The following is a 72,089-nucleotide window of genomic DNA, read 5'->3' as shown; positions in this document are numbered from 1 at the left end:
CAGATATGTAAATACGGGGTTTGCATACCATTTCTTGCGCATTACGCTTCGAACACTCGAACACCTATACGGATTCTCCTGCACAGTGGCAGATATGTAAATACGGGGTTTCCATACCATTTCTTGCGCATTACGGTTCGAACACCCGAACACCTATACGGATTCTCCTGCACAGTGGCAGATATGTAAATACGGGGTTTCCATACCATTTCTTGCGCATTACGGTTCGAACACTCGAACACCTATACGGATTCTCCTGCACAGTGGCAGATATGTAAATACGGGGTTTCCGTACCATTTCTTGCGCATTACGGTTCGAACACCCGAACACCTATACGGATTCTCCTGCACAGTGGCAGATATGTAAATACGGGGTTGACATACCATTTCTTGCGCATTACGGTTTCGAACACTCGAACACCTATACGGATTCTCCTGCACAGTGGCAGATATGTAAATACGGGGTTTGCATACCATTTCTTGCGCATTACGCTTCGAACACTCGAACACCTATACGGATTCTCCTGCACAGTGGCAGATATGTAAATACGGGGTTTACATACCATTTCTTGCGCATTACGGTTCGAACACCCGAACACCTATACGGATTCTCCTGCACAGTGGCAGATATGTAAATATGGGGTTGACATACCATTTCTTGCGCATTATGGTTTCGAACACTCGAACACCTATACGGATTCTCCTGCACAGTGGCAGATATGTAAATACGGGGTTTCCATACCATTTCTTGCGCATTACGCTTCGAACACTCGAACACCTATACGGATTCTCCTGCACAGTGGCAGATATGTAAATACGGGGTTTGCATACCATTTCTTGCGCATTACGGTTCGAACACCCGAACACCTATACGGATTCTCCTACACAGTGGCAGATATGTAAATACGGGGTTTGCATACCATTTCTTGCGCATTACGCTTCGAACACTCGAACACCTATACGGATTCTCCTGCACAGTGGCAGATATGTAAATACGGGGTTTCCATACCATTTCTTGCGCATTACGGTTCGAACACCCGAACACCTATACGGATTCTCCTGCACAGTGGCAGATATGTAAATACGGGGTTTCCATACCATTTCTTGCGCATTACGGTTCGAACACTCGAACACCTATACGGATTCTCCTGCACAGTGGCAGATATGTAAATACGGGGTTTCCGTACCATTTCTTGCGCATTACGGTTCGAACACCCGAACACCTATACGGATTCTCCTGCACAGTGGCAGATATGTAAATATGGGGTTGACATACCATTTCTTGCGCATTACGGTTTCGAACACTCGAACACCTATACGGATTCTCCTGCATAGTGGCAGATATGTAAATACGGGGTTTGCATACCATTTCTTGCGCATTACGCTTCGAACACTCGAACACCTATACGGATTCTCCTGCACAGTGGCAGATATGTAAATACGGGGTTTACATACCATTTCTTGCGCATTACGGTTCGAACACCCGAACACCTATACGGATTCTCCTGCACAGTGGCAGATATGTAAATACGGGGTTTGCATACCATTTCTTGCGCATTACGCTTCGAACACTCGAACACCTATACGGATTCTCCTGCACAGTGGCAGATATGTAAATACGGGGTTTCCATACCATTTCTTGCGCATTACGGTTCGAACACCCGAACACCTATACGGATTCTCCTGCACAGTGGCAGATATGTAAATACGGGGTTTCCATACCATTTCTTGCGCATTACGGTTCGAACACTCGAACACCTATACGGATTCTCCTGCACAGTGGCAGATATGTAAATACGGGGTTTCCGTACCATTTCTTGCGCATTACGGTTCGAACACCCGAACACCTATACGGATTCTCCTGCACAGTGGCAGATATGTAAATATGGGGTTGACATACCATTTCTTGCGCATTACGGTTCGAACACCCGAACACCTATACGGATTCTCCTGCACAGTGGCAGATATGTAAATACGGGGTTTCCATACCATTTCTTGCGCATTACGGTTCGAACACTCGAACACCTATACGGATTCTCCTGCACAGTGGCAGATATGTAAATACGGGGTTTCCGTACCATTTCTTGCGCATTACGGTTCGAACACCCGAACACCTATACGGATTCTCCTGCACAGTGGCAGATATGTAAATATGGGGTTGACATACCATTTCTTGCGCATTATGGTTTCGAACACTCGAACACCTATACGGATTCTCCTGCACAGTGGCAGATATGTAAATACGGGGTTTGCATACCATTTCTTGCGCATTACGCTTCGAACACTCGAACACCTATACGGATTCTCCTGCACAGTGGCAGATATGTAAGTACGGGGTTTACATACCATTTCTTGCGCATTACGGTTCGAACACCCGAACACCTATACGGATTCTCCTGCACAGTGGCAGATATGTAAATACGGGGTTTGCATACCATTTCTTGCGCATTACGCTTCGAACACTCGAACACCTATACGGATTCTCCTGCATAGTGGCAGATATGTAAATACGGGGTTTCCATACCATTTCTTGCGCATTACGGTTCGAACACCCGAACACCTATACGGATTCTCCTGCACAGTGGCAGATATGTAAATACGGGGTTTCCATACCATTTCTTGCGCATTACGGTTCGAACACTCGAACACCTATACGGATTCTCCTGCACAGTGGCAGATATGTAAATACGGGGTTTCCGTACCATTTCTTGCGCATTACGGTTCGAACATTCGAACACCTATACGGATTCTCCTGCACAGTGGCAGATATGTAAAATACGGGGTTGACATACCATTTCTTGCGCATTACGGTTCGAACACTCGAACACCTATACGGATTCTCCTGCACAGTGGCAGATATGTAAATACGGGGTTTGCATACCATTTCTTGCGCATTACGCTTCGAACACTCGAACACCTATACGGATTCTCCTGCACAGTGGCAGATATGTAAATACGGGGTTTACATACCATTTCTCGCGCATTACGGTTCGAACACTCGAACACCTATACGGATTCTCCTGCACAGTGGCAGATATGTAAATACGGGGTTTGCATACCATTTCTTGCGCATTACGCTTCGAACACTCGAACACCTATTCGGATTCTCCTGCACAGTGGCAGATATGTAAATACGGGGTTTACATACCATTTCTTGCGCATTACGGTTCGAACAGCCGAACACCTATACGGATTCTCCTGCACAGTGGCAGATATGTAAATACGGGGTTTGCATACGATTTCTTGCGCATTACGCTTCGAACACTCGAACACCTATACGGATTCTCCTGCACAGTGGCAGATATGTAAATACGGGGTTTACATACCATTTCTTGCGCATTACGGTTCGAACACCCGAACACCTATACGGATTCTCCTGCACAGTGGCAGATATGTAAATACGGGGTTTGCATACCATTTCTTGCGCATTACGCTTCGAACACTCGAACACCTATACGAATTCTCCTGCACAGTGGCAGATATGTAAATACGGGGTTTACATGCCATTTCTTGCGCATTACGGTTCGAACACCCGAACACCTATACGGATTCTCCTACATAGTGGCAGATATGTAAATACGGGGTTTGCATACCATTTCTTGCGCATTTCGCTTCGAACACTCGAACACCTATACGGATTCTCCTGCACAGTGGCAGATATGTAAATACGGGGTTTGCATACCATTTCTTGCGCATTACGGTTCGAACACCCGAACACCTATACGGATTCTCCTGCACAGTGGCAGATATGTAAATACGGGGTTTGCATACCATTTCTTGCGCATTACGCTTCGAACACTCGAACACCTATACGGATTCTCCTGCACAGTGGCAGATATGTAAATACGGGGTTTCCATACCATTTCTTGCGCATTACGGTTCGAACACCCGAACACCTATACGGATTCTCCTGCACAGTGGCAGATATGTAAATACGGGGTTTCCATACCATTTCTTGCGCATTACGGTTCGAACACTCGAACACCTATACGGATTCTCCTGCACAGTGGCAGATATGTAAATACGGGGTTTCCGTACCATTTCTTGCGCATTACGGTTCGAACACCCGAACACCTATACGGATTCTCCTGCACAGTGGCAGATATGTAAATACGGGGTTGACATACCATTTCTTGCGCATTACGGTTTCGAACACTCGAACACCTATACGGATTCTCCTGCACAGTGGCAGATATGTAAATACGGGGTTTGCATACCATTTCTTGCGCATTACGCTTCGAACACTCGAACACCTATACGGATTCTCCTGCACAGTGGCAGATATGTAAATACGGGGTTTACATACCATTTCTTGCGCATTACGGTTCGAACACCCGAACACCTATACGGATTCTCCTGCACAGTGGCAGATATGTAAATATGGGGTTGACATACCATTTCTTGCGCATTATGGTTTCGAACACTCGAACACCTATACGGATTCTCCTGCACAGTGGCAGATATGTAAATACGGGGTTTCCATACCATTTCTTGCGCATTACGCTTCGAACACTCGAACACCTATACGGATTCTCCTGCACAGTGGCAGATATGTAAATACGGGGTTTGCATACCATTTCTTGCGCATTACGGTTCGAACACCCGAACACCTATACGGATTCTCCTACACAGTGGCAGATATGTAAATACGGGGTTTGCATACCATTTCTTGCGCATTACGCTTCGAACACTCGAACACCTATACGGATTCTCCTGCACAGTGGCAGATATGTAAATACGGGGTTTCCATACCATTTCTTGCGCATTACGGTTCGAACACCCGAACACCTATACGGATTCTCCTGCACAGTGGCAGATATGTAAATACGGGGTTTCCATACCATTTCTTGCGCATTACGGTTCGAACACTCGAACACCTATACGGATTCTCCTGCACAGTGGCAGATATGTAAATACGGGGTTTCCGTACCATTTCTTGCGCATTACGGTTCGAACACCCGAACACCTATACGGATTCTCCTGCACAGTGGCAGATATGTAAATATGGGGTTGACATACCATTTCTTGCGCATTACGGTTTCGAACACTCGAACACCTATACGGATTCTCCTGCATAGTGGCAGATATGTAAATACGGGGTTTGCATACCATTTCTTGCGCATTACGCTTCGAACACTCGAACACCTATACGGATTCTCCTGCACAGTGGCAGATATGTAAATACGGGGTTTACATACCATTTCTTGCGCATTACGGTTCGAACACCCGAACACCTATACGGATTCTCCTGCACAGTGGCAGATATGTAAATACGGGGTTTGCATACCATTTCTTGCGCATTACGCTTCGAACACTCGAACACCTATACGGATTCTCCTGCACAGTGGCAGATATGTAAATACGGGGTTTCCATACCATTTCTTGCGCATTACGGTTCGAACACCCGAACACCTATACGGATTCTCCTGCACAGTGGCAGATATGTAAATACGGGGTTTCCATACCATTTCTTGCGCATTACGGTTCGAACACTCGAACACCTATACGGATTCTCCTGCACAGTGGCAGATATGTAAATACGGGGTTTCCGTACCATTTCTTGCGCATTACGGTTCGAACACCCGAACACCTATACGGATTCTCCTGCACAGTGGCAGATATGTAAATATGGGGTTGACATACCATTTCTTGCGCATTACGGTTTCGAACACTCGAACACCTATACGGATTCTCCTGCACAGTGGCAGATATGTAAATACGGGGTTTGCATACCATTTCTTGCGCATTACGCTTCGAACACTCGAACACCTATACGGATTCTCCTGCACAGTGGCAGATATGTAAATACGGGGTTTACATACCATTTCTTGCGCATTACGGTTCGAACACCCGAACACCTATACGGATTCTCCTGCACAGTGGCAGATATGTAAATACGGGGTTTGCATACCATTTCTTGCGCATTACGCTTCGAACACTCGAACACCTATACGGATTCTCCTGCACAGTGGCAGATATGTAAATACGGGGTTTCCATACCATTTCTTGCGCATTACGGTTCGAACACCCGAACACCTATACGGATTCTCCTGCACAGTGGCAGATATGTAAATACGGGGTTTCCATACCATTTCTTGCGCATTACGGTTCGAACACTCGAACACCTATACGGATTCTCCTGCACAGTGGCAGATATGTAAATACGGGGTTTCCGTACCATTTCTTGCGCATTACGGTTCGAACATTCGAACACCTATACGGATTCTCCTGCACAGTGGCAGATATGTAAAATACGGGGTTGACATACCATTTCTTGCGCATTACGGTTCGAACACCCGAACACCTATACGGATTCTCCTGCATAGTGGCAGATATGTAAATACGGGGTTTGCATACCATTTCTTGCGCATTACGCTTCGAACACTCGAACACCTATACGGATTCTCCTGCACAGTGGCAGATATGTAAATACGGGGTTTGCATACCATTTCTTGCGCATTACGGTTCGAACACCCGAACACCTATACGGATTCTCCTGCACAGTGGCAGATATGTAAATACGGGGTTTGCATACCATTTCTTGCGCATTACGCTTCGAACACTCGAACACCTATACGGATTCTCCTGCACAGTGGCAGATATGTAAATACGGGGTTTACATACCATTTCTTGCGCATTACGGTTCGAACACCCGAACACCTATACGGATTCTCCTGCACAGTGGCAGATATGTAAATACGGGGTTTCCATACCATTTCTTGCGCATTACGGTTCGAACACTCGAACACCTATACGGATTCTCCTGCACAGTGGCAGATATGTAAATACGGGGTTTCCGTACCATTTCTTGCGCATTACGGTTCGAACACCCGAACACCTATACGGATTCTCCTGCACAGTGGCAGATATGTAAATACGGGGTTGACATACCATTTCTTGCGCATTACGGTTTCGAACACTCGAACACCTATACGGATTCTCCTGCACAGTGGCAGATATGTAAATACGGGGTTTGCATACCATTTCTTGCGCATTACGCTTCGAACACTCGAACACCTATACGGATTCTCCTGCACAGTGGCAGATATGTAAATACGGGGTTTACATACCATTTCTTGCGCATTACGCTTCGAACACTCGAACACCTATACGGATTCTCCTGCACAGTGGCAGATATGTAAATACGGGGTTTACATACCATTTCTTGCGCATTACGGTTCGAACACCCGAACACCTATACGGATTCTCCTGCACAGTGGCAGATATGTAAATACGGGGTTTGCATACCATTTCTTGCGCATTACGCTTCGAACACTCGAACACCTATACGGATTCTCCTGCACAGTGGCAGATATGTAAATACGGGGTTTCCATACCATTTCTTGCGCATTACGGTTCGAACACCCGAACACCTATACGGATTCTCCTGCACAGTGGCAGATATGTAAATACGGGGTTTCCATACCATTTCTTGCGCATTACGGTTCGAACACTCGAACACCTATACGGATTCTCCTGCACAGTGGCAGATATGTAAATACGGGGTTTCCGTACCATTTCTTGCGCATTACGGTTCGAACACCCGAACACCTATACGGATTCTCCTGCACAGTGGCAGATATGTAAATATGGGGTTGACATACCATTTCTTGCGCATTACGGTTTCGAACACTCGAACACCTATACGGATTCTCCTGCACAGTGGCAGATATGTAAATACGGGGTTTGCATACCATTTCTTGCGCATTACGCTTCGAACACTCGAACACCTATACGGATTCTCCTGCACAGTGGCAGATATGTAAATACGGGGTTTACATACCATTTCTTGCGCATTACGGTTCGAACACCCGAACACCTATACGGATTCTCCTGCACAGTGGCAGATATGTAAATACGGGGTTTGCATACCATTTCTTGCGCATTACGCTTCGAACACTCGAACACCTATACGGATTCTCCTGCACAGTGGCAGATATGTAAATACGGGGTTTCCATACCATTTCTTGCGCATTACGGTTCGAACACCCGAACACCTATACGGATTCTCCTGCACAGTGGCAGATATGTAAATACGGGGTTTCCATACCATTTCTTGCGCATTACGGTTCGAACACTCGAACACCTATACGGATTCTCCTGCACAGTGGCAGATATGTAAATACGGGGTTTCCGTACCATTTCTTGCGCATTACGGTTCGAACATTCGAACACCTATACGGATTCTCCTGCACAGTGGCAGATATGTAAAATACGGGGTTGACATACCATTTCTTGCGCATTACGGTTCGAACACTCGAACACCTATACGGATTCTCCTGCACAGTGGCAGATATGTAAATACGGGGTTTGCATACCATTTCTTGCGCATTACGCTTCGAACACTCGAACACCTATACGGATTCTCCTGCACAGTGGCAGATATGTAAATACGGGGTTTACATACCATTTCTTGCGCATTACGGTTCGAACACTCGAACACCTATACGGATTCTCCTGCACAGTGGCAGATATGTAAATACGGGGTTTGCATACCATTTCTTGCGCATTACGCTTCGAACACTCGAACACCTATTCGGATTCTCCTGCACAGTGGCAGATATGTAAATACGGGGTTTACATACCATTTCTTGCGCATTACGGTTCGAACAGCCGAACACCTATACGGATTCTCCTGCACAGTGGCAGATATGTAAATACGGGGTTTGCATACGATTTCTTGCGCATTACGCTTCGAACACTCGAACACCTATACGGATTCTCCTGCACAGTGGCAGATATGTAAATACGGGGTTTACATACCATTTCTTGCGCATTACGGTTCGAACACCCGAACACCTATACGGATTCTCCTGCACAGTGGCAGATATGTAAATACGGGGTTTGCATACCATTTCTTGCGCATTACGCTTCGAACACTCGAACACCTATACGGATTCTCCTGCACAGTGGCAGATATGTAAATACGGGGTTTACATACCATTTCTTGCGCATTACGGTTCGAACACCCGAACACCTATACGGATTCTCCTGCATAGTGGCAGATATGTAAATACGGGGTTTGCATACCATTTCTTGCGCATTTCGCTTCGAACACTCGAACACCTATACGGATTCTCCTGCACAGTGGCAGATATGTAAATACGGGGTTTGCATACCATTTCTTGCGCATTACGGTTCGAACACCCGAACACCTATACGGATTCTCCTGCACAGTGGCAGATATGTAAATACGGGGTTTGCATACCATTTCTTGCGCATTACGCTTCGAACACTCGAACACCTATACGGATTCTCCTGCACAGTGGCAGATATGTAAATACGGGGTTTCCATACCATTTCTTGCGCATTACGGTTCGAACACCCGAACACCTATACGGATTCTCCTGCACAGTGGCAGATATGTAAATACGGGGTTTCCATACCATTTCTTGCGCATTACGGTTCGAACACTCGAACACCTATACGGATTCTCCTGCACAGTGGCAGATATGTAAATACGGGGTTTCCGTACCATTTCTTGCGCATTACGGTTCGAACACCCGAACACCTATACGGATTCTCCTGCACAGTGGCAGATATGTAAATACGGGGTTGACATACCATTTCTTGCGCATTACGGTTTCGAACACTCGAACACCTATACGGATTCTCCTGCACAGTGGCAGATATGTAAATACGGGGTTTGCATACCATTTCTTGCGCATTACGCTTCGAACACTCGAACACCTATACGGATTCTCCTGCACAGTGGCAGATATGTAAATACGGGGTTTACATACCATTTCTTGCGCATTACGGTTCGAACACCCGAACACCTATACGGATTCTCCTGCACAGTAGCAGATATGTAAATACGGGGTTGACATACCATTTCTTGCGCATTATGGTTTCGAACACTCGAACACCTATACGGATTCTCCTGCACAGTGGCAGATATGTAAATACGGGGTTTCCATACCATTTCTTGCGCATTACGCTTCGAACACTCGAACACCTATACGGATTCTCCTGCACAGTGGCAGATATGTAAATACGGGGTTTGCATACCATTTCTTGCGCATTACGGTTCGAACACCCGAACACCTATACGGATTCTCCTACACAGTGGCAGATATGTAAATACGGGGTTTGCATACCATTTCTTGCGCATTACGCTTCGAACACTCGAACACCTATACGGATTCTCCTGCACAGTGGCAGATATGTAAATACGGGGTTTCCATACCATTTCTTGCGCATTACGGTTCGAACACCCGAACACCTATACGGATTCTCCTGCACAGTGGCAGATATGTAAATACGGGGTTTCCATACCATTTCTTGCGCATTACGGTTCGAACACTCGAACACCTATACGGATTCTCCTGCACAGTGGCAGATATGTAAATACGGGGTTTCCGTACCATTTCTTGCGCATTACGGTTCGAACACCCGAACACCTATACGGATTCTCCTGCACAGTGGCAGATATGTAAATATGGGGTTGACATACCATTTCTTGCGCATTACGGTTTCGAACACTCGAACACCTATACGGATTCTCCTGCACAGTGGCAGATATGTAAATACGGGGTTTGCATACCATTTCTTGCGCATTACGCTTCGAACACTCGAACACCTATACGGATTCTCCTGCACAGTGGCAGATATGTAAATACGGGGTTTACATACCATTTCTTGCGCATTACGGTTCGAACACCCGAACACCTATACGGATTCTCCTGCACAGTGGCAGATATGTAAATACGGGGTTTGCATACCATTTCTTGCGCGTTACGCTTCGAACACTCGAACACCTATACGGATTCTCCTGCACAGTGGCAGATATGTAAATACGGGGTTTCCATACCATTTCTTGCGCATTACGGTTCGAACACCCGAACACCTATACGGATTCTCCTGCACAGTGGCAGATATGTAAATACGGGGTTTCCATACCATTTCTTGCGCATTACGGTTCGAACACTCGAACACCTATACGGATTCTCCTGCACAGTGGCAGATATGTAAATACGGGGTTTCCGTACCATTTCTTGCGCATTACGGTTCGAACACCCGAACACCTATACGGATTCTCCTGCACAGTGGCAGATATGTAAATATGGGGTTGACATACCATTTCTTGCGCATTACGGTTTCGAACACTCGAACACCTATACGGATTCTCCTGCACAGTGGCAGATATGTAAATACGGGGTTTGCATACCATTTCTTGCGCATTACGCTTCGAACACTCGAACACCTATACGGATTCTCCTGCACAGTGGCAGATATGTAAATACGGGGTTTACATACCATTTCTTGCGCATTACGGTTCGAACACCCGAACACCTATACGGATTCTCCTGCACAGTGGCAGATATGTAAATACGGGGTTTGCATACCATTTCTTGCGCATTACGCTTCGAACACTCGAACACCTATACGGATTCTCCTGCACAGTGGCAGATATGTAAATACGAGGTTTCCATACCATTTCTTGCGCATTACGGTTCGAACACCCGAACACCTATACGGATTCTCCTGCACAGTGGCAGATATGTAAATACGGGGTTTCCATACCATTTCTTGCGCATTACGGTTCGAACACTCGAACACCTATACGGATTCTCCTGCACAGTGGCAGATATGTAAATACGGGGTTTCCGTACCATTTCTTGCGCATTACGGTTCGAACATTCGAACACCTATACGGATTCTCCTGCACAGTGGCAGATATGTAAAATACGGGGTTGACATACCATTTCTTGCGCATTACGGTTCGAACACTCGAACACCTATACGGATTCTCCTGCACAGTGGCAGATATGTAAATACGGGGTTTGCATACCATTTCTTGCGCATTACGCTTCGAACACTCGAACACCTATACGGATTCTCCTGCACAGTGGCAGATATGTAAATACGGGGTTTACATACCATTTCTTGCGCATTACGGTTCGAACACTCGAACACCTATACGGATTCTCCTGCACAGTGGCAGATATGTAAATACGGGGTTTGCATACCATTTCTTGCGCATTACGCTTCGAACACTCGAACACCTATTCGGATTCTCCTGCACAGTGGCAGATATGTAAATACGGGGTTTACATACCATTTCTTGCGCATTACGGTTCGAACAGCCGAACACCTATACGGATTCTCCTGCACAGTGGCAGATATGTAAATACGGGGTTTGCATACGATTTCTTGCGCATTACGCTTCGAACACTCGAACACCTATACGGATTCTCCTGCACAGTGGCAGATATGTAAATACGGGGTTTACATACCATTTCTTGCGCATTACGGTTCGAACACCCGAACACCTATACGGATTCTCCTGCACAGTGGCAGATATGTAAATACGGGGTTTGCATACCATTTCTTGCGCATTACGCTTCGAACACTCGAACACCTATACGGATTCTCCTGCACAGTGGCAGATATGTAAATACGGGGTTTACATACCATTTCTTGCGCATTACGGTTCGAACACCCGAACACCTATACGGATTCTCCTGCATAGTGGCAGATATGTAAATACGGGGTTTGCATACCATTTCTTGCGCATTTCGCTTCGAACACTCGAACACCTATACGGATTCTCCTGCACAGTGGCAGATATGTAAATACGGGGTTTGCATACCATTTCTTGCGCATTACGGTTCGAACACCCGAACACCTATACGGATTCTCCTGCACAGTGGCAGATATGTAAATACGGGGTTTGCATACCATTTCTTGCGCATTACGCTTCGAACACTCGAACACCTATACGGATTCTCCTTCACAGTGGCAGATATGTAAATACGGGGTTTCCATACCATTTCTTGCGCATTACGGTTCGAACACCCGAACACCTATACGGATTCTCCTGCACAGTGGCAGATATGTAAATACGGGGTTTCCATACCATTTCTTGCGCATTACGGTTCGAACACTCGAACACCTATACGGATTCTCCTGCACAGTGGCAGATATGTAAATACGGGGTTTCCGTACCATTTCTTGCGCATTACGGTTCGAACACCCGAACACCTATACGGATTCTCCTGCACAGTGGCAGATATGTAAATACAGGGGTTGACATACCATTTCTTGCGCATTACGGTTTCGAACACTCGAACACCTATACGGATTCTCCTGCACAGTGGCAGATATGTAAATACGGGGTTTGCATACCATTTCTTGCGCATTACGCTTCGAACACTCGAACACCTATACGGATTCTCCTGCACAGTGGCAGATATGTAAATACGGGGTTTACATACCATTTCTTGCGCATTACGGTTCGAACACCCGAACACCTATACGGATTCTCCTGCACAGTGGCAGATATGTAAATACGGGGTTGACATACCATTTCTTGCGCATTATGGTTTCGAACACTCGAACACCTATACGGATTCTCCTGCACAGTGGCAGATATGTAAATACGGGGTTTCCATACCATTTCTTGCGCATTACGGTTCGAACACCCGAACACCTATACGGATTCTCCTGCACAGTGGCAGATATGTAAATACGGGGTTTCCATACCATTTCTTGCGCATTACGCTTCGAACACTCGAACACCTATACGGATTCTCCTGCACAGTGGCAGATATGTAAATACGGGGTTTGCATACCATTTCTTGCGCATTACGGTTCGAACACCCGAACACCTATACGGATTCTCCTACACAGTGGCAGATATGTAAATACGGGGTTTGCATACCATTTCTTGCGCATTACGCTTCGAACACTCGAACACCTATACGGATTCTCCTGCACAGTGGCAGATATGTAAATACGGGGTTTCCATACCATTTCTTGCGCATTACGGTTCGAACACCCGAACACCTATACGGATTCTCCTGCACAGTGGAAGATATGTAAATACGGGGTTTCCATACCATTTCTTGCGCATTACGGTTCGAACACTCGAACACCTATACGGATTCTCCTGCACAGTGGGAGATATGTAAATACGGGGTTTCCGTACCATTTCTTGCGCATTACGGTTCGAACACCCGAACACCTATACGGATTCTCCTGCACAGTGGCAGATATGTAAATACGGGGTTGACATACCATTTCTTGCGCATTACGGTTTCGAACACTCGAACACCTATACGGATTCTCCTGCACAGTGGCAGATATGTAAATACGGGGTTTGCATACCATTTCTTGCGCATTACGCTTCGAACACTCGAACACCTATACGGATTCTCCTGCACAGTGGCAGATATGTAAATACGGGGTTTACATACCATTTCTTGCGCATTACGGTTCGAACACCCGAACACCTATACGGATTCTCCTGCACAGTGGCAGATATGTAAATACGGGGTTTGCATACCATTTCTTGCGCATTACGCTTCGAACACTCGAACACCTATACGGATTCTCCTGCACAGTGGCAGATATGTAAATACGGGGTTTCCATACCATTTCTTGCGCATTACGGTTCGAACACCCGAACACCTATACGGATTCTCCTGCACAGTGGCAGATATGTAAATACGGGGTTTACATACCATTTCTTGCGCATTACGGTTCGAACAGCCGAACACCTATACGGATTCTCCTACACAGTGGCAGATATGTAAATACGGGGTTTGCATACCATTTCTTCCGCATTACGCTTCGAACACTCGAACACCTATACGGATTCTCCTGCACAGTGGCAGATATGTAAATACGGGGTTTACATACCATTTCTTGCGCATTACGGTTCGAACACCCGAACACCTATACGGATTCTCCTGCACAGTGGCAGATATGTAAATACGGGGTTTGCATACCATTTCTTGCGCATTACGCTTCGAACACTCGAACACCTATACGGATTCTCCTGCACAGTGGCAGATATGTAAATACGGGGTTTGCATACCATTTCTTGCGCATTACGGTTCGAACACCCGAACACCTATACGGATTCTCCTGCACAGTGGCAGATATGTAAATACGGGGTTTACATACCATTTCTTGCGCATTACGCTTCGAACACTCGAACACCTATACGGATTCTCCTGCACAGTGGCAGATATGTAAATACGGCGTTTCCATACCATTTCTTGCGCATTACGGTTCGAACACCCGAACACCTATACGGATTCTCCTGCACAGTGGCAGATATGTAAATACGGGGTTTCCATACCATTTCTTGCGCATTACGGTTCGAACACTCGAACACCTATACGGATTCTCCTGCACAGTGGCAGATATGTAAATACGGGGTTTCCGTACCATTTCTTGCGCATTACGGTTCGAACACCCGAACACCTATACGGATTCTCCTGCACAGTGGCAGATATGTAAATACGGGGTTGACATACCATTTCTTGCGCATTACGGTTTCGAACACTCGAACACCTATACGGATTCTCCTGCACAGTGGCAGATATGTAAATACGGGGTTTGCATACCATTTCTTGCGCATTACGCTTCGAACACTCGAACACCTATACGGATTCTCCTGCACAGTGGCAGATATGTAAATACGGGGTTTACATACCATTTCTTGCGCATTACGGTTCGAACACCCGAACACCTATACGGATTCTCCTGCACAGTGGCAGATATGTAAATACGGGGTTTACATACCATTTCTTGCGCATTATGGTTTCGAACACTCGAACACCTATACGGATTCTCCTGCACAGTGGCAGATATGTAAATACGGGGTTTCCATACCATTTCTTGCGCATTACGGTTCGAACACCCGAACACCTATACGGATTCTCCTGCACAGTGGCAGATATGTAAATACGGGGTTTCCATACCATTTCTTGCGCATTACGCTTCGAACACTCGAACACCTATACGGATTCTCCTGCACAGTGGCAGATATGTAAATACGGGGTTTGCATACCATTTCTTGCGCATTACGGTTCGAACACCCGAACACCTATACGGATTCTCCTACACAGTGGCAGATATGTAAATACGGGGTTTGCATACCATTTCTTGCGCATTACGCTTCGAACACTCGAACACCTATACGGATTCTCCTGCACAGTGGCAGATATGTAAATACGGGGTTTCCATACCATTTCTTGCGCATTACGGTTCGAACACCCGAACACCTATACGGATTCTCCTGCACAGTGGCAGATATGTAAATACGGGGTTTCCATACCATTTCTTGCGCATTACGGTTCGAACACTCGAACACCTATACGGATTCTCCTGCACAGTGGCAGATATGTAAATACGGGGTTTCCGTACCATTTCTTGCGCATTACGGTTCGAACACCCGAACACCTATACGGATTCTCCTGCACAGTGGCAGATATGTAAATACGGGGTTTCCGTACCATTTCTTGCGCATTACGGTTCGAACACCCGAACACCTATACGGATTCTCCTGCACAGTGGCAGATATGTAAATACGGGGTTGACATACCATTTCTTGCGCATTACGGTTTCGAACACTCGAACACCTATACGGATTCTCCTGCACAGTGGCAGATATGTAAATACGGGGTTTGCATACCATTTCTTGCGCATTACGCTTCGAACACTCGAACACCTATACGGATTCTCCTGCACAGTGGCAGATATGTAAATACGGGGTTTACATACCATTTCTTGCGCATTACGGTTCGAACACCCGAACACCTATACGGATTCTCCTGCACAGTGGCAGATATGTAAATACGGGGTTTGCATACCATTTCTTGCGCATTACGCTTCGAACACTCGAACACCTATACGGATTCTCCTGCACAGTGGCAGATATGTAAATACGGGGTTTCCTTACCATTTCTTGCGCATTACGGTTCGAACACCCGAACACCTATACGGATTCTCCTGCACAGTGGCAGATATGTAAATACGGGGTTTACATACCATTTCTTGCGCATTACGGTTCGAACACCCGAACACCTATACGGATTCTCCTGCACAGTGGCAGATATGTAAATACGGGGTTTGCATACCATTTCTTGCGCATTACGCTTCGAACACTCGAACACCTATACGGATTCTCCTGCACAGTGGCAGATATGTAAATACGGGGTTTACATACCATTTCTTGCGCATTACGGTTCGAACACTCGAACACCTATACGGATTCTCCTGCACAGTGGCAGATATGTAAATACGGGGTTTGCATACCATTTCTTGCGCATTACGCTTCGAACACTCGAACACCTATTCGGATTCTCCTGCACAGTGGCAGATATGTAAATACGGGGTTTACATACCATTTCTTGCGCATTACGGTTCGAACAGCCGAACACCTATACGGATTCTCCTGCACAGTGGCAGATATGTAAATACGGGGTTTGCATACGATTTCTTGCGCATTACGCTTCGAACACTCGAACACCTATACGGATTCTCCTGCACAGTGGCAGATATGTAAATACGGGGTTTACATACCATTTCTTGCGCATTACGGTTCGAACACCCGAACACCTATACGGATTCTCCTGCACAGTGGCAGATATGTAAATACGGGGTTTGCATACCATTTCTTGCGCATTACGCTTCGAACACTCGAACACCTATACGGATTCTCCTGCACAGTGGCAGATATGTAAATACGGGGTTTCCATACCATTTCTTGCGCATTACGGTTCGAACACCCGAACACCTATACGGATTCTCCTGCACAGTGGCAGATATGTAAATACGGGGTTTACATACCATTTCTTGCGCATTACGGTTCGAACAGCCGAACACCTATACGGATTCTCCTGCACAGTGGCAGATATGTAAATACGGGGTTTGCATACCATTTCTTCCGCATTACGCTTCGAACACTCGAACACCTATACGGATTCTCCTGCACAGTGGCAGATATGTAAATACGGGGTTTACATACCATTTCTTGCGCATTACGGTTCGAACACCCGAACACCTATACGGATTCTCCTGCACAGTGGCAGATATGTAAATACGGGGTTTGCATACCATTTCTTGCGCATTACGCTTCGAACACTCGAACACCTATACGGATTCTCCTGCACAGTGGCAGATATGTAAATACGGGGTTTGCATACCATTTCTTGCGCATTACGGTTCGAACACCCGAACACCTATACGGATTCTCCTGCACAGTGGCAGATATGTAAATACGGGGTTTACATACCATTTCTTGCGCATTACGCTTCGAACACTCGAACACCTATACGGATTCTCCTGCACAGTGGCAGATATGTAAATACGGCGTTTCCATACCATTTCTTGCGCATTACGGTTCGAACACCCGAACACCTATACGGATTCTCCTGCACAGTGGCAGATATGTAAATACGGGGTTTCCATACCATTTCTTGCGCATTACGGTTCGAACACTCGAACACCTATACGGATTCTCCTCCACAGTGGCAGATATGTAAATACGGGGTTTCCGTACCATTTCTTGCGCATTACGGTTCGAACACCCGAACACCTATACGGATTCTCCTGCACAGTGGCAGATATGTAAATACGGGGTTGACATACCATTTCTTGCGCATTACGGTTTCGAACACTCGAACACCTATACGGATTCTCCTGCACAGTGGCAGATATGTAAATACGGGGTTTGCATACCATTTCTTGCGCATTACGCTTCGAACACTCGAACACCTATACGGATTCTCCTGCACAGTGGCAGATATGTAAATACGGGGTTTACATACCATTTCTTGCGCATTACGGTTCGAACACCCGAACACCTATACGGATTCTCCTGCACAGTGGCAGATATGTAAATACGGGGTTTACATACCATTTCTTGCGCATTATGGTTTCGAACACTCGAACACCTATACGGATTCTCCTGCACAGTGGCAGATATGTAAATACGGGGTTTCCATACCATTTCTTGCGCATTACGGTTCGAACACCCGAACACCTATACGGATTCTCCTGCACAGTGGCAGATATGTAAATACGGGGTTTCCATACCATTTCTTGCGCATTACGCTTCGAACACTCGAACACCTATACGGATTCTCCTGCACAGTGGCAGATATGTAAATACGGGGTTTGCATACCATTTCTTGCGCATTACGCTTCGAACACTCGAACACCTATTCGGATTCTCCTGCACAGTGGCAGATATGTAAATACGGGGTTTACATACCATTTCTTGCGCATTACGGTTCGAACAGCCGAACACCTATACGGATTCTCCTGCACAGTGGCAGATATGTAAATACGGGGTTTGCATACGATTTCTTGCGCATTACGCTTCGAACACTCGAACACCTATACGGATTCTCCTGCACAGTGGCAGATATGTAAATACGGGGTTTACATACCATTTCTTGCGCATTACGGTTCGAACACCCGAACACCTATACGGATTCTCCTGCACAGTGGCAGATATGTAAATACGGGGTTTGCATACCATTTCTTGCGCATTACGCTTCGAACACTCGAACACCTATACGGATTCTCCTGCACAGTGGCAGATATGTAAATACGGGGTTTCCATACCATTTCTTGCGCATTACGGTTCGAACACCCGAACACCTATACGGATTCTCCTGCACAGTGGCAGATATGTAAATACGGGGTTTACATACCATTTCTTGCGCATTACGGTTCGAACAGCCGAACACCTATACGGATTCTCCTGCACAGTGGCAGATATGTAAATACGGGGTTTGCATACCATTTCTTCCGCATTACGCTTCGAACACTCGAACACCTATACGGATTCTCCTGCACAGTGGCAGATATGTAAATACGGGGTTTACATACCATTTCTTGCGCATTACGGTTCGAACACCCGAACACCTATACGGATTCTCCTGCACAGTGGCAGATATGTAAATACGGGGTTTGCATACCATTTCTTGCGCATTACGCTTCGAACACTCGAACACCTATACGGATTCTCCTGCACAGTGGCAGATATGTAAATACGGGGTTTGCATACCATTTCTTGCGCATTACGGTTCGAACACCCGAACACCTATACGGATTCTCCTGCACAGTGGCAGATATGTAAATACGGGGTTTACATACCATTTCTTGCGCATTACGCTTCGAACACTCGAACACCTATACGGATTCTCCTGCACAGTGGCAGATATGTAAATACGGCGTTTCCATACCATTTCTTGCGCATTACGGTTCGAACACCCGAACACCTATACGGATTCTCCTGCACAGTGGCAGATATGTAAATACGGGGTTTCCATACCATTTCTTGCGCATTACGGTTCGAACACTCGAACACCTATACGGATTCTCCTCCACAGTGGCAGATATGTAAATACGGGGTTTCCGTACCATTTCTTGCGCATTACGGTTCGAACACCCGAACACCTATACGGATTCTCCTGCACAGTGGCAGATATGTAAATACGGGGTTGACATACCATTTCTTGCGCATTACGGTTTCGAACACTCGAACACCTATACGGATTCTCCTGCACAGTGGCAGATATGTAAATACGGGGTTTGCATACCATTTCTTGCGCATTACGCTTCGAACACTCGAACACCTATACGGATTCTCCTGCACAGTGGCAGATATGTAAATACGGGGTTTACATACCATTTCTTGCGCATTACGGTTCGAACACCCGAACACCTATACGGATTCTCCTGCACAGTGGCAGATATGTAAATACGGGGTTTCCATACCATTTCTTGCGCATTACGCTTCGAACACTCGAACACCTATACGGATTCTCCTGCACAGTGGCAGATATGTAAATACGGGGTTTGCATACCATTTCTTGCGCATTACGGTTCGAACACCCGAACACCTATACGGATTCTCCTACACAGTGGCAGATATGTAAATACGGGGTTTGCATACCATTTCTTGCGCATTACGCTTCGAACACTCGAACACCTATACGGATTCTCCTGCACAGTGGCAGATATGTAAATACGGGGTTTCCATACCATTTCTTGCGCATTACGGTTCGAACACCCGAACACCTATACGGATTCTCCTGCACAGTGGCAGATATGTAAATACGGGGTTTCCATACCATTTCTTGCGCATTACGGTTCGAACACTCGAACACCTATACGGATTCTCCTGCACAGTGGCAGATATGTAAATACGGGGTTTCCGTACCATTTCTTGCGCATTACGGTTCGAACACCCGAACACCTATACGGATTCTCCTGCACAGTGGCAGATATGTAAATACGGGGTTGACATACCATTTCTTGCGCATTACGGTTTCGAACACTCGAACACCTATACGGATTCTCCTGCACAGTGGCAGATATGTAAATACGGGGTTTGCATACCATTTCTTGCGCATTACGCTTCGAACACTCGAACACCTATACGGATTCTCCTGCACAGTGGCAGATATGTAAATACGGGGTTTACATACCATTTCTTGCGCATTACGGTTCGAACACCCGAACACCTATACGGATTCTCCTGCACAGTGGCAGATATGTAAATACGGGGTTTGCATACCATTTCTTGCGCATTACGCTTCGAACACTCGAACACCTATACGGATTCTCCTGCACAGTGGCAGATATGTAAATACGGGGTTTCCATACCATTTCTTGCGCATTACGGTTCGAACACCCGAACACCTATACGGATTCTCCTGCACAGTGGCAGATATGTAAATATGGGGTTTACATACCATTTCTTGCGCATTACGGTTCGAACAGCCGAACACCTATACGGATTCTCCTGCACAGTGGCAGATATGTAAATACGGGGTTTGCATACCATTTCTTGCGCATTACGCTTCGAACACTCGAACACCTATACGGATTCTCCTGCACAGTGGCAGATATGTAAATACGGGGTTTACATACCATTTCTTGCGCATTACGGTTCGAACACCCGAACACCTATACGGATTCTCCTGCACAGTGGCAGATATGTAAATACGGGGTTTGCATACCATTTCTTGCGCATTACGCTTCGAACACTCGAACACCTATACGGATTCTCCTGCACAGTGGCAGATATGTAAATACGGGGTTTGCATACCATTTCTTGCGCATTACGGTTCGAACGCCCGAACACCTATACGGATTCTCCTGCACAGTGGCAGATATGTAAATACGGGGTTTGCATACCATTTCTTGCGCATTACGCTTCGAACACTCGAACACCTATACGGATTCTCCTGCACAGTGGCAGATATGTAAATACGGGGTTTCCATACCATTTCTTGCGCATTACGGTTCGAACACCCGAACACCTATACGGATTCTCCTGCACAGTGGCAGATATGTAAATACGGGGTTTCCATACCATTTCTTGCGCATTATGGTTCGAACACTCGAACACCTATACGGATTCTCCTGCACAGTGGCAGATATGTAAATACGGGGTTTCCGTACCATTTCTTGCGCATTACGGTTCGAACACCCGAACACCTATACGGATTCTCCTGCACAGTGGCAGATATGTAAATACGGGGTTGACATACCATTTCTTGCGCATTACGGTTTCGAACACTCGAACACCTATACGGATTCTCCTGCACAGTGGCAGATATGTAAATACGGGGTTTCCATACCATTTCTTGCGCATTACGGTTCGAACACCCGAACACCTATACGGATTCTCCTGCACAGTGGCAGATATGTAAATACGGGGTTTCCATACCATTTCTTGCGCATTACGCTTCGAACACTCGAACACCTATACGGATTCTCCTGCACAGTGGCAGATATGTAAATACGGGGTTTGCATACCATTTCTTGCGCATTACGGTTCGAACACCCGAACACCTATACGGATTCTCCTACACAGTGGCAGATATGTAAATACGGGGTTTGCATACCATTTCTTGCGCATTACGCTTCGAACACTCGAACACCTATACGGATTCTCCTGCACAGTGGCAGATATGTAAATACGGGGTTTCCATACCATTTCTTGCGCATTATGGTTCGAACACCCGAACACCTATACGGATTCTCCTGCACAGTGGCAGATATGTAAATACGGGGTTTCCATACCATTTCTTGCGCATTACGGTTCGAACACTCGAACACCTATACGGATTCTCCTGCACAGTGGCAGATATGTAAATACGGGGTTGACATACCATTTCTTGCGCATTACGGTTTCGAACACTCGAACACCTATACGGATTCTCCTGCACAGTGGCAGATATGTAAATACGGGGTTTGCATACCATTTCTTGCGCATTACGCTTCGAACACTCGAACACCTATACGGATTCTCCTGCACAGTGGCAGATATGTAAATACGGGGTTTACATACCATTTCTTGCGCATTACGGTTCGAACACCCGAACACCTATACGGATTCTCCTGCACAGTGGCAGATATGTAAATACGGGGTTTGCATACCATTTCTTGCGCATTACGCTTCGAACACTCGAACACCTATACGGATTCTCCTGCACAGTGGCAGATATGTAAATATGGGGTTTCCATACCATTTCTTGCGCATTACGGTTCGAACACCCGAACACCTATACGGATTCTCCTGCACAGTGGCAGATATGTAAATACGGGGTTTACATACCATTTCTTGCGCATTACGGTTCGAACAGCCGAACACCTATACGGATTCTCCTGCACAGTGGCAGATATGTAAATACGGGGTTTGCATACCATTTCTTGCGCATTACGCTTCGAACACTCGAACACCTATACGGATTCTCCTGCACAGTGGCAGATATGTAAATACGGGGTTTACATACCATTTCTTGCGCATTACGGTTCGAACACCCGAACACCTATACGGATTCTCCTGCACAGTGGCAGATATGTAAATACGGGGTTTGCATACCATTTCTTGCGCATTACGCTTCGAACACCCGAACACCTATACGGATTCTCCTGCACAGTGGCAGATATGTAAATACGGGGTTTGCATACCATTTCTTGCGCATTACGGTTCGAACGCCCGAACACCTATACGGATTCTCCTGCACAGTGGCAGATATGTAAATACGGGGTTTGCATACCATTTCTTGCGCATTACGCTTCGAACACTCGAACACCTATACGGATTCTCCTGCACAGTGGCAGATATGTAAATACGGGGTTTCCATACCATTTCTTGCGCATTACGGTTCGAACACCCGAACACCTATACGGATTCTCCTGCACAGTGGCAGATATGTAAATACGGGGTTTCCATACCATTTCTTGCGCATTATGGTTCGAACACTCGAACACCTATACGGATTCTCCTGCACAGTGGCAGATATGTAAATACGGGGTTTCCGTACCATTTCTTGCGCATTACGGTTCGAACACCCGAACACCTATACGGATTCTCCTGCACAGTGGCAGATATGTAAATACGGGGTTGACATACCATTTCTTGCGCATTACGGTTTCGAACACTCGAACACCTATACGGATTCTCCTGCACAGTGGCAGATATGTAAATACGGGGTTTCCATACCATTTCTTGCGCATTACGGTTCGAACACCCGAACACCTATACGGATTCTCCTGCACAGTGGCAGATATGTAAATACGGGGTTTCCATACCATTTCTTGCGCATTACGCTTCGAACACTCGAACACCTATACGGATTCTCCTGCACAGTGGCAGATATGTAAATACGGGGTTTGCATACCATTTCTTGCGCATTACGGTTCGAACACCCGAACACCTATACGGATTCTCCTACACAGTGGCAGATATGTAAATACGGGGTTTGCATACCATTTCTTGCGCATTACGCTTCGAACACTCGAACACCTATACGGATTCTCCTGCACAGTGGCAGATATGTAAATACGGGGTTTCCATACCATTTCTTGCGCATTACGGTTCGAACACCCGAACACCTATACGGATTCTCCTGCACAGTGGCAGATATGTAAATACGGGGTTTCCATACCATTTCTTGCGCATTACGGTTCGAACACTCGAACACCTATACGGATTCTCCTGCACAGTGGCAGATATGTAAATACGGGGTTTCCGTACCATTTCTTGCGCATTACGGTTCGAACACCCGAACACCTATACGGATTCTCCTGCACAGTGGCAGATATGTAAATACGGGGTTGACATACCATTTCTTGCGCATTACGGTTTCGAACACTCGAACACCTATACGGATTCTCCTGCACAGTGGCAGATATGTAAATACGGGGTTTCCGTACCATTTCTTGCGCATTACGGTTCGAACAGCCGAACACCTATACGGATTCTCCTGCACAGTGGCAGATATGTAAATACGGGGTTTGCATACCATTTCTTGCGCATTACGCTTCGAACACTCGAACACCTATACGGATTCTCCTGCACAGTGGCAGATATGTAAATACGGGGTTTACATACCATTTCTTGCGCATTACGGTTCGAACAGCCGAACACCTATACGGATTCTCCTGCACAGTGGCAGATATGTAAATACGGGGTTTGCATACCATTTCTTGCGCATTACGCTTCGAACACCCGAACACCTATACGGATTCTCCTGCACAGTGGCAGATATGTAAATACGGGGTTTGCATACCATTTCTTGCGCATTACGGTTCGAACGCCCGAACACCTATACGGATTCTCCTGCACAGTGGCAGATATGTAAATACGGGGTTTGCATACCATTTCTTGCGCATTACGCTTCGAACACTCGAACACCTATACGGATTCTCCTGCACAGTGGCAGATATGTAAATACGGGGTTTCCATACCATTTCTTGCGCATTACGGTTCGAACACCCGAACACCTATACGGATTCTCCTGCACAGTGGCAGATATGTAAATACGGGGTTTCCATACCATTTCTTGCGCATTATGGTTCGAACACTCGAACACCTATACGGATTCTCCTGCACAGTGGCAGATATGTAAATACGGGGTTTCCGTACCATTTCTTGCGCATTACGGTTCGAACACCCGAACACCTATACGGATTCTCCTGCACAGTGGCAGATATGTAAATACGGGGTTGACATACCATTTCTTGCGCATTACGGTTTCGAACACTCGAACACCTATACGGATTCTCCTGCACAGTGGCAGATATGTAAATACGGGGTTTCCATACCATTTCTTGCGCATTACGGTTCGAACACCCGAACACCTATACGGATTCTCCTGCACAGTGGCAGATATGTAAATACGGGGTTTCCATACCATTTCTTGCGCATTACGCTTCGAACACTCGAACACCTATACGGATTCTCCTGCACAGTGGCAGATATGTAAATACGGGGTTTGCATACCATTTCTTGCGCATTACGGTTCGAACACCCGAACACCTATACGGATTCTCCTACACAGTGGCAGATATGTAAATACGGGGTTTGCATACCATTTCTTGCGCATTACGCTTCGAACACTCGAACACCTATACGGATTCTCCTGCACAGTGGCAGATATGTAAATACGGGGTTTCCATACCATTTCTTGCGCATTACGGTTCGAACACCCGAACACCTATACGGATTCTCCTGCACAGTGGCAGATATGTAAATACGGGGTTTCCATACCATTTCTTGCGCATTACGGTTCGAACACTCGAACACCTATACGGATTCTCCTGCACAGTGGCAGATATGTAAATACGGGGTTTCCGTACCATTTCTTGCGCATTACGGTTCGAACACCCGAACACCTATACGGATTCTCCTGCACAGTGGCAGATATGTAAATACGGGGTTGACATACCATTTCTTGCGCATTACGGTTTCGAACACTCGAACACCTATACGGATTCTCCTGCACAGTGGCAGATATGTAAATACGGGGTTTGCATACCATTTCTTGCGCATTACGCTTCGAACACTCGAACACCTATACGGATTCTCCTGCACAGTGGCAGATATGTAAATACGGGGTTTACATACCATTTCTTGCGCATTACGGTTCGAACACCCGAACACCTATACGGATTCTCCTGCACAGTGGCAGATATGTAAATACGGGGTTTGCATACCATTTCTTGCGCATTACGCTTCGAACACTCGAACACCTATACGGATTCTCCTGCACAGTGGCAGATATGTAAATACGGGGTTTCCATACCATTTCTTGCGCATTACGGTTCGAACACCCGAACACCTATACGGATTCTCCTGCACAGTGGCAGATATGTAAATACGGGGTTTACATACCATTTCTTGCGCATTACGGTTCGAACAGCCGAACACCTATACGGATTCTCCTGCACAGTGGCAGATATGTAAATACGGGGTTTGCATACCATTTCTTGCGCATTACGCTTCGAACACTCGAACACCTATACGGATTCTCCTGCACAGTGGCAGATATGTAAATACGGGGTTTACATACCATTTCTTGCGCATTACGGTTCGAACACCCGAACACCTATACGGATTCTCCTGCACAGTGGCAGATATGTAAATACGGGGTTTGCATACCATTTCTTGCGCATTACGCTTCGAACACTCGAACACCTATACGGATTCTCCTGCACAGTGGCAGATATGTAAATACGGGGTTTGCATACCATTTCTTGCGCATTACGGTTCGAACGCCCGAACACCTATACGGATTCTCCTGCACAGTGGCAGATATGTAAATACGGGGTTTGCATACCATTTCTTGCGCATTACGCTTCGAACACTCGAACACCTATACGGATTCTCCTGCACAGTGGCAGATATGTAAATACGGGGTTTCCATACCATTTCTTGCGCATTACGGTTCGAACACCCGAACACCTATACGGATTCTCCTGCACAGTGGCAGATATGTAAATACGGGGTTTCCATACCATTTCTTGCGCATTATGGTTCGAACACTCGAACACCTATACGGATTCTCCTGCACAGTGGCAGATATGTAAATACGGGGTTTCCGTACCATTTCTTGCGCATTACGGTTCGAACACCCGAACACCTATACGGATTCTCCTGCACAGTGGCAGATATGTAAATACGGGGTTGACATACCATTTCTTGCGCATTACGGTTTCGAACACTCGAACACCTATACGGATTCTCCTGCACAGTGGCAGATATGTAAATACGGGGTTTGCATACCATTTCTTGCGCATTACGCTTCGAACACTCGAACACCTATACGGATTCTCCTGCACAGTGGCAGATATGTAAATACGGGGTTTACATACCATTTCTTGCGCATTACGGTTCGAACACCCGAACACCTATACGGATTCTCCTGCACAGTGGCAGATATGTAAATACGGGGTTTGCATACCATTTCTTGCGCATTACGCTTCGAACACTCGAACACCTATACGGATTCTCCTGCACAGTGGCAGATATGTAAATACGGGGTTTGCATACCATTTCTTGCGCATTACGGTTCGAACGCCCGAACACCTATACGGATTCTCCTGCACAGTGGCAGATATGTAAATACGGGGTTTGCATACGATTTCTTGCGCATTACGCTTCGAACACTCGAACACCTATACGGATTCTCCTGCACAGTGGCAGATATGTAAATACGGGGTTTACATACCATTTCTTGCGCATTACGGTTCGAACACCCGAACACCTATACGGATTCTCCTGCACAGTGGCAGATATGTAAATACGGGGTTTGCATACCATTTCTTGCGCATTACGCTTCGAACACTCGAACACCTATACGGATTCTCCTGCACAGTGGCAGATATGTAAATACGGGGTTTACATACCATTTCTTGCGCATTACGGTTCGAACACCCGAACACCTATACGGATTCTCCTGCATAGTGGCAGATATGTAAATACGGGGTTTGCATACCATTTCTTGCGCATTTCGTTTCGAACACTCGAACACCTATACGGATTCTCCTGCACAGTGGCAGATATGTAAATACGGGGTTTGCATACCATTTCTTGCGCATTACGGTTCGAACACCCGAACACCTATACGGATTCTCCTGCACAGTGGCAGATATGTAAATACGGGGTTTGCATACCATTTCTTGCGCATTACGCTTCGAACACTCGAACACCTATACGGATTCTCCTGCACAGTGGCAGATATGTAAATACGGGGTTTCCGTACCATTTCTTGCGCATTACGGTTCGAACACCCGAACACCTATACGGATTCTCCTGCACAGTGGCAGATATGTAAATACGGGGTTGACATACCATTTCTTGCGCATTACGGTTTCGAACACTCGAACACCTATACGGATTCTCCTGCACAGTGGCAGATATGTAAATACGGGGTTTGCATACCATTTCTTGCGCATTACGCTTCGAACACTCGAACACCTATACGGATTCTCCTGCACAGTGGCAGATATGTAAATACGGGGTTGACATACCATTTCTTGCGCATTACGGTTTCGAACACTCGAACACCTATACGGATTCTCCTGCACAGTGGCAGATATGTAAATACGGGGTTTGCATACCATTTCTTGCGCATTACGCTTCGAACACTCGAACACCTATACGGATTCTCCTGCACAGTGGCAGATATGTAAATACGGGGTTTACATACCATTTCTTGCGCATTACGGTTCGAACACCCGAACACCTATACGGATTCTCCTGCACAGTGGCAGATATGTAAATACGGGGTTTGCATACCATTTCTTGCGCATTACGCTTCGAACACTCGAACACCTATACGGATTCTCCTGCACAGTGGCAGATATGTAAATACGGGGTTTCCATACCATTTCATGCGCATTACGGTTCGAACACCCGAACACCTATACGGATTCTCCTGCACAGTGGCAGATATGTAAATACGGGGTTTACATACCATTTCTTGCGCATTACGGTTCGAACAGCCGAACACCTATACGGATTCTCCTGCACAGTGGCAGATATGTAAATACGGGGTTTGCATACCATTTCTTGCGCATTACGCTTCGAACACTCGAACACCTATACGGATTCTCCTGCACAGTGGCAGATATGTAAATACGGGGTTTACATACCATTTCTTGCGCATTACGGTTCGAACACCCGAACACCTATACGGATTCTCCTGCACAGTGGCAGATATGTAAATACGGGGTTTGCATACCATTTCTTGCGCATTACGCTTCGAACACTCGAACACCTATACGGATTCTCCTGCACAGTGGCAGATATGTAAATACGGGGTTTGCATACCATTTCTTGCGCATTACGGTTCGAACGCCCGAACACCTATACGGATTCTCCTGCACAGTGGCAGATATGTAAATACGGGGTTTGCATACCATTTCTTGCGCATTACGCTTCGAACACTCGAACACCTATACGGATTCTCCTGCACAGTGGCAGATATGTAAATACGGGGTTTCCATACCATTTCTTGCGCATTACGGTTCGAACACCCGAACACCTATACGGATTCTCCTGCACAGTGGCAGATATGTAAATACGGGGTTTCCATACCATTTCTTGCGCATTATGGTTCGAACACTCGAACACCTATACGGATTCTCCTGCACAGTGGCAGATATGTAAATACGGGGTTTCCGTACCATTTCTTGCGCATTACGGTTCGAACACCCGAACACCTATACGGATTCTCCTGCACAGTGGCAGATATGTAAATACGGGGTTGACATACCATTTCTTGCGCATTACGGTTTCGAACACTCGAACACCTATACGGATTCTCCTGCACAGTGGCAGATATGTAAATACGGGGTTTGCATACCATTTCTTGCGCATTACGCTTCGAACACTCGAACACCTATACGGATTCTCCTGCACAGTGGCAGATATGTAAATACGGGGTTTACATACCATTTCTTGCGCATTACGGTTCGAACACCCGAACACCTATACGGATTCTCCTGCACAGTGGCAGATATGTAAATACGGGGTTTGCATACCATTTCTTGCGCATTACGCTTCGAACACTCGAACACCTATACGGATTCTCCTGCACAGTGGCAGATATGTAAATACGGGGTTTCCGTACCATTTCTTGCGCATTACGGTTCGAACACCCGAACACCTATACGGATTCTCCTGCACAGTGGCAGATATGTAAATACGGGGTTGACATACCATTTCTTGCGCATTACGGTTTCGAACACTCGAACACCTATACGGATTCTCCTGCACAGTGGCAGATATGTAAATACGGGGTTTGCATACCATTTCTTGCGCATTACGCTTCGAACACTCGAACACCTATACGGATTCTCCTGCACAGTGGCAGATATGTAAATACGGGGTTTCCGTACCATTTCTTGCGCATTACGGTTCGAACACCCGAACACCTATACGGATTCTCCTGCACAGTGGCAGATATGTAAATACGGGGTTGACATACCATTTCTTGCGCATTACGGTTTCGAACACTCGAACACCTATACGGATTCTCCTGCACAGTGGCAGATATGTAAATACGGGGTTTGCATACCATTTCTTGCGCATTACGCTTCGAACACTCGAACACCTATACGGATTCTCCTGCACAGTGGCAGATATGTAAATACGGGGTTTACATACCATTTCTTGCGCATTACGGTTCGAACACCCGAACACCTATACGGATTCTCCTGCACAGTGGCAGATATGTAAATACGGGGTTTGCATACCATTTCTTGCGCATTACGCTTCGAACACTCGAACACCTATACGGATTCTCCTGCACAGTGGCAGATATGTAAATACGGGGTTTGCATACCATTTCTTGCGCATTACGGTTCGAACGCCCGAACACCTATACGGATTCTCCTGCACAGTGGCAGATATGTAAATACGGGGTTTGCATACGATTTCTTGCGCATTACGCTTCGAACACTCGAACACCTATACGGATTCTCCTGCACAGTGGCAGATATGTAAATACGGGGTTTACATACCATTTCTTGCGCATTACGGTTCGAACACCCGAACACCTATACGGATTCTCCTGCACAGTGGCAGATATGTAAATACGGGGTTTGCATACCATTTCTTGCGCATTACGCTTCGAACACTCGAACACCTATACGGATTCTCCTGCACAGTGGCAGATATGTAAATACGGGGTTTACATACCATTTCTTGCGCATTACGGTTCGAACACCCGAACACCTATACGGATTCTCCTGCATAGTGGCAGATATGTAAATACGGGGTTTGCATACCATTTCTTGCGCATTTCGTTTCGAACACTCGAACACCTATACGGATTCTCCTGCACAGTGGCAGATATGTAAATACGGGGTTTCCGTACCATTTCTTGCGCATTACGGTTCGAACACCCGAACACCTATACGGATTCTCCTGCACAGTGGCAGATATGTAAATACGGGGTTGACATACCATTTCTTGCGCATTACGGTTTCGAACACTCGAACACCTATACGGATTCTCCTGCACAGTGGCAGATATGTAAATACGGGGTTTGCATACCATTTCTTGCGCATTACGCTTCGAACACTCGAACACCTATACGGATTCTCCTGCACAGTGGCAGATATGTAAATACGGGGTTTACATACCATTTCTTGCGCATTACGGTTCGAACACCCGAACACCTATACGGATTCTCCTGCACAGTGGCAGATATGTAAATACGGGGTTTGCATACCATTTCTTGCGCATTACGCTTCGAACACTCGAACACCTATACGGATTCTCCTGCACAGTGGCAGATATGTAAATACGGGGTTTGCATACCATTTCTTGCGCATTACGGTTCGAACGCCCGAACACCTATACGGATTCTCCTGCACAGTGGCAGATATGTAAATACGGGGTTTGCATACGATTTCTTGCGCATTACGCTTCGAACACTCGAACACCTATACGGATTCTCCTGCACAGTGGCAGATATGTAAATACGGGGTTTACATACCATTTCTTGCGCATTACGGTTCGAACACCCGAACACCTATACGGATTCTCCTGCACAGTGGCAGATATGTAAATACGGGGTTTGCATACCATTTCTTGCGCATTACGCTTCGAACACTCGAACACCTATACGGATTCTCCTGCACAGTGGCAGATATGTAAATACGGGGTTTACATACCATTTCTTGCGCATTACGGTTCGAACACCCGAACACCTATACGGATTCTCCTGCATAGTGGCAGATATGTAAATACGGGGTTTGCATACCATTTCTTGCGCATTTCGTTTCGAACACTCGAACACCTATACGGATTCTCCTGCACAGTGGCAGATATGTAAATACGGGGTTTGCATACCATTTCTTGCGCATTACGGTTCGAACACCCGAACACCTATACGGATTCTCCTGCACAGTGGCAGATATGTAAATACGGGGTTTGCATACCATTTCTTGCGCATTACGCTTCGAACACTCGAACACCTATACGGATTCTCCTGCACAGTGGCAGATATGTAAATACGGGGTTTCCGTACCATTTCTTGCGCATTACGGTTCGAACACCCGAACACCTATACGGATTCTCCTGCACAGTGGCAGATATGTAAATACGGGGTTGACATACCATTTCTTGCGCATTACGGTTTCGAACACTCGAACACCTATACGGATTCTCCTGCACAGTGGCAGATATGTAAATACGGGGTTTGCATACCATTTCTTGCGCATTACGCTTCGAACACTCGAACACCTATACGGATTCTCCTGCACAGTGGCAGATATGTAAATACGGGGTTGACATACCATTTCTTGCGCATTACGGTTTCGAACACTCGAACACCTATACGGATTCTCCTGCACAGTGGCAGATATGTAAATACGGGGTTTGCATACCATTTCTTGCGCATTACGCTTCGAACACTCGAACACCTATACGGATTCTCCTGCACAGTGGCAGATATGTAAATACGGGGTTTACATACCATTTCTTGCGCATTACGGTTCGAACACCCGAACACCTATACGGATTCTCCTGCACAGTGGCAGATATGTAAATACGGGGTTTGCATACCATTTCTTGCGCATTACGCTTCGAACACTCGAACACCTATACGGATTCTCCTGCACAGTGGCAGATATGTAAATACGGGGTTTCCATACCATTTCTTGCGCATTACGGTTCGAACACCCGAACACCTATACGGATTCTCCTGCACAGTGGCAGATATGTAAATACGGGGTTTACATACCATTTCTTGCGCATTACGGTTCGAACAGCCGAACACCTATACGGATTCTCCTGCACAGTGGCAGATATGTAAATACGGGGTTTGCATACCATTTCTTGCGCATTACGCTTCGAACACTCGAACACCTATACGGATTCTCCTGCACAGTGGCAGATATGTAAATACGGGGTTTACATACCATTTCTTGCGCATTACGGTTCGAACACCCGAACACCTATACGGATTCTCCTGCACAGTGGCAGATATGTAAATACGGGGTTTGCATACCATTTCTTGCGCATTACGCTTCGAACACTCGAACACCTATACGGATTCTCCTGCACAGTGGCAGATATGTAAATACGGGGTTTGCATACCATTTCTTGCGCATTACGGTTCGAACGCCCGAACACCTATACGGATTCTCCTGCACAGTGGCAGATATGTAAATACGGGGTTTGCATACCATTTCTTGCGCATTACGCTTCGAACACTCGAACACCTATACGGATTCTCCTGCACAGTGGCAGATATGTAAATACGGGGTTTCCATACCATTTCTTGCGCATTACGGTTCGAACACCCGAACACCTATACGGATTCTCCTGCACAGTGGCAGATATGTAAATACGGGGTTTCCATACCATTTCTTGCGCATTATGGTTCGAACACTCGAACACCTATACGGATTCTCCTGCACAGTGGCAGATATGTAAATACGGGGTTTCCGTACCATTTCTTGCGCATTACGGTTCGAACACCCGAACACCTATACGGATTCTCCTGCACAGTGGCAGATATGTAAATACGGGGTTGACATACCATTTCTTGCGCATTACGGTTTCGAACACTCGAACACCTATACGGATTCTCCTGCACAGTGGCAGATATGTAAATACGGGGTTTGCATACCATTTCTTGCGCATTACGCTTCGAACACTCGAACACCTATACGGATTCTCCTGCACAGTGGCAGATATGTAAATACGGGGTTTACATACCATTTCTTGCGCATTACGGTTCGAACACCCGAACACCTATACGGATTCTCCTGCACAGTGGCAGATATGTAAATACGGGGTTTGCATACCATTTCTTGCGCATTACGCTTCGAACACTCGAACACCTATACGGATTCTCCTGCACAGTGGCAGATATGTAAATACGGGGTTTCCGTACCATTTCTTGCGCATTACGGTTCGAACACCCGAACACCTATACGGATTCTCCTGCACAGTGGCAGATATGTAAATACGGGGTTGACATACCATTTCTTGCGCATTACGGTTTCGAACACTCGAACACCTATACGGATTCTCCTGCACAGTGGCAGATATGTAAATACGGGGTTTGCATACCATTTCTTGCGCATTACGCTTCGAACACTCGAACACCTATACGGATTCTCCTGCACAGTGGCAGATATGTAAATACGGGGTTGACATACCATTTCTTGCGCATTACGGTTTCGAACACTCGAACACCTATACGGATTCTCCTGCACAGTGGCAGATATGTAAATACGGGGTTTGCATACCATTTCTTGCGCATTACGCTTCGAACACTCGAACACCTATACGGATTCTCCTGCACAGTGGCAGATATGTAAATACGGGGTTTACATACCATTTCTTGCGCATTACGGTTCGAACACCCGAACACCTATACGGATTCTCCTGCACAGTGGCAGATATGTAAATACGGGGTTTGCATACCATTTCTTGCGCATTACGCTTCGAACACTCGAACACCTATACGGATTCTCCTGCACAGTGGCAGATATGTAAATACGGGGTTTCCATACCATTTCTTGCGCATTACGGTTCGAACACCCGAACACCTATACGGATTCTCCTGCACAGTGGCAGATATGTAAATACGGGGTTTACATACCATTTCTTGCGCATTACGGTTCGAACAGCCGAACACCTATACGGATTCTCCTGCACAGTGGCAGATATGTAAATACGGGGTTTGCATACCATTTCTTGCGCATTACGCTTCGAACACTCGAACACCTATACGGATTCTCCTGCACAGTGGCAGATATGTAAATACGGGGTTTACATACCATTTCTTGCGCATTACGGTTCGAACACCCGAACACCTATACGGATTCTCCTGCACAGTGGCAGATATGTAAATACGGGGTTTGCATACCATTTCTTGCGCATTACGCTTCGAACACTCGAACACCTATACGGATTCTCCTGCACAGTGGCAGATATGTAAATACGGGGTTTGCATACCATTTCTTGCGCATTACGGTTCGAACGCCCGAACACCTATACGGATTCTCCTGCACAGTGGCAGATATGTAAATACGGGGTTTGCATACCATTTCTTGCGCATTACGCTTCGAACACTCGAACACCTATACGGATTCTCCTGCACAGTGGCAGATATGTAAATACGGGGTTTCCATACCATTTCTTGCGCATTACGGTTCGAACACCCGAACACCTATACGGATTCTCCTGCACAGTGGCAGATATGTAAATACGGGGTTTCCATACCATTTCTTGCGCATTATGGTTCGAACACTCGAACACCTATACGGATTCTCCTGCACAGTGGCAGATATGTAAATACGGGGTTTCCGTACCATTTCTTGCGCATTACGGTTCGAACACCCGAACACCTATACGGATTCTCCTGCACAGTGGCAGATATGTAAATACGGGGTTGACATACCATTTCTTGCGCATTACGGTTTCGAACACTCGAACACCTATACGGATTCTCCTGCACAGTGGCAGATATGTAAATACGGGGTTTGCATACCATTTCTTGCGCATTACGCTTCGAACACTCGAACACCTATACGGATTCTCCTGCACAGTGGCAGATATGTAAATACGGGGTTTACATACCATTTCTTGCGCATTACGGTTCGAACACCCGAACACCTATACGGATTCTCCTGCACAGTGGCAGATATGTAAATACGGGGTTTGCATACCATTTCTTGCGCATTACGCTTCGAACACTCGAACACCTATACGGATTCTCCTGCACAGTGGCAGATATGTAAATACGGGGTTTCCTTACCATTTCTTGCGCATTACGGTTCGAACACCCGAACACCTATACGGATTCTCCTGCACAGTGGCAGATATGTAAATACGGGGTTTACATACCATTTCTTGCGCATTACGGTTCGAACACCCGAACACCTATACGGATTCTCCTGCACAGTGGCAGATATGTAAATACGGGGTTTGCATACCATTTCTTGCGCATTACGCTTCGAACACTCGAACACCTATACGGATTCTCCTGCACAGTGGCAGATATGTAAATACGGGGTTTACATACCATTTCTTGCGCATTACGGTTCGAACACTCGAACACCTATACGGATTCTCCTGCACAGTGGCAGATTTGTAAATACGGGGTTTGCATACCATTTCTTGCGCATTACGCTTCGAACACTCGAACACCTATTCGGATTCTCCTGCACAGTGGCAGATATGTAAATACGGGGTTTACATACCATTTCTTGCGCATTACGGTTCGAACAGCCGAACACCTATACGGATTCTCCTGCACAGTGGCAGATATGTAAATACGGTGTTTGCATACGATTTCTTGCGCATTACGCTTCGAACACTCGAACACCTATACGGATTCTCCTGCACAGTGGCAGATATGTAAATACGGGGTTTACATACCATTTCTTGCGCATTACGGTTCGAACACCCGAACACCTATACGGATTCTCCTGCACAGTGGCAGATATGTAAATACGGGGTTTGCATACCATTTCTTGCGCATTACGCTTCGAACACTCGAACACCTATACGGATTCTCCTGCACAGTGGCAGATATGTAAATACGGGGTTTACATACCATTTCTTGCGCATTACGGTTCGAACACCCGAACACCTATACGGATTCTCCTGCATAGTGGCAGATATGTAAATACGGGGTTTGCATACCATTTCTTGCGCATTTCGCTTCGAACACTCGAACACCTATACGGATTCTCCTGCACAGTGGCAGATATGTAAATACGGGGTTTGCATACCATTTCTTGCGCATTACGGTTCGAACACCCGAACACCTATACGGATTCTCCTGCACAGTGGCAGATATGTAAATACGGGGTTTGCATACCATTTCTTGCGCATTACGCTTCGAACACTCGAACACCTATACGGATTCTCCTGCACAGTGGCAGATATGTAAATACGGGGTTTCCGTACCATTTCTTGCGCATTACGGTTCGAACACCCGAACACCTATACGGATTCTCCTGCACAGTGGCAGATATGTAAATACGGGGTTGACATACCATTTCTTGCGCATTACGGTTTCGAACACTCGAACACCTATACGGATTCTCCTGCACAGTGGCAGATATGTAAATACGGGGTTTGCATACCATTTCTTGCGCATTACGCTTCGAACACTCGAACACCTATACGGATTCTCCTGCACAGTGGCAGATATGTAAATACGGGGTTGACATACCATTTCTTGCGCATTACGGTTTCGAACACTCGAACACCTATACGGATTCTCCTGCACAGTGGCAGATATGTAAATACGGGGTTTGCATACCATTTCTTGCGCATTACGCTTCGAACACTCGAACACCTATACGGATTCTCCTGCACAGTGGCAGATATGTAAATACGGGGTTTACATACCATTTCTTGCGCATTACGGTTCGAACACCCGAACACCTATACGGATTCTCCTGCACAGTGGCAGATATGTAAATACGGGGTTGACATACCATTTCTTGCGCATTATGGTTTCGAACACGCGAACACCTATACGGATTCTCCTGCACAGTGGCAGATATGTAAATACGGGGTTTCCATACCATTTCTTGCGCATTACGGTTCGAACACCCGAACACCTATACGGATTCTCCTGCACAGTGGCAGATATGTAAATACGGGGTTTCCATACCATTTCTTGCGCATTACGCTTCGAACACTCGAACACCTATACGGATTCTCCTGCACAGTGGCAGATATGTAAATACGGGGTTTGCATACCATTTGTTGCGCATTACGGTTCGAACACCCGAACACCTATACGGATTCTCCTACACAGTGGCAGATATGTAAATACGGGGTTTGCATACCATTTCTTGCGCATTACGCTTCGAACACTCGAACACCTATACGGATTCTCCTGCACAGTGGCAGATATGTAAATACGGGGTTTCCATACCATTTCTTGCGCATTACGGTTCGAACACCCGAACACCTATACGGATTCTCCTGCACAGTGGAAGATATGTAAATACGGGGTTTCCATACCATTTCTTGCGCATTACGGTTCGAACACTCGAACACCTATACGGATTCTCCTGCACAGTGGCAGATATGTAAATACGGGGTTTCCGTACCATTTCTTGCGCATTACGGTTCGAACACCCGAACACCTATACGGATTCTCCTGCACAGTGGCAGATATGTAAATACGGGGTTGACATACCATTTCTTGCGCATTACGGTTTCGAACACTCGAACACCTATACGGATTCTCCTGCACAGTGGCAGATATGTAAATACGGGGTTTGCATACCATTTCTTGCGCATTACGCTTCGAACACTCGAACACCTATACGGATTCTCCTGCACAGTGGCAGATATGTAAATACGGGGTTTACATACCATTTCTTGCGCATTACGGTTCGAACACCCGAACACCTATACGGATTCTCCTGCACAGTGGCAGATATGTAAATACGGGGTTTGCATACCATTTCTTGCGCATTACGCTTCGAACACTCGAACACCTATACGGATTCTCCTGCACAGTGGCAGATATGTAAATACGGGGTTTCCATACCATTTCTTGCGCATTACGGTTCGAACACCCGAACACCTATACGGATTCTCCTGCACAGTGGCAGATATGTAAATACGGGGTTTACATACCATTTCTTGCGCATTACGGTTCGAACAGCCGAACACCTATACGGATTCTTCTGCACAGTGGCAGATATGTAAATACGGGGTTTGCATACCATTTCTTCCGCATTACGCTTCGAACACTCGAACACCTATACGGATTCTCCTGCACAGTGGCAGATATGTAAATACGGGGTTTACATACCATTTCTTGCGCATTACGGTTCGAACACCCGAACACCTATACGGATTCTCCTGCACAGTGGCAGATATGTAAATACGGGGTTTGCATACCATTTCTTGCGCATTACGCTTCGAACACTCGAACACCTATACGGATTCTCCTGCACAGTGGCAGATATGTAAATACGGGGTTTGCATACCATTTCTTGCGCATTACGGTTCGAACACCCGAACACCTATACGGATTCTCCTGCACAGTGGCAGATATGTAAATACGGGGTTTACATACCATTTCTTGCGCATTACGCTTCGAACACTCGAACACCTATACGGATTCTCCTGCACAGTGGCAGATATGTAAATACGGCGTTTCCATACCATTTCTTGCGCATTACGGTTCGAACACCCGAACACCTATACGGATTCTCCTGCACAGTGGCAGATATGTAAATACGGGGTTTCCATACCATTTCTTGCGCATTACGGTTCGAACACTCGAACACCTATACGGATTCTCCTGCACAGTGGCAGATATGTAAATACGGGGTTTCCGTACCATTTCTTGCGCATTACGGTTCGAACACCCGAACACCTATACGGATTCTCCTGCACAGTGGCAGATATGTAAATACGGGGTTGACATACCATTTCTTGCGCATTACGGTTTCGAACACTCGAACACCTATACGGATTCTCCTGCACAGTGGCAGATATGTAAATACGGGGTTTGCATACCATTTCTTGCGCATTACGCTTCGAACACTCGAACACCTATACGGATTCTCCTGCACAGTGGCAGATATGTAAATACGGGGTTTACATACCATTTCTTGCGCATTACGGTTCGAACACCCGAACACCTATACGGATTCTCCTGCACAGTGGCAGATATGTAAATACGGGGTTTACATACCATTTCTTGCGCATTATGGTTTCGAACACTCGAACACCTATACGGATTCTCCTGCACAGTGGCAGATATGTAAATACGGGGTTTCCATACCATTTCTTGCGCATTACGGTTCGAACACCCGAACACCTATACGGATTCTCCTGCACAGTGGCAGATATGTAAATACGGGGTTTCCATACCATTTCTTGCGCATTACGCTTCGAACACTCGAACACCTATACGGATTCTCCTGCACAGTGGCAGATATGTAAATACGGGGTTTGCATACCATTTCTTGCGCATTACGGTTCGAACACCCGAACACCTATACGGATTCTCCTACACAGTGGCAGATATGTAAATACGGGGTTTGCATACCATTTCTTGCGCATTACGCTTCGAACACTCGAACACCTATACGGATTCTCCTGCACAGTGGCAAATATGTAAATACGGGGTTTCCATACCATTTCTTGCGCATTACGGTTCGAACACCCGAACACCTATACGGATTCTCCTGCACAGTGGCAGATATGTAAATACGGGGTTTCCATACCATTTCTTGCGCATTACGGTTCGAACACTCGAACACCTATACGGATTCTCCTGCACAGTGGCAGATATGTAAATACGGGGTTTCCGTACCATTTCTTGCGCATTACGGTTCGAACACCCGAACACCTATACGGATTCTCCTGCACAGTGGCAGATATGTAAATACGGGGTTGACATACCATTTCTTGCGCATTACGGTTTCGAACACTCGAACACCTATACGGATTCTCCTGCACAGTGGCAGATATGTAAATACGGGGTTTGCATACCATTTCTTGCGCGTTACGCTTCGAACACTCGAACACCTATACGGATTCTCCTGCACAGTGGCAGATATGTAAATACGGGGTTTACATACCATTTCTTGCGCATTACGGTTCGAACACCCGAACACCTATACGGATTCTCCTGCACAGTGGCAGATATGTAAATACGGGGTTTGCATACCATTTCTTGCGCATTACGCTTCGAACACTCGAACACCTATACGGATTCTCCTGCACAGTGGCAGATATGTAAATACGGGGTTTCCATACCATTTCTTGCGCATTACGGTTCGAACACCCGAACACCTATACGGATTCTCCTGCACAGTGGCAGATATGTAAATACGGGGTTTACATACCATTTCTTGCGCATTACGGTTCGAACAGCCGAACACCTATACGGATTCTCCTGCACAGTGGCAGATATGTAAATACGGGGTTTGCATACCATTTCTTGCGCATTACGCTTCGAACACTCGAACACCTATACGGATTCTCCTGCACAGTGGCAGATATGTAAATACGGGGTTTACATACCATTTCTTGCGCATTACGGTTCGAACACCCGAACACCTATACGGATTCTCCTGCACAGTGGCAGATATGTAAATACGGGGTTTGCATACCATTTCTTGCGCATTACGCTTCGAACACTCGAACACCTATACGGATTCTCCTGCACAGTGGCAGATATGTAAATACGGGGTTTGCATACCATTTCTTGCGCATTACGGTTCGAACACCCGAACACCTATACGGATTCTCCTGCACAGTGGCAGATATGTAAATACGGGGTTTGCATACCATTTCTTGCGCATTACGCTTCGAACACTCGAACACCTATACGGATTCTCCTGCACAGTGGCAGATATGTAAATACGGGGTTTCCATACCATTTCTTGCGCATTACGGTTCGAACACCCGAACACCTATACGGATTCTCCTGCACAGTGGCAGATATGTAAATACGGGGTTTCCATACCATTTCTTGCGCATTATGGTTCGAACACTCGAACACCTATACGGATTCTCCTGCACAGTGGCAGATATGTAAATACGGGGTTTCCGTACCATTTCTTGCGCATTACGGTTCGAACACCCGAACACCTATACGGATTCTCCTGCACAGTGGCAGATATGTAAATACGGGGTTGACATACCATTTCTTGCGCATTACGGTTTCGAACACTCGAACACCTATACGGATTCTCCTGCACAGTGGCAGATATGTAAATACGGGGTTTGCATACCATTTCTTGCGCATTACGCTTCGAACACTCGAACACCTATACGGATTCTCCTGCACAGTGGCAGATATGTAAATACGGGGTTTACATACCATTTCTTGCGCATTACGGTTCGAACACCCGAACACCTATACGGATTCTCCTGCACAGTGGCAGATATGTAAATACGGGGTTGACATACCATTTCTTGCGCATTAGGGTTTCGAACACTCGAACACCTATACGGATTCTCCTGCACAGTGGCAGATATGTAAATACGGGGTTTCCATACCATTTCTTGCGCATTACGGTTCGAACACCCGAACACCTATACGGATTCTCCTGCACAGTGGCAGATATGTAAATACGGGGTTTCCATACCATTTTTTGCGCATTACGCTTCGAACACTCGAACACCTATACGGATTCTCCTGCACAGTGGCAGATATGTAAATACGGGGTTTGCATACCATTTCTTGCGCATTACGGTTCGAACACCCGAACACCTATACGGATTCTCCTACACAGTGGCAGATATGTAAATACGGGGTTTGCATACCATTTCTTGCGCATTACGCTTCGAACACTCGAACACCTATACGGATTCTCCTGCATAGTGGCAGATATGTAAATACGGGGTTTCCACTCCATTTCTTGCGCATTACGGTTCGAACACCCGAACACCTATACGGATTCTCCTGCACAGTGGCAGATATGTAAATACGGGGTTTCCATACCATTTCTTGCGCATTACGGTTCGAACACTCGAACACCTATACGGATTCTCCTGCACAGTGGCAGATATGTAAATACGGGGTTTCCGTACCATTTCTTGCGCATTACGGTTCGAACACCCGAACACCTATACGGATTCTCCTGCACAGTGGCAGATATGTAAATACGGGGTTGACATACCATTTCTTGCGCATTACGGTTTCGAACACTCGAACACCTATACGGATTCTCCTGCACAGTGGCAGATATGTAAATACGGGGTTTGCATACCATTTCTTGCGCATTACGCTTCGAACACTCGAACACCTATACGGATTCTCCTGCACAGTGGCAGATATGTAAATACGGGGTTTACATACCATTTCTTGCGCATTACGGTTCGAACACCCGAACACCTATACGGATTCTCCTGCACAGTGGCAGATATGTAAATACGGGGTTTGCATACCATTTCTTACGCATTACGCTTCGAACACTCGAACACCTATACGGATTCTCCTGCACAGTGGCAGATATGTAAATACGGGGTTTCCATACCATTTCTTGCGCATTACGGTTCGAACACCCGAACACCTATACGGATTCTCCTGCACAGTGGCAGATATGTAAATACGGGGTTTCCATACCATTTCTTGCGCATTACGGTTCGAACACTCGAACACCTATACGGATTCTCCTGCACAGTGGCAGATATGTAAATACGGGGTTTCCGTACCATTTCTTGCGCATTACGGTTCGAACATTCGAACACCTATACGGATTCTCCTGCACAGTGGCAGATATGTAAAATACGTCGTTGACATACCATTTCTTGCGCATTACGGTTCGAACACTCGAACACCTATACGGATTCTCCTGCACAGCGGCAGATATGTAAATACGGGGTTTGCATACCATTTCTTGCGGATTACGCTTCGAACACTCGAACACCTATACGGATTCTCCTGCACAGTGGCAGATATGTAAATACGGGGTTTCCATACCATTTCTTGCGCATTACGGTTCGAACACCCGAACACCTATACGGATTCTCCTGCACAGTGGCAGATATGTAAATACGGGGTTTCCATACCATTTCTTGCGCATTACGGTTCGAACACTCGAACACCTATACGGATTCTCCTGCACAGTGGCAGATATGTAAATACGGGGTTTCCGTACCATTTCTTGCGCATTACGGTTCGAACACCCGAACACCTATACGGATTCTCCTGCACAGTGGCAGATATGTAAATACGGGGTTGACATACCATTTCTTGCGCATTACGGTTTCGAACACTCGAACACCTATACGGATTCTCCTGCACAGTGGCAGATATGTAAATACGGGGTTTGCATACCATTTCTTGCGCATTACGCTTCGAACACTCGAACACCTATACGGATTCTCCTGCACAGTGGCAGATATGTAAATACGGGGTTTACATACCATTTCTTGCGCATTACGGTTCGAACACCCGAACACCTATACGGATTCTCCTGCACAGTGGCAGATATGTAAATACGGGGTTGACATACCATTTCTTGCGCATTATGGTTTCGAACACTCGAACACCTATACGAATTCTCCTGCACAGTGGCAGATATGTAAATACGGGGTTTCCATACCATTTCTTGCGCATTACGGTTCGAACACCCGAACACCTATACGGATTCTCCTGCACAGTGGCAGATATGTAAATACGGGGTTTCCATACCATTTCTTGCGCATTACGCTTCGAACACTCGAACACCTATACGGATTCTCCTGCACAGTGGCAGATATGTAAATACGGGGTTTGCATACCATTTCTTGCGCATTACGGTTCGAACACCCGAACACCTATACGGATTCTCCTACACAATGGCAGATATGTAAATACGGGGTTTGCATACCATTTCTTGCGCATTACGCTTCGAACACTCGAACACCTATACGGATTCTCCTGCACAGTGGCAGATATGTAAATACGGGGTTTCCATACCATTTCTTGCGCATTACGGTTCGAACACCCGAACACCTATACGGATTCTCCTGCACAGTGGCAGATATGTAAATACGGGGTTGACATACCATTTCTTGCGCATTACGGTTTCGAACACTCGAACACCTATACGGATTCTCCTGCACAGTGGCAGATATGTAAATACGGGGTTTGCATACCATTTCTTGCGCATTACGCTTCGAACACTCGAACACCTATACGGATTCTCCTGCACAGTGGCAGATATGTAAATACGGGGTTTACATACCATTTCTTGCGCATTACGGTTCGAACACCCGAACACCTATACGGATTCTCCTGCACAGTAGCAGATATGTAAATACGGGGTTGACATACCATTTCTTGCGCATTATGGTTTCGAACACTCGAACACCTATACGAATTCTCCTGCACAGTGGCAGATATGTAAATACGGGGTTTCCATACCATTTCTTGCGCATTACGGTTCGAACACCCGAACACCTATACGGATTCTCCTGCACAGTGGCAGATATGTAAATACGGGGTTTCCATACCATTTCTTGCGCATTACGCTTCGAACACTCGAACACCTATACGGATTCTCCTGCACAGTGGCAGATATGTAAATACGGGGTTTGCATACCATTTCTTGCGCATTACGGTTCGAACACCCGAACACCTATACGGATTCTCCTACACAGTGGCAGATATGTAAATACGGGGTTTGCATACCATTTCTTGCGCATTACGCTTCGAACACTCGAACACCTATACGGATTCTCCTGCACAGTGGCAGATATGTAAATACGGGGTTTCCATACCATTTCTTGCGCATTACGGTTCGAACACCCGAACACCTACACGGATTCTCCTGCACAGTGGCAGATATGTAAATACGGGGTTTCCATACCATTTCTTGCGCATTACGGTTCGAACACTCGAACACCTATACGGATTCTCCTGCACAGTGGCAGATATGTAAATACGGGGTTTCCGTACCATTTCTTGCGCATTACGGTTCGAACACCCGAACACCTATACGGATTCTCCTGCACAGTGGCAGATATGTAAATACGGGGTTGACATACCGTTTCTTGCGCATTACGGTTTCGAACACTCGAACACCTATACGGATTCTCCTGCACAGTGGCAGATATGTAAATACGGGGTTTGCATACCATTTCTTGCGCATTACGCTTCGAACACTCGAACACCTATACGGATTCTCCTGCACAGTGGCAGATATGTAAATACGGGGTTTACATACCATTTCTTGCGCATTACGGTTCGAACACCCGAACACCTATACGGATTCTCCTGCACAGTGGCAGATATGTAAATACGGGGTTTGCATACCATTTCTTGCGCATTACGCTTCGAACACTCGAACACCTATACGGATTCTCCTGCACAGTGGCAGATATGTAAATACGGGGTTTCCATACCATTTCTTGCGCATTACGGTTCGAACACCCGAACACCTATACGGATTCTCCTGCACAGTGGCAGATATGTAAATACGGGGTTTCCATACCATTTCTTGCGCATTACGGTTCGAACACTCGAACACCTATACGGATTCTCCTGCACAGTGGCAGATATGTAAATACGGGGTTTCCGTACCATTTCTTGCGCATTACGGTTCGAACATTCGAACACCTATACGGATTCTCCTGCACAGTGGCAGATATGTAAAATACGGGGTTGACATACCATTTCTTGCGCATTACGGTTCGAACACTCGAACACCTATACGGATTCTCCTGCACAGTGGCAGATATGTAAATACGGGGTTTGCATACCATTTCTTGCGCATTACGCTTCGAACACTCGAACACCTATACGGATTCTCCTGCACAGTGGCAGATATGTAAATACGGGGTTTACATACCATTTCTTGCGCATTACGGTTCGAACACTCGAACACCTATACGGATTCTCCTGCACAGTGGCAGATATGTAAATACGGGGTTTGCATACCATTTCTTGCGCATTACGCTTCGAACACTCGAACACCTATACGGATTCTCCTGCACAGTGGCAGATATGTAAATACGGGGTTTACATACCATTTCTTGCGCATTACGGTTCGAACAGCCGAACACCTATACGGATTCTCCTGCACAGTGGCAGATATGTAAATACGGGGTCTGCATACCATTTCTTGCGCATTACGCTTCGAACACTCGAACACCTATACGGATTCTCCTGCACAGTGGCAGATATGTAAATACGGGGTTTACATACCATTTCTTGCGCATTACGGTTCGAACACCCGAACACCTATACGGATTCTCCTGCACAGTGGCAGATATGTAAATACGGGGTTTGCATACCATTTCTTGCGCATTACGGTTCGAACACTCGAACACCTATACGGATTCTCCTGCACAGTGGCAGATATGTAAATACGGGGTTTACATACCATTTCTTGCGCATTACGGTTCGAACACCCGAACACCTATACGGATTCTCCTGCATAGTGGCAGATATGTAAATACGGGGTTTGCATACCATTTCTTGCGCATTTCGCTTCGAACACTCGAACACCTATACGGATTCTCCTGCACAGTGGCAGATATGTAAATACGGGGTTTCCATACCATTTCTTGCGCATTACGGTTCGAACACTCGAACACCTATACGGATTCTCCTGCACAGTGGCAGATATGTAAATACGGGGTTTCCGTACCATTTCTTGCGCATTACGGTTCGAACACCCGAACACCTATACGGATTCTCCTGCACAGTGGCAGATATGTAAATACGGGGTTGACATACCATTTCTTGCGCATTACGGTTTCGAACACTCGAACACCTATACGGATTCTCCTGCACAGTGGCAGATATGTAAATACGGGGTTTGCATACCATTTCTTGCGCATTACGCTTCGAACACTCGAACACCTATACGGATTCTCCTGCACAGTGGCAGATATGTAAATACGGGGTTTACATACCATTTCTTGCGCATTACGGTTCGAACACCCGAACACCTATACGGATTCTCCTGCACAGTAGCAGATATGTAAATACGGGGTTGACATACCATTTCTTGCGCATTATGGTTTCGAACACTCGAACACCTATACGAATTCTCCTGCACAGTGGCAGATATGTAAATACGGGGTTTCCATACCATTTCTTGCGCATTACGGTTCGAACACCCGAACACCTATACGGATTCTCCTGCACAGTGGCAGATATGTAAATACGGGGTTTCCATACCATTTCTTGCGCATTACGCTTCGAACACTCGAACACCTATACGGATTCTCCTGCACAGTGGCAGATATGTAAATACGGGGTTTGCATACCATTTCTTGCGCATTACGGTTCGAACACCCGAACACCTATACGGATTCTCCTACACAGTGGCAGATATGTAAATACGGGGTTTGCATACCATTTCTTGCGCATTACGCTTCGAACACTCGAACACCTATACGGATTCTCCTGCACAGTGGCAGATATGTAAATACGGGGTTTCCATACCATTTCTTGCGCATTACGGTTCGAACACCCGAACACCTATACGGATTCTCCTGCACAGTGGCAGATATGTAAATACGGGGTTTCCATACCATTTCTTGCGCATTACGGTTCGAACACTCGAACACCTATACGGATTCTCCTGCACAGTGGCAGATATGTAAATACGGGGTTTCCGTACCATTTCTTGCGCATTACGGTTCGAACACCCGAACACCTATACGGATTCTCCTGCACAGTGGCAGATATGTAAATACGGGGTTGACATACCATTTCTTGCGCATTACGGTTTCGAACACTCGAACACCTATACGGATTCTCCTGCACAGTGGCAGATATGTAAATACGGGGTTTGCATACCATTTCTTGCGCATTACGCTTCGAACACTCGAACACCTATACGGATTCTCCTGCACAGTGGCAGATATGTAAATACGGGGTTTACATACCATTTCTTGCGCATTACGGTTCGAACACCCGAACACCTATACGGATTCTCCTGCACAGTGGCAGATATGTAAATACGGGGTTTGCATACCATTTCTTGCGCATTACGCTTCGAACACTCGAACACCTATACGGATTCTCCTGCACAGTGGCAGATATGTAAATACGGGGTTTCCATACCATTTCTTGCGCATTACGGTTCGAACACCCGAACACCTATACGGATTCTCCTGCACAGTGGCAGATATGTAAATACGGGGTTTCCATACCATTTCTTGCGCATTACGGTTCGAACACTCGAACACCTATACGGATTCTCCTGCACAGTGGCAGATATGTAAATACGGGGTTTCCGTACCATTTCTTGCGCATTACGGTTCGAACATTCGAACACCTATACGGATTCTCCTGCACAGTGGCAGATATGTAAAATACGGGGTTGACATACCATTTCTTGCGCATTACGGTTCGAACACTCGAACACCTATACGGATTCTCCTGCACAGTGGCAGATATGTAAATACGGGGTTTGCATACCATTTCTTGCGCATTACGCTTCGAACACTCGAACACCTATACGGATTCTCCTGCACAGTGGCAGATATGTAAATACGGGGTTTACATACCATTTCTTGCGCATTACGGTTCGAACACTCGAACACCTATACGGATTCTCCTGCACAGTGGCAGATATGTAAATACGGGGTTTGCATACCATTTCTTGCGCATTACGCTTCGAACACTCGAACACCTATACGGATTCTCCTGTACAGTGGCAGATATGTAAATACGGGGTTTACATACCATTTCTTGCGCATTACGGTTCGAACACCCGAACACCTATACGGATTCTCCTGCACAGTGGCAGATATGTAAATACGGGGTTTGCATACCATTTCTTGCGCATTACGCTTCGAACACTCGAACACCTATACGGATTCTCCTGCACAGTGGCAGATATGTAAATACGGGGTTTACATACCATTTCTTGCGCATTACGGTTCGAACACCCGAACACCTATACGGATTCTCCTGCACAGTGGCAGATATGTAAATACGGGGTTTCCATACCATTTCTTGCGCATTACGCTTTGAACACTCGAACACCTATACGGATTCTCCTGCACAGTGGCAGATATGTAAATACGGGGTTTACATACCATTTCTTGCGCATTACGGTTCGAACACCCGAACACCTATACGGATTCTCCTGCATAGTGGCAGATATGTAAATACGGGGTTTGCATACCATTTCTTGCGAATTTCGCTTCGAACACTCGAACACCTATACGGATTCTCCTGCACAGTGGCAGATATGTAAATACGGGGTTTGCATACCATTTCTTGCGCATTACGGTTCGAACACCCGAACACCTATACGGATTCTCCTGCACAGTGGCAGATATGTAAATACGGGGTTTGCATACCATTTCTTGCGCATTACGCTTCGAACACTCGAACACCTATACGGATTCTCCTGCACAGTGGCAGATATGTAAATACGGGGTTTCCATACCATTTCTTGCGCATTACGGTTCGAACACCCGAACACCTATACGGATTCTCCTGCACAGTGGCAGATATGTAAATACGGGGTTTCCATACCATTTCTTGCGCATTACGGTTCGAACACTCGAACACCTATACGGATTCTCCTGCACAGTGGCAAATATGTAAATACGGGGTTTCCGTACCATTTCTTGCGCATTACGGTTCGAACACCCGAACACCTATACGGATTCTCCTGCACAGTGGCAGATATGTAAATACGGGGTTGACATACCATTTCTTGCGCATTACGGTTTCGAACACTCGAACACCTATACGGATTCTCCTGCACAGTGGCAGATATGTAAATACGGGGTTTGCATACCATTTCTTGCGCATTTCGCTTCGAACACTCGAACACCTATACGGATTCTCCTGCACAGTGGCAGATATGTAAATACGGGGTTTACATACCATTTCTTGCGCATTACGGTTCGAACACCCGAACACCTATACGGATTCTCCTGCACAGTGGCAGATATGTAAATACGGGGTTGACATACCATTTCTTGCGCATTACGGTTTCGAACACTCGAACACCTATACGGATTCTCCTGCACAGTGGCAGATATGTAAATACGGGGTTTGCATACCATTTCTTGCGCATTACGCTTCGAACACTCGAACACCTATACGGATTCTCCTGCACAGTGGCAGATATGTAAATACGGGGTTTCCATACCATTTCTTGCGCATTACGGTTCGAACACTCGAACACCTATACGGATTCTCCTGCACAGTGGCAAATATGTAAATACGGGGTTTCCGTACCATTTCTTGCACATTACGGTTCGAACACCCGAACACCTATACGGATTCTCCTGCACAGTGGCAGATATGTAAATACGGGGTTGACATACCATTTCTTGCGCATTACGGTTTCGAACACTCGAACACCTATACGGATTCTCCTGCACAGTGGCAGATATGTAAATACGGGGTTTCCATACCATTTCTTGCGCATTACGGTTCGAACACTCGAACACCTATATGGATTCTCCTGCACAGTGGCAGATATGTAAATACGAGGTTTCCGTACCATTTCTTGCGCATTATGGTTCGAACACCCGAACACCTATACGGATTCTCCTGCACAGTGGCAGATATGTAAATACGGGGTTGACATACCATTTCTTGCGCATTACGGTTTCGAACACTCGAACACCTATACGGATTCTCCTGCACAGTGGCAGATATGTAAATACGGGGTTTACATACCATTTCTTGCGCATTACGGTTCGAACACCCGAACACCTATACGGATTCTCCTGCATAGTGGCAGATATGTAAATACGGGGTTTGCATACCATTTCTTGCGAATTTCGCTTCGAACACTCGAACACCTATACGGATTCTCCTGCACAGTGGCAGATATGTAAATACGGGGTTTGCATACCATTTCTTGCGCATTACGGTTCGAACACCCGAACACCTATACGGATTCTCCTGCACAGTGGCAGATATGTAAATACGGGGTTTGCATACCATTTCTTGCGCATTACGCTTCGAACACTCGAACACCTATACGGATTCTCCTGCACAGTGGCAGATATGTAAATACGGGGTTTCCATACCATTTCTTGCGCATTACGGTTCGAACACCCGAACACCTATACGGATTCTCCTGCACAGTGGCAGATATGTAAATACGGGGTTTCCATACCATTTCTTGCGCATTACGGTTCGAACACTCGAACACCTATACGGATTCTCCTGCACAGTGGCAAATATGTAAATACGGGGTTTCCGTACCATTTCTTGCGCATTACGGTTCGAACACCCGAACACCTATACGGATTCTCCTGCACAGTGGCAGATATGTAAATACGGGGTTGACATACCATTTCTTGCGCATTACGGTTTCGAACACTCGAACACCTATACGGATTCTCCTGCACAGTGGCAGATATGTAAATACGGGGTTTGCATACCATTTCTTGCGCATTACGCTTCGAACACTCGAACACCTATACGGATTCTCCTGCACAGTGGCAGATATGTAAATACGGGGTTTACATACCATTTCTTGCGCATTACGGTTCGAACACCCGAACACCTATACGGATTCTCCTGCACAGTGGCAGATATGTAAATACGGGGTTGACATACCATTTCTTGCGCATTACGGTTTCGAACACTCGAACACCTATACGGATTCTCCTGCACAGTGGCAGATATGTAAATACGGGGTTTGCATACCATTTCTTGCGCATTACGCTTCGAACACCCGAACACCTATACGGATTCTCCTGCACAGTGGCAGATATGTAAATACGGGGTTTCCATACCATTTCTTGCGCATTACGGTTCGAACACTCGAACACCTATACGGATTCTCCTGCACAGTGGCAAATATGTAAATACGGGGTTTCCGTACCATTTCTTGCACATTACGGTTCGAACACCCGAACACCTATACGGATTCTCCTGCACAGTGGCAGATATGTAAATACGGGGTTGACATACCATTTCTTGCGCATTACGGTTTCGAACACTCGAACACCTATACGGATTCTCCTGCACAGTGGCAGATATGTAAATACGGGGTTTCCATACCATTTCTTGCGCATTACGGTTCGAACACTCGAACACCTATATGGATTCTCCTGCACAGTGGCAGATATGTAAATACGGGGTTTCCGTACCATTTCTTGCGCATTATGGTTCGAACACCCGAACACCTATACGGATTCTCCTGCACAGTGGCAGATATGTAAATACGGGGTTGCCATACCATTTCTTGCGCATTACGGTTTCGAACACTCGAACACCTATACGGATTCTCCTGCACAGTGGCAGATATGTAAATACGGGGTTTGCATACCATTTCTTGCGCATTACGCTTCGAACACTCGAACACCTATACGGATTGTCCTGCACAGTGGCAGATATGTAAATACGGGGTTTACATACCATTTCTTGCGCATTACGGTTCGAACACCCGAACACCTATACGGATTCTCCTGCACAGTGGCAGATATGTAAATACGGGGTTGACATACCATTTCTTGCGCATTACGGTTTCGAACACTCGAACACCTATACGGATTCTCCTGCACAGTGGCAGATATGTAAATACGGGGTTTCCGTACCATTTCTTGCGCATTACGGTTCGAACACCCGAACACCTATACGGATTCTCCTGCACAGTGGCAGATATGTAAATACGGGGTTTCCATACCATTTCTTGCGCATTACGGTTCGAACACTCGAACACCTATACGGATTCTCCTACATAGTGGCAGATATGTAAATACGGGGTTTCCGTACCATTTCTTGCGCATTACGGTTCGAACACCCGAACACCTATACGGATTCTCCTGCACAGTGGCAGATACGTAAATACGGGGTTGACATACCATTTCTTCCACATTACGGTTTCGAACACTCGAACACCTATACGGATTCTCCTGCACAGTGGCAGATATGTAAATACGGGGTTTGCATACCATTTCTTGCGCATTATGCTTCGAACACTCGAACACCTATACGGATTCTCCTGCACAGTGGCAGATATGTAAATACGGGGTTTACATACCATTTCTTGCGCATTACGGTTCGAACACCCGAACACCTATACGGATTCTCCTGCACAGTGGCAGATATGTAAATACGGGGTTTCCATACCATTTCTTGCGCATTACGGTTCGAACACTCGAACACCTATACGGATTCTCCTGCACAGTGGCAGATATGTAAATACGGGGTTTCCGTACCATTTCTTGCGCATTACGGTTCGAACATTCGAACACCTATACGGATTCTCCTGCACAGTGGCAGATATGTAAATACGGGGTTTCCATACCATTTCTTGCGCATTACGGTTCGAACACCCGAACACCTATACGGATTCTCCTGCACAGTGGCAGATATGTAAATACGGGGTTTGCATACCATTTCTTGCGCATTACGCTTCGAACACTCGAACACCTATACGGATTGTCCTGCACAGTGGCAGATATGTAAATACGGGGTTTACATACCATTTCTTGCGCATTACGCTTCGAACACCCGAACACCTATACGGATTCTCCTGCACAGTGGCAGATATGTAAATACGGGGTTGACATACCATTTCTTGCGCATTACGGTTTCGAACACTCGAACACCTATACGGATTCTCCTGCACAGTGGCAGATATGTAAATACGGGGTTTCCATACCATTTCTTGCGCATTACGGTTCGAACACCCGAACACCTATACGGATTCTCCTGCACAGTGGCAGATATGTAAATACGGGGTTTCCATACCATTTCTTGCGCATTACGGTTCGAACACTCGAACACCTATACGGATTCTCCTGCACAGTGGCAAATATGTAAATACGGGGTTTCCGTACCATTTCTTGCACATTACGGTTCGAACACCCGAACACCTATACGGATTCTCCTGCACAGTGGCAGATATGTAAATACGGGGTTGACATACCATTTCTTGCGCATTACGGTTTCGAACACTCGAACACCTATACGGATTCTCCTGCACAGTGGCAGATATGTAAATACGGGGTTTCCATACCATTTCTTGCGCATTACGGTTCGAACACTCGAACACCTATATGGATTCTCCTGCACAGTGGCAGATATGTAAATACGGGGTTTCCGTACCATTTCTTGCGCATTATGGTTCGAACACCCGAACACCTATACGGATTCTCCTGCACAGTGGCAGATATGTAAATACGGGGTTGACATACCATTTCTTGCGCATTACGGTTTCGAACACTCGAACACCTATACGGATTCTCCTGCACAGTGGCAGATATGTAAATACGGGGTTTGCATACCATTTCTTGCGCATTACGCTTCGAACACTCGAACACCTATACGGATTGTCCTGCACAGTGGCAGATATGTAAATACGGGGTTTACATACCATTTCTTGCGCATTACGGTTCGAACACCCGAACACCTATACGGATTCTCCTGCACAGTGGCAGATATGTAAATACGGGGTTGACATACCATTTCTTGCGCATTACGGTTTCGAACACTCGAACACCTATACGGATTCTCCTGCACAGTGGCAGATATGTAAATACGGGGTTTCCATACCATTTCTTGCGCATTACGGTTCGAACACCCGAACACCTATACGGATTCTCCTGCACAGTGGCAGATATGTAAATACGGGGTTTCCATACCATTTCTTGCGCATTACGGTTCGAACACTCGAACACCTATACGGATTCTCCTACATAGTGGCAGATATGTAAATACGGGGTTTCCGTACCATTTCTTGCGCATTACGGTTCGAACACCCGAACACCTATACGGATTCTCCTGCACAGTGGCAGATACGTAAATACGGGGTTGACATACCATTTCTTGCACATTACGGTTTCGAACACTCGAACACCTATACGGATTCTCCTGCACAGTGGCAGATATGTAAATACGGGGTTTGCATACCATTTCTTGCGCATTATGCTTCGAACACTCGAACACCTATACGGATTCTCCTGCACAGTGGCAGATATGTAAATACGGGGTTTACATACCATTTCTTGCGCATTACGGTTCGAACACCCGAACACCTATACGGATTCTCCTGCACAGTGGCAGATATGTAAATACGGGGTTTGCATACCATTTCTTGCGCATTACGCTTCGAACACTCGAACACCTATATGGATTCTCCTGCACAGTGGCAGATATGTAAATACGGGGTTTCCATACCATTTCTTGCGCATTACGGTTCGAACACCCGAACACCTATACGGATTCTCCTGCACAGTGGCAGATATGTAAATACGGGGTTTCCATACCATTTCTTGCGCATTACGGTTCGAACACTCGAACACCTATACGGATTCTCCTGCACAGTGGCAGATATGTAAATACGGGGTTTCCGTACCATTTCTTGCGCATTACGGTTCGAACATTCGAACACCTATACGGATTCTCCTGCACAGTGGCAGATATGTAAATACGGGGTTTCCATACCATTTCTTGCGCATTACGGTTCGAACACCCGAACACCTATACGGATTCTCCTGCACAGTGGCAGATATGTAAATACGGGGTTTGCATACCATTTCTTGCGCATTACGCTTCGAACACTCGAACACCTATACGGATTGTCCTGCACAGTGGCAGATATGTAAATACGGGGTTTACATACCATTTCTTGCGCATTACGCTTCGAACACCCGAACACCTATACGGATTCTCCTGCACAGTGGCAGATATGTAAATACGGGGTTGACATACCATTTCTTGCGCATTACGGTTTCGAACACTCGAACACCTATACGGATTCTCCTGCACAGTGGCAGATATGTAAATACGGGGTTTCCATACCATTTCTTGCGCATTACGGTTCGAACACCCGAACACCTATACGGATTCTCCTGCACAGTGGCAGATATGTAAATACGGGGTTTCCATACCATTTCTTGCGCATTACGGTTCGAACACTCGAACACCTATACGGATTCTCCTGCATAGTGGCAGATATGTAAATACGGGGTTTCCGTACCATTTCTTGCGCATTACGGTTCGAACACCCGAACACCTATACGGATTCTCCTGCACAGTGGCAGATACGTAAATACGGGGTTGACATACCATTTCTTGCACATTACGGTTTCGAACACTCGAACACCTATACGGATTCTCCTGCACAGTGGCAGATATGTAAATACGGGGTTTGCATACCATTTCTTGCGCATTATGCTTCGAACACTCGAACACCTATACAGATTCTCCTGCACAGTGGCAGATATGTAAATACGGGGTTTACATACCATTTCTTGCGCATTACGGTTCGAACACCCGAACACCTATACGGATTCTCCTGCACAGTTGCAGATATGTAAATACGGGGTTTGCATACCATTTCTTGCGCATTACGCTTCGAACACTCGAACACCTATATGGATTCTCCTGCACAGTGGCAGATATGTAAATACGGGGTTTCCATACCATTTCTTGCGCATTACGGTTCGAACACCCGAACACCTATACGGATTCTCCTGCACAGTGGCAGATATGTAAATACGGGGTTTCCATACCATTTCTTGCGCATTACGGTTCGAACACTCGAACACCTATACGGATTCTCCTGCACAGTGGCAGATATGTAAATACGGGGTTTCCGTACCATTTCTTGCGCATTACGGTTCGAACATTCGAACACCTATACGGATTCTCCTGCACAGTGGCAGATATGTAAAATACGGGGTTGACATACCATTTCTTGCGCATTACGGTTCGAACACTCGAACACCTATACGGATTCTCCTGCACAGTGGCAGATATGTAAATACGGGGTTTGCATACCATTTCTTGCGCATTACGCTTCGAACACTCGAACACCTATACGGATTCTCCTGCACAGTGGCAGATATGTAAATACGGGGTTTACATACCATTTCTTGCGCATTACGGTTCGAACACCCGAACACCTATACGGATTCTCCTGCACAGTGGCAGATATGTAAATACGGGGTTTGCATACCATTTCTTGCGCATTACGCTTCGAACACTCGAACACCTATACGGATTCTCCTGCACAGTGGCAGATATGTAAATACGGGGTTTACATACCATTTCTTGCGCATTACGGTTCGAACAGCCGAACACCTATACGGATTCTCCTGCACAGTGGCAGATATGTAAATACGGGGTTTGCATACCATTTCTTGCGCATTACGCTTCGAACACTCGAACACCTATACGGATTCTCCTGCACAGTGGCAGATATGTAAATACGGGGTTTACATACCATTTCTTGCGCATTACGGTTCGAACACCCGAACACCTATACGGATTCTCCTGCACAGTGGCAGATATGTAAATACGGGGTTTGCATACCATTTCTTGCGCATTACGCTTTGAACACTCGAACACCTATACGGATTCTCCTGCACAGTGGCAGATATGTAAATACGGGGTTTACATACCATTTCTTGCGCATTACGGTTCGAACACCCGAACACCTATACGGATTCTCCTGCATAGTGGCAGATATGTAAATACGGGGTTTGCATACCATTTCTTGCGAATTTCGCTTCGAACACTCGAACACCTATACGGATTCTCCTGCACAGTGGCAGATATGTAAATACGGGGTTTGCATACCATTTCTTGCGCATTACGGTTCGAACACCCGAACACCTATACGGATTCTCCTGCACAGTGGCAGATATGTAAATACGGGGTTTGCATACCATTTCTTGCGCATTACGCTTCGAACACTCGAACACCTATACGGATTCTCCTGCACAGTGGCAGATATGTAAATACGGGGTTTCCATACCATTTCTTGCGCATTACGGTTCGAACACCCGAACACCTATACGGATTCTCCTGCACAGTGGCAGATATGTAAATACGGGGTTTCCATACCATTTCTTGCGCATTACGGTTCGAACACTCGAACACCTATACGGATTCTCCTGCACAGTGGCAAATATGTAAATACGGGGTTTCCGTACCATTTCTTGCACATTACGGTTCGAACACCCGAACACCTATACGGATTCTCCTGCACAGTGGCAGATATGTAAATACGGGGTTGGCATACCATTTCTTGCGCATTACGGTTTCGAACACTCGAACACCTATACGGATTCTCCTGCACAGTGGCAGATATGTAAATACGGGGTTTGCATACCATTTCTTGCGCATTACGCTTCGAACACTCGAACACCTATACGGATTCTCCTGCACAGTGGCAGATATGTAAATACGGGGTTTACATACCATTTCTTGCGCATTACGGTTCGAACACCCGAACACCTATACGGATTCTCCTGCACAGTGGCAGATATGTAAATACGGGGTTGACATACCATTTCTTGCGCATTACGGTTTCGAACACTCGAACACCTATACGGATTCTCCTGCACAGTGGCAGATATGTAAATACGGGGTTTGCATACCATTTCTTGCGCATTACGCTTCGAACACTCGAACACCTATACGGATTCTCCTGCACAGTGGCAGATATGTAAATACGGGGTTTACATACCATTTCTTGCGCATTACGGTTCGAACACCCGAACACCTATACGGATTCTCCTGCACAGTGGCAGATATGTAAATACGGGGTTGACATACCATTTCTTGCGCATTACGGTTTCGAACACTCGAACACCTATACGGATTCTCCTGCACAGTGGCAGATATGTAAATACGGGGTTTGCATACCATTTCTTGCGCATTACGCTTCGAACACTCGAACACCTATACGGATTCTCCTGCACAGTGGCAGATATGTAAATACGGGGTTTACATACCATTTCTTGCGCATTACGGTTCGAACACCCGAACACCTATACGGATTCTCCTGCACAGTGGCAGATATGTAAATACGGGGTTTGCATACCATTTCTTGCGCATTACGCTTCGAACACTCGAACACCTATACGGATTCTCCTGCACAGTGGCAGATATGTAAATACGGGGTTTCCATACCATTTCTTGCGCATTACGGTTCGAACACCCGAACACCTATACGAATTCTCCTGCACAGTGGCAGATATGTAAATACGGGGTTTCCGTACCATTTCTTGCGCATTACGGTTCGAACACCCGAACACCTATACGGATTCTCCTGCACAGTGGCAGATACGTAAATACGGGGTTGACATACCATTTCTTGCACATTACGGTTTCCAACACTCGAACACCTATACGGATTCTCCTGCACAGTGGCAGATATGTAAATACGGGGTTTGCATACCATTTCTTGCGCATTATGCTTCGAACACTCGAACACCTATACAGATTCTCCTGCACAGTGGCAGATATGTAAATACGGGGTTTACATACCATTTCTTGCGCATTACGGTTCGAACACCCGAACACCTATACGGATTCTCCTGCACAGTTGCAGATATGTAAATACGGGGTTTGCATACCATTTCTTGCGCATTACGCTTCGAACACTCGAACACCTATATGGATTCTCCTGCACAGTGGCAGATATGTAAATACGGGGTTTCCATACCATTTCTTGCGCATTACGGTTCGAACACCCGAACACCTATACGGATTCTCCTGCACAGTGGCAGATATGTAAATACGGGGTTTCCATACCATTTCTTGCGCATTACGGTTCGAACACTCGAACACCTATACGGATTCTCCTGCACAGTGGCAGATATGTAAATACGGGGTTTCCGTACCATTTCTTGCGCATTACGGTTCGAACATTCGAACACCTATACGGATTCTCCTGCACAGTGGCAGATATGTAAAATACGGGGTTGACATACCATTTCTTGCGCATTACGGTTCGAACACTCGAACACCTATACGGATTCTCCTGCACAGTGGCAGATATGTAAATACGGGGTTTGCATACCATTTCTTGCGCATTACGCTTCGAACACTCGAACACCTATACGGATTCTCCTGCACAGTGGCAGATATGTAAATACGGGGTTTACATACCATTTCTTGCGCATTACGGTTCGAACACCCGAACACCTATACGGATTCTCCTGCACAGTGGCAGATATGTAAATACGGGGTTTGCATACCATTTCTTGCGCATTACGCTTCGAACACTCGAACACCTATACGGATTCTCCTGCACAGTGGCAGATATGTAAATACGGGGTTTACATACCATTTCTTGCGCATTACGGTTCGAACAGCCGAACACCTATACGGATTCTCCTGCACAGTGGCAGATATGTAAATACGGGGTTTGCATACCATTTCTTGCGCATTACGCTTCGAACACTCGAACACCTATACGGATTCTCCTGCACAGTGGCAGATATGTAAATACGGGGTTTACATACCATTTCTTGCGCATTACGGTTCGAACACCCGAACACCTATACGGATTCTCCTGCACAGTGGCAGATATGTAAATACGGGGTTTGCATACCATTTCTTGCGCATTACGCTTTGAACACTCGAACACCTATACGGATTCTCCTGCACAGTGGCAGATATGTAAATACGGGGTTTACATACCATTTCTTGCGCATTACGGTTCGAACACCCGAACACCTATACGGATTCTCCCGCATAGTGGCAGATATGTAAATACGGGGTTTGCATACCATTTCTTGCGAATTTCGCTTCGAACACTCGAACACCTATACGGATTCTCCTGCACAGTGGCAGATATGTAAATACAGGGTTTGCATACCATTTCTTGCGCATTACGGTTCGAACACCCGAACACCTATACGGATTCTCCTGCACAGTGGCAGATATGTAAATACGGGGTTTGCATACCATTTCTTGCGCATTACGCTTCGAACACTCGAACACCTATACGGATTCTCCTGCACAGTGGCAGATATGTAAATACGGGGTTTCCATACCATTTCTTGCGCATTACGGTTCGAACACCCGAACACCTATACGGATTCTCCTGCAAAGTGGCAGATATGTAAATACGGGGTTTCCATACCATTTCTTGCGCATTACGGTTCGAACACTCGAACACCTATACGGATTCTCCTGCACAGTGGCAAATATGTAAATACGGGGTTTCCGTACCATTTCTTGCACATTACGGTTCGAACACCCGAACACCTATACGGATTCTCCTGCACAGTGGCAGATATGTAAATACGGGGTTGGCATACCATTTCTTGCGCATTACGGTTTCGAACACTCGAACACCTATACGGATTCTCCTGCACAGTGGCAGATATGTAAATACGGGGTTTGCATACCATTTCTTGCGCATTACGCTTCGAACACTCGAACACCTATACGGATTCTCCTGCACAGTGGCAGATATGTAAATACGGGGTTTACATACCATTTCTTGCGCATTACGGTTCGAACACCCGAACACCTATACGGATTCTCCTGCACAGTGGCAGATATGTAAATACGGGGTTGACATACCATTTCTTGCGCATTACGGTTTCGAACACTCGAACACCTATACGGATTCTCCTGCACAGTGGCAGATATGTAAATACGGGGTTTGCATACCATTTCTTGCGCATTACGCTTCGAACACTCGAACACCTATACGGATTCTCCTGCACAGTGGCAGATATGTAAATACGGGGTTTACATACCATTTCTTGCGCATTACGGTTCGAACACCCGAACACCTATACGGATTCTCCTGCACAGTGGCAGATATGTAAATACGGGGTTTGCATACCATTTCTTGCGCATTACGCTTCGAACACTCGAACACCTATACGGATTCTCCTGCACAGTGGCAGATATGTAAATACGGGGTTTCCATACCATTTCTTGCGCATTACGGTTCGAACACCCGAACACCTATACGGATTCTCCTGCACAGTGGCAGATATGTAAATACGGGGTTTCCATACCATTTCTTGCGCATTACGGTTCGAACACTCGAACACCTATACGAATTCTCCTGCACAGTGGCAGATATGTAAATATGGGGTTTCCGTACCATTTCTTGCGCATTACGGTTCGAACATTCGAACACCTATACGGATTCTCCTGCACAGTGGCAGATATGTAAATACGGGGTTTGGATACCATTTGTTGCGCATTACACTTCGAACACTCGAACACCTATACGGATTCTCCTGCACAGTGGCAGATATGTAAATACGGGGTTTACATACCATTTCTTGCGCATTACGGTTCGAACAGCCGAACACCTATACGGATTCTCCTGCACAGTGGCAGATATGTAAATACGGGGTTTGCATACCATTTCTTGCGCATTACGCTTCGAACACTCGAACACCTATACGGATTCTCCTGCACAGTGGCAGATATGTAAATACGGGGTTTGCATACCATTTCTTGCGCATTACGGTTCGAACAGCCGAACACCTATACGGATTCTCCTGCACAGTGGCAGATATGTAAATACGGGGTTTGCATACCATTTATTGCGCATTACGCTTCGAACACTCGAACACCTATACGGATTCTCCTGCACAGTGGCAGATATGTAAATACGGGGTTTGCATACCATTTCTTGCGCATTACGCTTCGAACACTCGAACACCTATACGGATTCTCCTGCACAGTGGCAGATATGTAAATACGGGGTTTACATACCATTTCTTGCGCATTACGGTTCGAACAGCCGAACACCTATACGGATTCTCCTGCACAGTGGCAGATATGTAAATACGGGGTTTGCATACCATTTCTTGCGCATTACGCTTCGAACACTCGAACACCTATACGGATTCTCCTGCACAGTGGCAGATATGTAAATACGGGGTTTGCATACCATTTCTTGCGCATTACGGTTCGAACACCCGAACACCTATACGGATTCTCCTGCACAGTGGCAGATATGTAAATACGGGGTTTGCATACCATTTCTTGCGCATTACGGTTCGAACACTCGAACAACTATACGGATTCTCCTGCACAGTGGCAGATATGTAAATACGTGGTTTACATACCATTTCTTGCGCATTACGGTTCGAACACCCGAACACCTATACGGATTCTCCTGCACAGTGGCAGATATGTAAATACGGGGTTTGCATACCATTTCTTGCGCATTACGCTTCGAACACTCGAACACCTATACGGATTCTCCTGCACAGTGGCAGATATGTAAATACGGGGTTTCCATACCATTTCTTGCGCATTACGGTTCGAACACCCGAACACCTATACGGATTCTCCTGCACAGTTGCAGATATGTAAATACGGGGTTTCCATACCATTTCTTGCGCATTACGGTTCGAACACTCGAACACCTATACGGATTCTCCTGCACAGTGGCAGATATGTAAATACGGGGTTTCCATACCATTTCTTGCGCATTACGGTTCGAACACCCGAACACCTATACGGATTCTCCTGCACAGTTGCAGATATGTAAATACGGGGTTTCCATACCATTTCTTGCGCATTACGGTTCGAACACTCGAACACCTATACGGATTCTCCTGCACAGTGGCAGATATGTAAATACGGGGTTTCCGTACCATTTCTTGCGCATTACGGTTCGAACACCCGAACACCTATACGGATTCTCCTGCACAGTGGCAGATATGTAAATACGGGGTTGACATACCATTTCTTGCGCATTACGGTTTCGAACACTCGAACACCTATACGGATTCTCCTGCACAGTGGCAGATATGTAAATACGGGGTTTGCATACCATTTCTTGCGCATTACGCTTCGAACACTCGAACACCTATACGGATTCTCCTGCACAGTGGCAGATATGTAAATACGGGGTTTACATACCATTTCTTGCGCATTACGGTTCGAACACCCGAACACCTATACGGATTCTCCTGCACAGTGGCAGATATGTAAATACGGGGTTTGCATACCATTTCTTGCGCATTACGCTTCGAACACTCGAACACCTATACGGATTCTCCTGCACAGTGGCAGATATGTAAATACGGGGTTTCCATACCATTTCTTGCGCATTACGGTTCGAACACCCGAACACCTATACGGATTCTCCTGCACAGTGGCAGATATGTAAATACGGGGTTTCCATACCATTTCTTGCGCATTACGGTTCGAACACTCGAACACCTATACGAATTCTCCTGCACAGTGGCAGATATGTAAATATGGGGTTTCCGTACCATTTCTTGCGCATTACGGTTCGAACATTCGAACACCTATACGGATTCTCCTGCACAGTGGCAGATATGTAAATACGGGGTTTGGATACCATTTGTTGCGCATTACACTTCGAACACTCGAACACCTATACGGATTCTCCTGCACAGTGGCAGATATGTAAATACGGGGTTTACATACCATTTCTTGCGCATTACGGTTCGAACAGCCGAACACCTATACGGATTCTCCTGCACAGTGGCAGATATGTAAATACGGGGTTTGCATACCATTTCTTGCGCATTACGCTTCGAACACTCGAACACCTATACGGATTCTCCTGCACAGTGGCAGATATGTAAATACGGGGTTTGCATACCATTTCTTGCGCATTACGGTTCGAACAGCCGAACACCTATACGGATTCTCCTGCACAGTGGCAGATATGTAAATACGGGGTTTGCATACCATTTATTGCGCATTACGCTTCGAACACTCGAACACCTATACGGATTCTCCTGCACAGTGGCAGATATGTAAATACGGGGTTTGCATACCATTTCTTGCGCATTACGCTTCGAACACTCGAACACCTATACGGATTCTCCTGCACAGTGGCAGATATGTAAATACGGGGTTTACATACCATTTCTTGCGCATTACGGTTCGAACAGCCGAACACCTATACGGATTCTCCTGCACAGTGGCAGATATGTAAATACGGGGTTTGCATACCATTTCTTGCGCATTACGCTTCGAACACTCGAACACCTATACGGATTCTCCTGCACAGTGGCAGATATGTAAATACGGGGTTTGCATACCATTTCTTGCGCATTACGGTTCGAACACCCGAACACCTATACGGATTCTCCTGCACAGTGGCAGATATGTAAATACGGGGTTTGCATACCATTTCTTGCGCATTACGGTTCGAACACTCGAACAACTATACGGATTCTCCTGCACAGTGGCAGATATGTAAATACGTGGTTTACATACCATTTCTTGCGCATTACGGTTCGAACACCCGAACACCTATACGGATTCTCCTGCACAGTGGCAGATATGTAAATACGGGGTTTGCATACCATTTCTTGCGCATTACGCTTCGAACACTCGAACACCTATACGGATTCTCCTGCACAGTGGCAGATATGTAAATACGGGGTTTCCATACCATTTCTTGCGCATTACGGTTCGAACACCCGAACACCTATACGGATTCTCCTGCACAGTTGCAGATATGTAAATACGGGGTTTCCATACCATTTCTTGCGCATTACGGTTCGAACACTCGAACACCTATACGGATTCTCCTGCACAGTGGCAGATATGTAAATACGGGGTTTCCATACCATTTCTTGCGCATTACGGTTCGAACACCCGAACACCTATACGGATTCTCCTGCACAGTTGCAGATATGTAAATACGGGGTTTCCATACCATTTCTTGCGCATTACGGTTCGAACACTCGAACACCTATACGGATTCTCCTGCACAGTGGCAGATATGTAAATACGGGGTTTCCGTACCATTTCTTGCGCATTACGGTTCGAACACCCGAACACCTATACGGATTCTCCTGCACAGTGGCAGATATGTAAATACGGGGTTGACATACCATTTCTTGCGCATTACGGTTTCGAACACTCGAACACCTATACGGATTCTCCTGCACAGTGGCAGATATGTAAATACGGGGTTTGCATACCATTTCTTGCGCATTACGCTTCGAACACTCGAACACCTATACGGATTCTCCTGCACAGTGGCAGATATGTAAATACGGGGTTTACATACCATTTCTTGCGCATTACGGTTCGAACACCCGAACACCTATACGGATTCTCCTGCACAGTGGCAGATATGTAAATACGGGGTTTGCATACCATTTCTTGCGCATTACGCTTCGAACACTCGAACACCTATACGGATTCTCCTGCACAGTGGCAGATATGTAAATACGGGGTTTCCATACCATTTCTTGCGCATTACGGTTCGAACACCCGAACACCTATACGGATTCTCCTGCACAGTGGCAGATATGTAAATACGGGGTTTCCATACCATTTCTTGCGCATTACGGTTCGAACACTCGAACAACTATACGGATTCTTCTGCACAGTGGCAGATATGTAAATACGGGGTTTCCGTACCATTTCTTGCGCATTGCGGTTCGAACATTCGAACACCTATACGGATTCTCCTGCACAGTGGCAGATATGTAAAATACGGGGTTGACATACCATTTCTTGCGCATTACGGTTCGAACACTCGAACACCTATACGGATTCTCCTACACAGTGGCAGATATGTAAATACGGGGTTTGCATGCCATTTCTTGCGCATTACGCTTCGAACACTCGAACACCAATACGGATTCTCCTGCACAGTGGCAGATATGTAAATACGGGGTTTGCATACCATTTCTTGCGCATTACGGTTCGAACACCCGAACACCTATACGGATTCTCCTGCACAGTGGCAGATATATAAATACGGGGTTTGTATACCATTTCTTGCGCATTACGCTTCGAACACTCGAACACCTATACGGATTCTCCTGCACAGTGGCAGATATGTAAATACGGGGTTTCCATACCATTTCTTGCGCATTACGGTTCGAACACCCGAACACCTATACGGATTCTCCTGCACAGTGGCAGATATGTAAATACGGGGTTTGGATACCATTTGTTGCGCATTACGCTTCGAACACTCGAACACCTATACGGATTCTCCTGCACAGTGGCAGATATGTAAATACGGGGTTTACATACCATTTCTTGCGCATTACGGTTCGAACAGCCGAACACCTATACGGATTCTCCTGCACAGTTGCAGATATGTAAATACGGGGTTTCCATACCATTTCTTGCGCATTACGGTTCGAACACTCGAACACCTATACGGATTCTCCTGCACAGTGGCAGATATGTAAATACGGGGTTTCCATACCATTTCTTGCGCATTACGGTTCGAACACCCGAACACCTATACGGATTCTCCTGCACAGTTGCAGATATGTAAATACGGGGTTTCCATACCATTTCTTGCGCATTACGGTTCGAACACTCGAACACCTATACGGATTCTCCTGCACAGTGGCAGATATGTAAATACGGGGTTTCCGTACCATTTCTTGCGCATTACGGTTCGAACACCCGAACACCTATACGGATTCTCCTGCACAGTGGCAGATATGTAAATACGGGGTTGACATACCATTTCTTGCGCATTACGGTTTCGAACACTCGAACACCTATACGGATTCTCCTGCACAGTGGCAGATATGTAAATACGGGGTTTGCATACCATTTCTTGCGCATTACGCTTCGAACACTCGAACACCTATACGGATTCTCCTGCACAGTGGCAGATATGTAAATACGGGGTTTACATACCATTTCTTGCGCATTACGGTTCGAACACCCGAACACCTATACGGATTCTCCTGCACAGTGGCAGATATGTAAATACGGGGTTTGCATACCATTTCTTGCGCATTACGCTTCGAACACTCGAACACCTATACGGATTCTCCTGCACAGTGGCAGATATGTAAATACGGGGTTTCCATACCATTTCTTGCGCATTACGGTTCGAACACCCGAACACCTATACGGATTCTCCTGCACAGTGGCAGATATGTAAATACGGGGTTTCCATACCATTTCTTGCGCATTACGGTTCGAACACTCGAACAACTATACGGATTCTCCTGCACAGTGGCAGATATGTAAATACGGGGTTTCCGTACCATTTCTTGCGCATTGCGGTTCGAACATTCGAACACCTATACGGATTCTCCTGCACAGTGGCAGATATGTAAAATACGGGGTTGACATACCATTTCTTGCGCATTACGGTTCGAACACTCGAACACCTATACGGATTCTCCTACACAGTGGCAGATATGTAAATACGGGGTTTGCATGCCATTTCTTGCGCATTACGGTTCGAACACTCGAACACCTATACGGATTCTCCTGCACAGTGGCAGATATGTAAATACGGGGTTTACATACCATTTCTTGCGCATTACGGTTCGAACACCCGAACACCTATACGGATTCTCCTGCACAGTGGCAGATATATAAATACGGGGTTTGTATACCATTTCTTGCGCATTACGCTTCGAACACTCGAACACCTATACGGATTCTCCTGCACAGTGGCAGATATGTAAATACGGGGTTTCCATACCATTTCTTGCGCATTACGGTTCGAACACCCGAACACCTATACGGATTCTCCTGCACAGTGGCAGATATGTAAATACGGGGTTTGGATACCATTTGTTGCGCATTACGCTTCGAACACTCGAACACCTATACGGATTCTCCTGCACAGTGGCAGATATGTAAATACGGGGTTTACATACCATTTCTTGCGCATTACGGTTCGAACAGCCGAACACCTATACGGATTCTCCTGCACAGTGGCAGATATGTAAATACGGGGTTTGCATACCATTTCTTGCGCATTACGCTTCGAACACTCGAACACCTATACGGATTCTCCTGCACAGTGGCAGATATGTAAATACGGGGTTTACATACCATTTCTTGCGCATTACGGTTCGAACACCCGAACACCTATACGGATTCTCCTGCACAGTGGCAGATATGTAAATACGGGGTTTGCATACCATTTCTTGCGCATTACGCTTCGAACACTCGAACACCTATACGGATTCTCCTGCACAGTGGCAGATATGTAAATACGGGGTTTACATACCATTTCTTGCGCATTACGGTTCGAACACCCGAACACCTATATGGATTCTCCTGCACAGTGGCAGATATGTAAATACGGGGTTTGCATACCATTTCTTGCGCATTACGCTTCGAACACTCGAACACCTATACGGATTCTCCTGCACAGTGGCAGATATGTAAATACGTGGTTTACATACCATTTCTTGCGCATTACGGTTCGAACACCCGAACACCTATACGGATTCTCCTGCACAATGGCAGATATGTAAATACGGGGTTTGCATACCATTTCTTGCGCATTACGCTTCGAACACTCGAACACCTATACGGATTCTCCTGCACAGTGGCAGATATGTAAATACGGGGTTTACATACCATTTCTTGCGCATTACGGTTCGAACACCCGAACACCTATACGGATTCTCCTGCACAGTGGCAGATATGTAAATACGGGGTTTCCATACCATTTCTTGCGCATTACGCTTCGAACACTCGAACACCTATGCGGATTCTCCTGCACAGTGGCAGATATGTAAATACGTGGTTTACATACCATTTCTTGCGCATTACGGTTCGAACACCCGAACACCTATACGGATTTTCCTGCACAGTGGCAGATATGTAAATACGGGGTTTGCATACCATTTCTTGCGCATTACGCTTCGAAGACTCGAACACCTATACGGATTCTCCTGCACAGTGGCAGATATGTAAATACGGGGTTTGCATACCATTTCTTGCGCATTACGGTTCGAACACCCGAACACCTATACGGATTCTCCTGCACAGTGGCAGATATGTAAATACGGGGTTTCCATACCATTTCTTGCGCATTACGGTTCGAACACTCGAACAACTATACGGATTCTCCTGCACAGTGGCAGATATGTAAATACGTGGTTTACATACCATTTCTTGCGCATTACGGTTCGAACACCCGAACACCTATACGGATTCTCCTGCACAGTGGCAGATATGTAAATACGGGGTTTGCATACCATTTCTTGCGCATTACGCTTCGAACACTCGAACACCTATACGGATTCTCCTGCACAGTGGCAGATATGTAAATACGGGGTTTCCATACCATTTCTTGCGCATTACGGTTCGAACACCCGAACACCTATACGGATTCTCCTGCACAGTTGCAGATATGTAAATACGGGGTTTCCATACCATTTCTTGCGCATTACGGTTCGAACACTCGAACACCTATACGGATTCTCCTGCACAGTGGCAGATATGTAAATACGGGGTTTCCATACCATTTCTTGCGCATTACGGTTCGAACACCCGAACACCTATACGGATTCTCCTGCACAGTTGCAGATATGTAAATACGGGGTTTCCATACCATTTCTTGCGCATTACGGTTCGAACACTCGAACACCTATACGGATTCTCCTGCACAGTGGCAGATATGTAAATACGGGGTTTCCGTACCATTTCTTGCGCATTACGGTTCGAACACCCGAACACCTATACGGATTCTCCTGCACAGTGGCAGATATGTAAATACGGGGTTGACATACCATTTCTTGCACATTACGGTTTCGAACACTCGAACACCTATACGGATTCTCCTGCACAGTGGCAGATATGTAAATACGGGGTTTGCATACCATTTCTTGCGCATTACGCTTCGAACACTCGAACACCTATACGGATTCTCCTGCACAGTGGCAGATATGTAAATACGGGGTTTACATACCATTTCTTGCGCATTACGGTTCGAACACCCGAACACCTATACGGATTCTCCTGCACAGTGGCAGATATGTAAATACGGGGTTTGCATACCATTTCTTGCGCATTACGCTTCGAACACTCGAACACCTATACGGATTCTCCTGCACAGTGGCAGATATGTAAATACGGGGTTTCCATACCATTTCTTGCGCATTACGGTTCGAACACCCGAACACCTATACGGATTCT

The sequence above is a fragment of the Camellia sinensis genome, unplaced genomic scaffold, assembly GCF_055761805.1.
Source record: "Camellia sinensis isolate YWXY unplaced genomic scaffold, ASM5576180v1 Unanchor14, whole genome shotgun sequence".
NCBI classification, from domain to species: domain Eukaryota; kingdom Viridiplantae; phylum Streptophyta; class Magnoliopsida; order Ericales; family Theaceae; genus Camellia; species Camellia sinensis.
The sequence above is the reverse complement of the archived record's forward strand: the minus strand, read 5'-3'. Positions refer to the sequence as shown.